This window comes from Parasteatoda tepidariorum, chromosome 2 (assembly GCF_043381705.1).
Source record: "Parasteatoda tepidariorum isolate YZ-2023 chromosome 2, CAS_Ptep_4.0, whole genome shotgun sequence".
NCBI classification, from domain to species: domain Eukaryota; kingdom Metazoa; phylum Arthropoda; class Arachnida; order Araneae; family Theridiidae; genus Parasteatoda; species Parasteatoda tepidariorum.
The window spans coordinates 12,431,319-12,503,407 of NC_092205.1; the positions used below are offsets into that span (position 1 = coordinate 12,431,319).

Below are 72,089 nucleotides of genomic sequence, written 5' to 3' on the forward strand. Positions count from 1 at the left end.
ACTAAAAGAAAATTAGTGATATAAAATTTGCTCGCAAAATATTACTTTACTTTTGTGCAGATAATATATTATTCAATCTTTTTCTCGATAAAATATTTCTTTATGTATTTGCTTACTTAAAGGATATAAAGCAATCGTTTTCTCTTTTATCTTCGCTGCGAGTCTACATCCGAATTTGCTTCAAAAGGGAGATATGCAAATTCCACTGAATACGGATGTTGCAAAGCTTTAACAAACAAGTTGATGAAAAAACTATTCAACTAGAGAATCAACCATTTTGTTTCATTATATGCACACAGGAAAAATGCTCTCATGAAAAATTCAAAACGTTTTCATCAAATCGGAAAAAAAAGAGAGATGAAAAAATTGGTTTCGAAAACAACTTACGCAAATAATCAGAAAATTTCCTATCAAAGCTTGCAAACGATAGTTAAATTGAATATATAAGCATGACATATTCCAAAGAAACAGAACATAAAATAAGATTTATAAAAGCATTTTAAAGCGATATTATTCAATTAAATGAATAAAATATTATTATAATACGGGTAGGATAATGGCGAGTAAATTATTGCTTAAAAATTTCCATTATTATTGCACACTTTCTGGTTAATTTTATTTTAACATTCTAAATTCTTTCCTTTTTTTTAAGTTTATTTTGAAGTATTTTGATTGTTTCATTATTCAGCTTATTCACAAACACGTTTCATGTTCTCCACTTCAAGGAGCAGTATTTGTGGGGGTTGTTTCAACTTCCGGAAGAAGATTCAGTTAAAAGAATTTTTGCTGGTTTAAACTAAATTTCGTAATTCCGCATCTCAACGACCAGGTAACTGCATATCAATATCGGATAATTTCCCTACGTACTTTTTTTTTCATATCTTCATCTGATATTTTAAAATGTGAAGAACACAATTTTTCGCAAAAATACGGCACAAAAATTAAATTTAGAACAACTGAGTATTCCAAGTATATACATACAAACCCGAACGTCAAAAAAAAGAAATAGTCACATAAAGGCTATGACGTCAGAAAAGGACCTCAAGACTTCCGGTAGGGGTTTTTTTTTTTAGGATAGATGATGATACTCACCATCATAACATAAAAAGGTAACGGTCTATTACCGTTTCTCATTATCTGCGGATTCTTATAAACATATGATGGGATTCTTCACTAACAAAGGAGATACGGAAATGTTTGGCTGTCATCATAAAATCAATAGAAGTCATAACGGTTGTTGAAAAATTAACAGCCTTTGCAAACATTCTATGTCTGACGTCACAAGTTATTGTATAGATTCAAAGGTTGTATTTACTTTTTTTGAAGATGGAAACGAAGGTTGAATTTTAGTTACAATTCATATAAAAAACATGAAAATGGTGTGTTGTTGTTGTTAATTTACGTCGCACTAGAGCTGCACAATGGGCTATTGGCGACGGTCTGGGAAACATCCCGGAGGATGATCCGAAGACATGCCATCACAATTTTGATCCTCTGCGGAGGGGATGGCACCCCCGCTTCGGTAGCCCGACGACCTGCGCGCGAAGTCGAGCACTTTACGGTAGCACAGTTTAACGAGGACCAATACCGCACACCCTCGGTCCCTACGCAGACTGATCCAAGTGGTCACCCACCCGCACACTGACCGCAGCCAGTGATGCTTGACTTCGGTGATCTGCTGGGAACCGTGTCTTAACGATCAGTCCACTGCGGGACTGAAAATGGTGTGAGTTAATGTATTGTGGTGAAGTTATTTTTCTTGGAAATATCGTTAAGTAAGAATAATTGATGGTGTAAGATAAATATTATGAATAAATAAAATGATTACGTCGTTGTTTTTAGCGAAATTTAACATTCCAGGTCCTTCACTGCGCCAGGAACTAGGTTCATTGGCAGAGGCTTATCTATGAACAGAAATGCCGTACTAGTGAATCTCTTACTGGTGCCGTTCCTAAAATATTTATATTCACTTTCTTTCTTCATGCAATACGAAATAAGAGCATTGTTTGAAGTCTTCAACCCTTTTGGCAAATACTGCGAAAAGATTATATTGTATTTAAATAAAGATAGATTAATAAATAAATAAAAATTAACTATAACAATAAAATTATCTCTTTTTAATTGTAATGCTTCAAGCGCATACAAAAAAATCCTCTTTGCATCACAACGGAACAAATTAGACATAAAGCAAAAAAAATGACAGATTTGAATTATAAATTTTTAAACGTTCAGTGCGCAAAAAAAAAAAATAATAAACGGACCACCCTGATAACTTTCAATCTAATGATCAGATCTTCAAGTTCTAGGATTAATTCTTAATGATTCAAGGGAATGACTTCAAATATGCTAATTAACAAGTGCACGGGCGATATTTTAAGTTTTAAAAACCAGACACTAAAACGTACTTTCTCTGAATAAACATGCCATTTTTTCGACAATTCGAATCACAAGATTTAGAGGGGAGCCGCTATCTGAGAAATAATTCGAGAGCTTTTCAAGCTATTTGAAAAAAATTTGCACACAATTATCAAGGTCGTTTATAATTGTGTAAATTGTCTAAAAATAACTTTAAGTAAATATTTATTATTTTATTTAATAATAGTCAGAAAAAATTTGAATTGTAAGGTAGGCATATTTTACACTGTTTTAAAAAACAGGTAATTTAACATGGAAAAAATAAAAATTTTAGCGAAATTGATTGAATAGTTCCTGAGAAAGCAAATTTCAAATATAAAACTTTTTTAAAATTCGATTTCTTAGGAATCCGACTCTGTATTCGAACTATATGAATTTAGACCAACCTGCATAACAAGTTTCTATAAAATAAAATAAAAACTTTTTCAATCTAGTTAGTTTTAAAAGTTGTTTGTAAGGAAAAAGAGAAACATAAATCATTGGAATATTTGGGGAAAAGAGGGCTTTTTGTATCTTTATGAAAATACATTATAAGAATGTGCATGCTTCTTAATTAAACAAGCTTTAATTTTGCTGTACATAATATTCTTATTGTTTTTTTTATATTCTTAAAATAAAGATAATTTTTCAATGAAAAAATTTTCTAATATTGTCACTTTTAATGATACTACTTTTTTTTAGAAACTAAATTATTGTAATGGTTGGTTATAGAAACCACTTATTATAGTCTTAATATTTTTTCGTTACCATTTTACTTTAATTATATGAAACAAATATAATATATAAATAAAGGATACTTCATGAAACCTTTTAAAAAACTGTCTTAACTATATTTTTATCAGACATTTCTGTCATAATTTCTAAAAAAAAGTTCAAAAAAGGTACCAACTACAAAATCACTGATTTAGAGGAAAGTGTTTTGGGCTGCAAACGCGTGCCTAGATCCGGCTTTGCAGCAAATATTTAATTTAAGAAATGCTAGAAAAATATTAAATATTTGCAATGCAAGTGTTTAATGCTTTTTTACTTCCTCAAAGAAATAAAGAATATGGAAAATTACAGATAAAATATGCACTCTTCCATTGAAATAACATCAAGGTTTCATGACTGTACAAACCTTGTTCCTTTTCTGAACTAACTTTAAAAGTAATTTTCAAAAATTGATAAAATTTTTGTTTGTATCGCACTTTTCACTACACTACTTTTTTTTAAAGAAGTAGCACACTACATTACAAAGTACGACAAAAAAGGGACAGTTCACTACTTGTAGCACGCTACTTCAAACCACTGGGCAAAATAACCTCAGTTTATAGAACTTAAACAGATAAAAACTTTTCATTGTAAAACAAAGCTTCAACAATGCTAAATTTCAAACATTTGAATAGCAAATTGAAAATTTTAATAGGCAAAAAGAGCTAGGAGCTTTGAAACTGTAATTAGCATGATAAGAGGTCTATCATAAATCCGTTACACATATGTGTAAATTATATATCCTTCTGTTAAGTTACCTGACTTAGCTATGATAAGGTAAAAATTTAATCGATTTTTACCTGTTCCAATTACTTGACTATTTCCAATTACCTGACTATAAATTACTGCTATAGTACATATGACCTTAATAAAAGAATTAATATTTTTTTTTCTCAAACAATTATTAGGTAATCTATTTTTTAATCAATTTCTTATGGTGATTCAGTATTTCGATAATTTTATCTTTGTTTTATATGATTAAAAAAAAAAAGAAATTCCTTACAAAAACTGGCGCTGGAGCGAAATTTAAAACAGTGTTCACATACCTGCATATATACAATATGCTGTCATACTGTTTAAAATTCAATGCATGTTGGATCCCATTAAAAATATTAAGTAAATGTTTAAAAAATATTTTTGGCTGAATTTATTTTTAAAAATGCAAATACATAATAAGAAATGCAAAACCAAATAAAACATACCATAAATATATAATGTAGAGTTTTTGTCATTTTTATTTTCACATAAATTATAACTATAACAAATTTAAAACAATGTGACATTTTTATAATTTATGTCTACAACATTTTCAATCTAAACACTATTATTGATTATCGATACAAATGATCAGCTTCAATATTGGCAGCTATTTCTGGTTCCCATTTATCCCCATTATTTAATAGCTTCTCTTTATTGTATAACAGCTCTTCGTGAGTCTCCGTAGAATACTCAAAATTAGGCCCCTAGAAAAAATAGTAGAGGAAAAAATTAGATTTTTTATTTTAAAATTATTCTTAGTATAGATATTCTAAATTAATATAATTTTATAGAGGAACATGCAACTAATTCTTAACAGACCAATATGGCTTAAACAGTGGTTTACTAGGTCCAATATGCCATGTATATGGCTAAAAATCATTTTATAGTTTGTATCATCTTACTGCACTATTATTACCCATATTTACTATTTACAATAATTATAACTTTATATAGATTTAACTATATGATATAATTAATTGAATTAATTATATAATACATTATATAATTAATTCAACATACATTGCATTATACAACAATATATAATTAATTATATAATTACTTCATTAATTATATAATTTTTATATCAATTAATTATAATTAGTTCAATTGATTAATAATGATATGTTCCAAAATTTTCACTAAAACAAAAATGCTGAGTCTACAGTCCCTCTTTGCATGAAAAATTACTTGGACTTACTGGGAAATGAACTTGAAATACTTTCAGACAGTAAAGGGTAAAAAATATATCATTTAAAAATGCTAAAAAAATAATCTTCATGTTAACACTTTTAATAAGTAGTATATCGAAATAAATAAATCAAAATTTTATATTGAAACATATGAGAAAAAATAAAATAAATAAATAAATAAAAGGGGCTAATCATGACTACCAATAATTAATAAAAATTTTAATAAATAAAATTAAATTTTTAATTTATTAATTATTATTTGTAAATAATAATTTTAAAAAATTAAATTTAAGAAAAGGAGACAACCATTCTATAGAATTGAATCATAATCTTTTCAGAGTGGCTACAATAAGCAATAACGTTTAGACCTGCATGTGATTGGCTATATAAACAGTATGCGAGAGATACTCAGGAACTCTATGAGAGATAAATAGTATATAAACTAAGCTTAATTTACAAAAACTTTTTTCTCTGAATTGGCTGATGCTTGCACCCTATTATTTCAATGAGTGAATTATTTTAAGGTATACTACTCTTACACCATGTTTTATCCTCTTCCTATGATTTATCCTGTGCCTCCCAAGAGCTCCGGTGGCACAGTTGTTTAAGATGTCGCTTATCTCTGATCGGAGAACTGGGGGTAGTGAGTTTGATCCTGGAGGTTGACAAAACAATTGGTGTGTATATGCAATAAAGTGCATGTTAAATCTGTTGCGACTGAAAGTCCTTTTGTTTCTTCTGATTGGAGAGAAAAGTACCAGCCAAGATTCTGTCCATATCATCTGGCCAGGGTCAAAATTACCTGGTATTCCTACCATGACCGTTAAAAGATAGAGCCTTAAAAATGGGACTAGGTGCTTGGCCATTGTTGGGTGGTGATGTGCACCTCTGTTGTTTGTCACATCAATATATATAATTAATTTTTAATAACAATCAATATAAGCTCAATTGATTAATAATTATATATTCACAAATTTTAACAACAAATCACCTGGATACCAAATCTAATGTTCAATAGTCATTAAAACAGGCTTCTTAATTAACTCCACGGTAAAGGCATGCATTACTCTTTTTAGTACACAAAATTCAGTCATTCATTTTCAGAAGTGATCTAATAACTCCTGAAAATATTATACGAATTTCACACCCATTTATTATGTTTCAAAGTAACAGCCATCTGTAGCAATGCACTTCTGTACCAGGCTGTAAATGTTGCAAAGATAAATTTAAAAGTTCTCTGTCAGAATAATCTACAGTACTGACATCATTGCTTTTTTACTGTTTGTCGCAAGATAAGATAATTCTTAACGATGACTTTAAAACTTGTTAAAAAAAGTTTTAATGTTGAGTGCAGAAATGTATTACAGCAGTTGGACGTCACTTCAAAGCATATTAAATATGTTAATAATTTAATTTTTACTATAAAATATTAATAATTAAAAAATACTAATAATTAAAATATTTATAAGTTATTAAAAAATTTTAGGAGGTTTTAGACAAGGTTCCCACTCAGTTTCATAAAATAAATTCCCAAACTTTTCCAGGTGTATCAGGTAAATTTCAATGAAAATCCATACTATATCTTACCTATACCATGCAATTTTTCATCAGAAAACTTTGATTCTTTTAAATTATAATGTCAAATATTAGATTTTGAGAGCAAAAATATATAATAGAATGAGAATGGAAACATGGAAAAGTTTCACTAAAAATTCAAGTTTTATAAAATAATTGTAGTAGATATTAGAATCATTTAAATTGAATCTCAATAACTGATAATTGTTACTGACAATTCTAAAACTGGTTATTTTCCATATAGGAATTTTTTAAGTTTTTTGAAAAAAATTACAATTTTCCCTGACTATTCCCTGCTTTTTAGAGTGAAAATAAAATTCCCTGACAATTCCAGGTTTTCCCTGTTCTCCCTGACTCAATACTTGATTACTGCTATTGACAATTCTAAAACTGGTTATTTTCCAGGTATGATATAGAAATTTATATAGTTTTTTTTCCAAAAAATTACAATTTTCCTAGACCAGTGGTTCCCAACCTTTTGTGGACCATCGCCCCTCTCTTGGGGTTGGCTGACACATATCGCCCCTTTCTCTTTTTGTTCAAAAAACCATTCAGTGTTGCTTGTGAGCAACCAAACACTGAAAATATGCAATGTTATTTGATTTTAATTTAAATTGTAATGCAAACAAGGAGGCACACTTATCCTGTCATTTTTATTAATTAAAAAAATATTGTGAATCTTTTTTTTCCAAAAAGAAATTATATTTAAAACGGAATAATCAAAACAAAAGTACATTTTTTTAAATTCATATTTTAATGTAATCAAGAAAAAGTTAAACTAAATTTTGTAATGTTCTACAAATTTTGTTTTGTAATGCAACTAAAATTTGAGAAAAAAATGAAGATTGAGAAAGTACATTTTTACCACTTCAATGACTGCCCTGTGCTTGGTGTATTTCAAGTTAAAGCTTGAATGTCAGGTTTTATGCTCCTCAGATTTAAACGCGGGTCTCCTTTGAAGTAAATGTCCAACATATCTCTTTGCTTTGTGAGCAGCTGGAAGACAGAACTAAATCCTCTCTCCACTAAATATGCTGACGGGAACGAGATGAGAAGCGGCTCAGTTTATTTCCACAATTGGGGATAAGTGTCCATAAGCTTTACCCAAGCTAACTCGTAACCATAATGTACCAAATATTTTGCACATAATTGAATTTTAGGGATTTTTATAGTCATCAAAATAAAAAATTTGCAATATTTTCCAGTTATGATAGACATTAAACAGACTTGAAATGATATGTATTATGTTTACTCATAATTTCGAATATTAATAGGCATTTATTTTATAGATAGTTAAAAGAATATTTTATTTAATTTAAAAAGAGAGTTATGAATAAAAATAAACAGAACATTTTAGAACAAAAAAAAAGTTTTGAACTGATTTCTATAAATGAGGTTTACTTCCTTATGTATTAGTATTGCTTATTTAAATATTCAAGCAAGCAAGCAATAATCTGAGCAAAATTCTATTTCAATAGGGATTTTTTTAGGAAACTTACTCAAGTTTAGGGAATTTTCTAAAATGTACAAAAACCAGAATTTTAACTAAACCAGTAGACCAGGAGAAACTGACAAAATCCAGTAGTCTACTAGAAAATCCAGTAGAGTTGGCAACTATGAATATTTCAATTAATTAATTAATATTAATCATAAATAATTTATCTGAATAACAAATCAATTTCTCACTTCAACAATAGCATCAACAGGGCAGGCTTCCTGACAAAAGCCACAGTAAATACACTTAGTCATATCTATATCATAACGAGTTGTCCTTCTGCTTCCATCCTCACGTTCCTCAGCTTCAATAGTTATAGCCTAAAACCAATATTATTATTTGTAGTTAAAAAGGGTATAAAAAGATAAAACTTCTCATAAGAGGCTGAATGGTTAATTTAATGTTAAAATAAAAATTTAAGGAACTCATTTATTTACAAATAAAGTTAATCTGATAAAATTCACAAATAATACCACAAAAAAAACATACTATAATTTCAATTCTGTAATGAAGAACCTTCATCAGTGTCTAAACATGAAATGAAAAAGGGAAATATAGAGCTGTAGAAGAAATAAGTTAGAAAAAGGCTGACCAATAAATGAGTAGGATTAAGTTTAAACTAGATGATCAAACAAGAATTAAGAAACAAATGTGGTAGAAGACATGAAAATTTAAAAAATGAGTTTTAAATGTTTTGCTCTTTTCAAAATCACTCATAAAATTTTTTATACATTGTAGCCAAATATGATTCCTAACAATAAGAGAATTAATACCTAAATTAACAAACAGTGAATAAGTTAATTTATTAATTTCAATATATTATTTATTCTCTAATTTGATTAATGAACCGCATTAAACTAGGAAAGAAACAGAAAATGAAGAAAAGTTTCCAACAGAAACTAAGAAATAAGCATATAAATGCATAGAAAATCACATAGAAAAGAATAAAAATAGTTTGCACTTAAAATTTAATTTTTAACATTTTTACATTAAATACTTTCAAAAACAAGAAAACCTTAAAATTGCCATTATACATACACAAAAACAATCCCAATCATTAGAAAATTTAAATTTCAACATGGCATATTATTATGGCAATTATTATGTTTATATTTTTGCACACGAAGCTCCAATGACTTCTTCATAAAATTGAAAAAATTCCTATGTTTCATTACCATATTAGAATTGAGATAAATATGTATAAAAAAACTTCAAAATAAAAGTGATTAGTAGCTCAAATCCATACCTTCCAAGTTATTTAAGTTATAATTAATCTGTTAACAAATAGATTAATTATAACACATAAACAGAAAACATGTAAAAGGCAAAACACATAAAAGATAAATATACCTACTTATTGTTTCACATAAAAAATGCACGATAACTCTTTAAAAATTTTATAATAATTAATACCAATTAAATTTCACAAATGAAATACTCAGAACTAAAACAAATAGATGAAATTAGCATTTATGGAAACAAAATAACAAAAACTAAACAGCATTATATTCAAAATTCTCAAAATCAATCATTCATAGCAATTCAGCTTCCAGTCTGTGGTTTTGTTTGAAGATTTCAGTTAAAAACTTTTCGAAATAAAGGAACAAAAACCAGAGAGACAGCTAGGCATTAAGAGCATAGGGTCCCAATACCTCTAACAAAAAAGCTAATATTTGCAATTGATAATAAATAAACTTCAGCAATTAAATCTGCTGCATAAACCCAATGCAAAATGAAATAAATAAATAGAATTTAGAGGAAAAAAATTAAATAAGATTTTGAGCAAGATTGCGTTTGTTCCTTTTAAGGACAAAGTCATGATAGAGTTTCTGAAACTGAAGAATTAATCTCACCAAAAACAGTGTTGAAACAGAATAAATAAAACAGAGATTGATCTCTTTTAAATAAAATTGTTAGCAGTGTATTTTACTAATTCAAAAAATGTCAATGGATCTAGTGAGATAAAAGTTTTATTTTATGATTTTAATAAATTTGCTGGAAGACAAAAAAAGTTGAGAAATATCTTAGAATACTATTTTTCCCATCCATAAATTTCATGTGCATTAAGGAATTATTATCTTTTAATCACATAGATTTAAATAATAAAATAAGTTTATTACATTTAGTACAAATGATGCTACATTTCATTTATGGACCCTAAAGTTAAAAAGCTGCCTTTAAACTGAAGCACCCTAGCTAAAAATATTTACTATCAAGAAATACCCCTAAAGGATCAATGTATATATTTATATATAAAAAAATAATAATAAAAGATTCATACTATCATTTGCATTAAGTAACCAGCCATAATGACACAGTAGTTAAAGCACTCAGTTTCATGGTGTATATGCTGAGTTCTATCTCTGGTAGCTGATTAAAGGCTACCCAGATTAAGATTGATAAGTACAGTGAAACCTCTCGGAATTTACCACTCTCTGTGCCACAGTAAAATGGTCGCTGATGGAGGTTGGTCATTCATAAAGATTACCTCCATTAAATTCGACATTTTTATCGAAGGTACGTGATTTTTCGAAAACATTTTTAATATTAGCAAGTGCCATTTTTTGTTGTTGCGGATATGCCACTTCTGAACAGATGAACAGATAGATTGAACAGATAGATTGATGAATGAAATTTAGAGTCTACAAAAATAATCCCAACTGATATAATTATGTGTAAAAACAAATCTACCAATTATGAATGATAAAGCTATTTTAAATAAATAAACAATGATGTTTTTTTTTTGTTTAAGTTTTCATTTAAATTTATACTCTAGAAACTAGTTAGTTTAGTTCAAAGAAGTTTGTCTAATTTTTTCTAAAATAACTTTTTTTTTTTCTAATTTAACTTTCAACTCTAAAAGCATCGTCTTTAGCGCACTCTGACTATAATATGAGGCTATCAATCCTTTTTAGAGATCCTCAAAAAGGGTTTCTAAATAAGAGCCCCTCACAAATATTTTCAATACATTGGAATCTATTTATTTGTTTCGTAATTATTTTTATATTTTGATATTTTTTCGTATTTCCTTATTTGACCATTTCTGTATTTGGTGCTGAGGTTTGCCCGGTCACATGTGGAGGTTTTGATGGTCTCTCCTAAAGGTTTTCTTTAATAGAAAGTCTATGGAAAAAATTCTGTACCTCCCAAAAGTGGTTGCTTCATAGAGATGGTCTCTCCTGGAGGTTACACTGTACCAGACTGGTTGCAGTACAGAATGCTGACCACACTGCTGCCATCATACCATTGGCCTCTAAATTATGAAGCATTTACTGCCATTGCAACATTGGCCAACAATTGGTTACAGAAGAAATGAATTACTTTATAAATAAGAAAATAAGAAATACTCAATAGAGTCAGCAGTAAAACTTACCTGTGCGGGACATATTGCTTCACATAATTTACAAGCAATGCATCTTTCTTCCCCAGATGGATATCTACGCAAAGCATGCTCTCCTCTGAAACGAGGACTAAGGGGACCTTTTTCAAAAGGGTAATTAATAGTAGCTGGTTCTTTGAAGATGTGAGCTGCAGTGATTCCTAACCCTAAACCAAAGCAAACAATAACTGTGTTAATAATAATCCCCTCAAATTTTACATCAACAATCAAAAAATCACAGGAGAAGGGTCAGATACTCCATAACAGCCCATGTTAAAACGCCCAATCATGGTATTCCAGATTTTCATGAGTTGATTTTTATTAATCTTCAGAGTTAATATTTTAACAAAAATTTCTTAAAATTTTAAGTAGGAAATTTTTAAATTAAAGTTAGTTATTTATAGGTTAAATGTATAACTCCAAATAAGTTTGCATAATCATTCAGACAATCTATCATTTTAAAATATTTTTTTATGAAAACCTGCTGCGTCTTGGGCTGAAAACTTGAAAATAGTATACATTGTTTATATTTACTGATTCAGTACCATAATATAATATAGATACCCAGATACATTAACACTTAGATGAATGCCTTTTCTTAAAATGCCGATTTCTATCAATACCTATAACATAAAACAAAAACTTTTTTCTTTTCATTAATAGGAATATTTTAATTATACCACCATACTTAATCATATGAAACGATGAGAATGTATACAGTTGGGAGCCCACCTCCTTCAATTGCACTTTCTTTTCGGTACTTTTAAATTTGTAATTAAAAAAATATATAATTATTATTATTTTTATAAAGCATTCTTTTATCAATATATGATGCTCATTGATATTTCAAGATCAAAAAGTTGGTTATTATTATTACTTGTCACATCTTTTTATTAGTATTTATCTTCAATTTATCACTAATCAATCAATGTCAACATCTATCTTGCATTTGAATTATAAGCATTAATTTTATTTATAAATTAAATTTACATTGCTAAGCCTGAATTTTCATCTTCTACAACAGAGGTAATTGTTTTCAATAAAAATTATCGAATTCAACAAAAATTTTAATAATTTTTATGCTTGCACTAAATCATCAAGATACATCTAACATCAAAAAACTTAGTTTTAATAGAATTTAGTTAGATCAGAAAATTAAATAAATTTCATAAATAGGAATGTTTAAAACAAATATTACGCACCTTCACAAATACACATATAAAAACATTTGAAATCTCGTGATCAAAAATGTCTTTTAATGGAACTATTTTTGATATCCAGTCAAATAATCTATGTTTTTAGGTACATATAATGAGTACAAAGATTAATGTACTACATCTGTTTGTAAAGATGAACTTTGATTTCATATCTGTTTGAAAAATAAATTTTCTTTTAATATGAACAGAAAATTTATTTTTACTTTCAAAAAAAAAAAAAAATGATTTGCAATTCCACATAGATGGTCCCAGGGTAGTAGATATTTCTAAAACAATATTCCTTAATCTTTGTTATCTATAGTGTTGATTATTTCACTATTACAGCATAAATAAAAGCAATAAATTGAATCAGTCTGAAGTTATGAGCGATCTAGCTTTCTTAAATATAAAGTAGGAAACAGCACATTTTTACTTTAATATGAATACAGTACGCTCCCGATTATCCATGAGTGGATTATCTGCTTTGTGGATCATCCATGCTTCACTTTTTTCTTTGCAATGATAAACAATATAGCATTAAGAATTGAAAATAAGTTCATAGAGATGGAACTATTTTAAGAGTTTTGAAAACAACATACTAGCAAACATTCATGTGGGTAGCCCAGGTGTATAGATAGGCTAAACTAGATCTAACAGTCATGAGTAACAGCTGTAAGCTCAAAGCATTTATAAAAATAGCATATTATTCGAAAATAAACATCATTTCATAATACAGCTGAAGCTTCGAAAAACAACTTAAGGCATTTTTTTCCTTTTTTACTTAATGAAAATACCTGGGTTAGAATTTTTTTTTCTCAGTAAACTTTTAGGATATATATTGAGAATTTTGAACTAAATAAACATTTTTGAATCATATAATATTTCATGATCCAAAGATTTATAAGTTTAGAAATCAGAACAATATTTATATTAAAATGCAGCAATAGTAGAAAATAAATTGCAAAACATGTTTTCAATAAATAAAAAGGTACCTCTGATTAATTCATTAACAAATGCCCACTGAGCAGCACGATCTGTTAAGCTTTTGAAGTCCATTGCGGGATCTTCATCACTTATTATTTCTGCAATAAAAATGAAAAATTATTTAAAAATTGTATAGGGTTGTCTTTTGGTATCAAATTTTTTAGGTTTGTATAAACTTTATTAAAAGACAGTGAATGCTTTGCATTATATATAAAATACCTATTGTGCAATAAAAAGTACTATTTCTTATATAAAGAAAGAAATAATTTGCAATCAGCAGTGATGATACAACTGACACTGATTCAACCAGATACTGGGTATCCAGTCAGAATTTATATATATATTATAATATTTATATAATATAATTTTATGTATTATATTATTAATACAAGAATTATATATATAGATTTCTTTTTTTAATTACATTCTTTTTTTAAATTTAATAATCAGCACACAATATTTTTAAATTGATAGTTAATTTCATTATTTTTCAGAACATTAATATGATTTCAATTAGTATAAGAATATAAATGTATATTTTTTTAAGAAAAATTACAGGTGAATTTTTTACTGATCCTTTTTTTTTAGATTCATACTCTTATTTTTGAACTTAATCAGAATTAATAAAAAAAATATACATTTTCATACTGGCCAATCTATTGATACTACTCTCTTTTCTACATCAATTTGGAAAGAAGGACAAATGAATTTTACGAAGGAAGGTTGAACAGTTGATGTTTTTTCTTTCATCAGAAAATTACACAAGTGTTTGATTTTTTATTCGTTTTTAATCAAGTGATATTTTTATTTTTCAAATATTAATAAAAATAAATTAAATGCTTTTAATTAATAGTTTCATGTTACAAATTTATCGGCTACATAATAATCGCTATATCTAGTTATTGGTGATAATTCGGTATATCTGCAGGATATGCTGAATGCAGTATGTTAACCAGATATCTATTATATTCCTAGTCTACAATTTCTAAATAAATGCAAGATTAAATTTTTTTTTAAAAAATAAGTAGATTTTTATTAATACTTACTGTAGTTTAAACATCTTCCAGAAGTTGAAATACCTCTTCCAAATCGAGCAAGTGACTGAACTGTACAACAACAAAAAATATTAAAATTAGAAGAAGTTATAATTAGATTTATAAAACACAACAAACCACCATTAACTTATTGTAATCATAAAACTTATTACACACAAATAAATTATGGCAGGTAAGTAAGCTAACCTAAATCCATTAGTGCCATACACATTAGCTAAAATCTTTATAAAGTAAAAATCTTTTTCCTCAACAAAATAAAACTGGTGGTAAACCAGAATTTACATAAAATTAAAACTTATTTTCACTCTTTATCTTCTTAAGATATAAAAAATCAGAATCTTATATACAATATTTGCTTTTTTAATATCAGTGATATAAAGTTATTTTCATATGCAGCTTGGATCCTTTTTTATCATTTAATGTGGCTCAAAGTTTATGTATGTTGTAGGCTTAATAGGGTTAGGTTTTTACTGGTAAAAACCATGGGAAAACCTGGTAAATACCATTAACCCATGTTTATATATTTACAAATATAGTGGTTTGTTATTTATAGCTGATAGGAATATATATTATTTCCATATTATAGTTAATATTAAGAATTATTAAATATGTATTTCTATACATGTTTATGAGCAAGTGACAAGTCATTGGGTCGTGACATGATGTAAGCAATCTCCTAAATTGTAATTATAAAACTAATTTGACATATAACCAGTTAAAGCAATTCTAACTATTAAAAACTTAGAAAACTGATAAATGTATTCGATTTTCAATATGCGCTGTTACCCAATAAGTATATATTAAAATCATAATTACTAATAACATTATTGAATTATATCATTATATATCATAACTTTATTACAGATGATTTATATACAGAAAAAAAACCGGAGAGCTCAACTGAGCAAAATTTCGGAATTTTATATTTAAAAAAAAAATTAAATTTTAATAATTTTTTTTCTTTCTTTCTTTACAAAAAAATAAAAAATTATTGGAACATTAAAAAATACACAGTAGTGATAAGAGTAAAATAAGGAATTATCTTACCAATCTTTTGTTATTTATTTTTATAAAATTAGATTAGGAAAAAAAAATTATTTTACACTTATTTCATGTGATATGTACACTTTTAAGATCAAAATTATTAACATTTTTAAAAAAATTTTAGTGAAAAAAAAATTCTTTGTTAAATATTAGAAGAATTGGATTTGCACATGGTAAAAATATAGATTCAGTTAACAAAGAAATTTTTAATAAATTCATTAATGATTATATCATATAATTGACTCAATGATTTTACATAGAATTTAATTATATTAGTTGGATGTGCAATGTTTTTTGTCAAATTTTGGAAGAGTTTATCTATTTGTTTTTTAAAGAAATAAACATTACTATAAATTCTTTCAATTCTTTTCATTTGATTAAAAATAGTATTTAAATGTTTTTAAAAACATTAGATTTCTATGTAATAAACTTTTTTACATTAAATTTAAAATTATTCCTTATATCATATAAGTCAACAATGCAACAATTTATTTTGTCTCTTTATTGTTTATGTATTCTAAATATATAAATGATAAAAAGAAGATAAAGAATAAAATTTCTGCCCTGTAAAAAGTTAGTTAAAATTTTACTGAGGTGTTTGGATGAAACGTTTTATAGGATAGGTTGTATGAATGAGATAAAAAAAATTTAATTTTGTGTCATTTAAAAAATGCCACTAAGATCAATTTCTAAACCATAAACAATTTAGAAGAAATATATAGATTATATTTTTAATATATAACAAACCAAATCTATTATGTTTGTATAATGTCACTAGTATATTAAATAATTTAAAAATGAAATATCCTTTTTAGCACTAATTAGGAATAAAAACAAATTATATGAAAGGACTGTGTTCTATAATGAAATATAATCAATTAATAGATAATTTTGCAATAAGTTTTAGTTACTCAATTTCAATGGAAAAAAATACTACTTTCATTATGCAAAAATATTTTTCAATTGATTTACAATGAAAATTACACCTCCAAAAGAATGCATTATAACTTCTTTTTTTTCGTCCTCTCTACATTTTCTGGGATATTTGACGTGTCATAATATGCATATGTGATATCATGGATGCGTTTTGTTTTTAAGGAATAATTATTACATATATATTAAAAAGATAAAACAGGTGGTTTTGCTATAAAATCAAATTATTTAATACAAAAAGTTGGGACATTTTCGTATCCTGATCTGTTGCGCCAACTATTATCGCCAAAGTGCCAAATAGGTTTTGAACTTGAAAATGTTTTTTAAGAAAAATATTTGCCTGGTGGTGTCTACGAGTTGTATCTTTTGAGTTGGAGCCCCCTTCTGTGATGCTTTTTTTTTTTTTTTTAGTTTCTGGAAGGCTGCTGACAAGATTTGGTGATTTTTCTGCCACTGCTGCTGGTGCCACGGGTATATAAAAAGTACGGGTATAAGATACTGGTGCCACGGGTAAATAGAAATTTCCCCCAAAAAGTTATAGCATTTACCCAGTATTTTCAACATCGTTACTGAGGCTTTAGAAATAAATCTAAATTTAGTGTTTAACAACCACAATATTGAACAGTTTCACTAACAATGGCTTTTTATATTATACAAAAAAAAAGCTTTAAAAATGCAGATAAATAATACAAGAAGAAACAATTTCTTTTGAGCATTATAAATCCCTAATACTAATGACACTCATAAGAATAGTTATTTTAATTCCATAATATTATCATTTAAAACAGAAATGTAAAGTTAAATCACGCAGTTGAAATAATCAATAAATAAAATGTTATTTAACCTTAGAATAATCATCAATTAAAACACTTTTTTAAAAAAAAATAATATAAACTTATTTTATAAAAATAATTCTTATCATTGAACGATTTATTAAGTAATCTATTATAGAATAAGAGGTTAAAAAAACTAAGAATAAAGGTCATTAAGCTGAAACATAGTATAATGATAGTGAGAGCTTTAGAAAGACAAATTTCGGATTTAAACATAATATTATCAATTAGCTAAACAAATCATTGAAAATTATTTGAAATTGTGCAAATAAAATAACCTGAGAATAAAGTTTTTTGAGAGGAAATCCTTAGAGCCATAGTTTGTTTATGATATTAAAATGGGTGACGATAACTACTTCTGAAGCTCTTTGAAATAATATTACCATGCTTCTAGCTTTTATGGGAAAAATTCTCAGTTAAAAGTGAGGCCGTTTTGAAATTGGCTGTTGCTTGGCTGACCGCCTTTTTAATAAATAGAGGCATTTGATTGGTCGATTACATCATCGTTTTCATCGTTATCGCTTAATCGTTTTGTCAGGTTTACTAGAATGGCGCTTTTAGCATTTTTGCTTGGCAGAATTTTAATAACGCGCATGCTCAGTTTGATAATTTATTTAAACCAATCGAAGTACTTCGTAGACAATGAATATAGATGCTTGTATCCTCTCCTTTGCTTGCGTATACTCAAACAAAGACATAAAGATGGAAAGATCAATCACTGTACCAAACAGATGTCAGGGTGAACGAAACATTGGACANAAGATATTAAAGTGTTTTTAATAAAGGATAAAAGTAAACACAAATGTGAAAGATACAAGACGGTTATAGAATAATAAGAAATAAAAGCTTAGTTATTACGAAATAGGAAAAAAAATTTCTTTGCAAATATCTATTTACAAAATAAAGTGAAAAGTTTATGCAAAAAGAAATTTTTTTTAAAGGAACAACAAAGTAAAATTCAGTTTAAATTATGCGTCTGCATTGTAAGCAATGGACGTAGTCGGTCGGGCATTACAACACCACGTGACCAAACAGACGAAGTTGGGAAGAACCCATTAAATATGGATGAGCAGAAAACAAGAGGAAATTTCTGATTGGTTAAGCGTTAATCATTGTTTTAAATTTTGCTATAAGCGATTCAGTTATTCCCATATTTTAAAAATAACATGAATAATAATTTCAAAATTATAGCTCTATTTGAACAAATAAATAGTTTATTGAGCACATTTAAATATTTATTTTATAATCACTATGTCAGATAACGTTACGTGGTAGCACGTGTGGGCCACGTCACCAAATTTATACTTTTATAGTTGTCTGATACCAGGCGTCTTTTTTTTTCAATTCCTACTTAATAGTCGTTAATAAAATATTTTTTATTCATCCATTCAAGTTCAAATTCATTTTTTTTTTAAACTTATAATGGATGACATTTGATGTTATCAAAGATTTATTCATTAAAAAATTTAATTAATTAATTTTATTTTTATTAGGGAAAATTTTTTTTAATTATTTAATAAAAACTAAAATGAAATTTCTCTTTGTTGACCTAAGTAGGAATTGACTTTTAAAAAAAATTTATTTTATTACTTTTTTTTTATTGTTAATTATTAAACATCAAATAATTGGATTATTTAACAAAGCATTTGTAAATATGAATTGGTTCCAAAAATATTATCTATGTCTCCATATTGAAAAATCGAAAAGGACCGCTACCGTTTCGATTGTTTAACTTAGTATATAATTTTGTTTTACTACTCAGAAACTATAAAACTTAGAAATTTAAAACTATGGTAGGTACGTAGAAAAATGTACAGAGAGTACGAAGGAATTAAAAAAAAAGTAAGATTTTTATTATTAGTTGGAGAATTATTAACTGTTGAATTTGTAGCAAAAAGTACCATACTTGCCTCACTGCAGGTGGCAAGAAGGCAATTACACACTTGAAATTTGACGTTTTTGTTAATTTACTTAGCACTAACTTTTTCTAAAATTTTAATTTGTAAGAAAATATTGATTGAGACTTAAGAACTTGTAACTACGAAAGTGTTTATAAAAGTGTCAAGAAGTACGACATGAGAAAAAAAATGAATATTAGATTGTTAGTTCAAGAATTATTTACTGTTGTAGAAAATACCATGTGTGTCGATCTACAGATCTATTGTCCACTGAAATTCAACTACAGAGTTCAAATTTGACATGCTGAGAGGGCCATTTTCGATAAGAACTTAATGAAAGTTTTATTTTTAAATTTCAATTTTTTTCGAAAATTATTGTAAATTTAAATGGCTTTTTACGGAAGTATTTTTTTAATTTTTTTTTTTTTAGACTGCAAATAATAATTATTTATCCATTCTCGTTGAAAAATATAATTTCTCCTTCTTAAGATTTATATTTTTAAGGCTCGAGTTTGACTTGATTGAATAAAATAAAAAAGGGGGGGAAATTAGATACCACATATAATTGTAAAGTGTAAACATTTGAAGAGCTCAGTTGACAAACCAGGTTAGTAACATATTCAGAGTTTCTATAATCCAGATAAGATGAAAAATATAGCTAAAATACTTGATTATAGATAACTTGGAAGACGAGGCTCTAGTAATCATTTGCCTCATTTTATTTACCTCCACCTAATTTGTAATAAAAATCATGTCAGAATACTCGAAACCAATATGGAGTATTTATATTAAAACTAAAGCGAAAACAAAAACAATTCTATTGCATTAAGCATGCCTGCATTGATGCAACCATTTTATATTATTTACCTTGTAAACTTCTGCAAATGTGCTTTCTGCTTCTTTCACTTTATTTATTTCCTAATTTTTAAAAATATAAAAGACTCAACAAAAAATCTTTTCTAAATTAATGCATGATTATCATTATATTATGAAGTTACTCTTATCACATTTCCATTTTTTATAATATATAAGGTTATCGTTACATATTGTTAACCAGTAAAATTACCTCGAATTTATAACTTCTTATTGTGTGACACTATTCTGTGTTCCTAAGTTTAATTTAATTCTTCAAATCCAAATTATCGCGTTCATTTTTTACGATTAATTATATCAACAACATATTCCTACATACAATTATAATAAGTATGCATTTTATAAGCAAAGCTTTTCTTTTTTTGAAAAATATAAACTTTACAGAAAAAACAAAGATAATGCGAGGCAAGAGAAACATAAAAAAATTAAGATGCTTTCTGATAATGATGAGGCTATAATGTAGAATTTTTCATTTAACGCTCAACACATTATATTTTATTATTTAATTACCAGCGTTAAACAACAGACCCAATTCTGAGTTTACGACTATCAATGTTCAACTCCGTAGTCTTGTAATTTTGAGCAAACTATAATTCGTGGAGAACTTTTTGATGGAACTAACCCACATTTGCTTTACATGGAGAGGAAAATAAAGAAAACCTCCCAAGGTTAGTTCGACAGTAAGAGGAATCCAACCTATCATTATTATTTCCAACCTTTCATCTACAGCTGAGAATATTTTGCGTCAGTACTGTGATCGGCACGAAATGGGAGCAGAATTCGCATCAACCAGGCATAGCTGAGATTCGAACCTGATTCACCTTATTGGGAGGCAAGTGCTCAATCCCTTGAGATACCACAGCCCTGCTCAACACACTAAATACTTTGAAATTTATGTTTTAACAGAAACATATTTTAAACTCATTCATTTCACTTGTGAAAACACTAAAAATTAGCATAAAAATTTAAAAATGTATAAAAGAATAAAAATGCCTGTTCTCTGACATTATTAATAAATGTAAAACATTTAAAATCTTTCACGTGTATATTCATTTTTAAGAAATTCTAATTTTTTTAATTGAAAAATTATATCAGCATAATAAGGATCATAATAAATAACTAAATGAAATTTTGTTATTATATTTTTTTAAATTGAAACTATATGTCTGTAATTATGTTAAAAAATCGTAAAGGCCAACACTGCTCCAAAAATAAAAAACTTAAGACTTTCGTAAAAATGTTGGAACTTATAATATAGAATACTTTTAAGGTTTGTTCCTTGAATAATTAAGATTGCATCTAAGTACGCGAAAAATACAGTCATTCGACTAAAAGTTATTAATACATTCGCTTTTTAATTTCGAGTAATATGCACTTAGCAGAAGAGATAGAGTCTTAAATGATTTGGTAACAAAAAAAAAATCCTTCTCAAATCTTCAAATATAGTACGATTTAATTTAAGAAAAGATCGATTTAAGTAAATTAATGAACATTTTACCTTTAAAAATCAATGCATATAGTGACTAAAAAAATATCTGCTTTTTTCTATTTATTTATTTATCTTTAAACGGAAAATTTATTTTTGAAATTTTTTAATTTTTGTTCATTTTTAAAAAAAAAAAAATTTTTTTTTTTTTTTTTTTTTTTTTTTTTACAAAATATTTATGAATAAAATATTTTTATTCATAAAATATGAATAAATTTATGAATAAAAATATTTTTGCACGCGCTTCCTTATTTGTGAAATAAACTAAAATAAAATTTTAAAAAAATGGGGAAAAAAAGCTATTTTAAATCATTTACAGTGGATTAAAGTCATTTTCCTAGGAGAAGATAACGATCAAAAGAAAACAAATTCTTTATTAATGGCACAATTAGACGAGAATGCTGCGTATTTTCTGGAGTGCTAAATCCAAATCTTCTTGAGTTAAATCTGAATGTAGAACCCATCGAACTCTATTTCTGAACCACGTACCACATCTTACAATAACTTTCTCTTTGTCTCCTGGGTTAATCTATAAAGATTAAGAAAATTAGCAAATATCAATTACTGAATTCAAGCGTTCACTAAATTTTTATGTTCCCTTTATTCATAGTGTAACTACATAAACTAACCAACACCTCCTAGAAGTAGGAAGGCCTCAGCACAGATCAATTTAGTAGTCCGATGTGACGAAGTTAACTGCGCAGTAGATGAAAAATAAGAAAGATGTCATTACGTTCGGGGTACTAAGCTGCGCAGTGGTTGAAAATACGAAATATGTCATTACGTTTGGACTACTAAAGGATATTTATGGTAACCCGTGCTGAGGCCTGCTCTTTTCTAGGAGGTTTTCTAACCCTTTTATTTATAGTGTTAATTAAATTAATTAGCTATTTTATAGCTTGAATTCATTAGATTAAGTAACTCTTTTATACCTTTAAATTACTAGAATAATTAATAATTTACATCTAGTATTTTCTAGATTAATTTACTTTATTACAGATTTAATTAATCCTTTTTGCCTCGAATCAACTATTACTAGATCAACTTAACCTTCAATCGATAATATTATTCAATATATTGTTCACTAAAATATATATTGTTCATAACATATATTGTGAGTGGGAAATGTACATATACTTTCAATAATACATATTGTTCACTCGCCCTTCAATTACTAATATTATTCAATAATATATATTTATTAATTAATGTATAAATTGTTCACTAGATTATTTAATTTTTCTATATCTTGAGTCCACTAGATCAACTAACCATTTTAAACCTAGTGGGTAATTGCCATAGGCCATTAAGTCAAAGAATATATAATGTGAGTATATATATTCTACATATATATATTCTTACACTTATATATTCTTTGATTAAGGTAAAGGGTAGGGTAATAATTGTTCTTGTTTTCCTGTGGCTCCATCTATGGCCAAGAATTCCCGGTTGGCAGGACCAGCGCCATGCCTACAAGCTATCCCGGCCACACCTAGTGTGTTACTTTGATGGACTCTTTTAAAACTTCGCTTTAATTTAAAGAAGAAACATTTTTTTTAAAATGAATAAATACTGTCAGTGCTGATTTTCTGTTAATTACTTTTTTCTTTGAAGATTTCTCCCTCACTCACAAAGATTTATTGATGAATATTCGCTTCGAGGTATTATGACATAAGCTGAAGGTTAAAAGTCTCATTTTTTTGTAAAAAAAATTTTGTGGCTTTATATATATATATATATTTTACTTCTGGAAAAAAAAATCAGGAAGAACTCTTCTAATAAAAACATAATAAAGAAACGATTATTAAAGAAAAACAACTTCGAAATAACGTTATCAGATTGAAATAATTTCATCTATTTCGACTAATTAAAATAAAATTCTTCATTAAATTTATCACTTTTTGGGATGATTCAAAATGTGTTCGTAAAAATTAAGGTCTTAAAATAAAGCAAAAAGAAAGAACTGTTTTTATTTGTTTTTATTATTCAGTGAATTTTATAGAGCTAATTCGTAAAGTTGCCTGACCATTTCTGTAAATATTAAAGTAGTTCTACGAAAGTTTGCTCGGCATAAGGGAACTCCACGGTACTTAAAGATTTTCCGCTGTGTTAAATGGAGATAACCGTAGAGCCTTCCCATGCCAATATAGTTGAATTGAATGGAGAGTTTAATAATGAAGAGTTTAATAATGAAGAGTTTAATAACAAAGAGCAAGTGATGTGTCAAACACAGACAACATCACATAATCAAATTAAAAATTTAATAAATGAATTAATCAAACGGTATTGTAACCTAACTTTGATATATATATATATATATTACCTGCGCCATTTTTTCTACAAATTGTGCTGATGTCAGACGAGGAGAAGGGAAATTCAATAACAGCATATTTGATTCCACAACTTCAGGGTCCACTGTTAAAAGATCACTTTTCAAGTTGTGTATTTCTGTAATAAATAAACATTACAATTACATTATAACTACATATTACACAAAGTGTCTAAAATAATCACGAGTTATGCACAACAGATCAAAGGTTTGAATATTTTCAAAAGCTGCATTCAATGATACCAAATTGAATCCCTTGACATCAGAATCTGCTGGTGTACTTCAAAATCTTAAATAGAAATATTTATTTTTTTATTGTAGATCAACCCTAGAAATTTACCTCGGCAGCACGGAGTTATGAAGTTTGGGGGTCGTTAGATAGGGTGTTATTACACAAGGAAATGTCGAATATCGGGTGCAATTTACTCTATGCGGCAATCATTTTTTTTTTCATTAGTGTCTCTTAACCATCGCTCAAAAATTTGAAGGAAAAAAATGAATACTACCTGCGAAGATAAATACAGCTTGTAGTTATAAAAATTAAGAGGTAACTGTCACTCAGTTTGATATACTAACGTTTAAGGATTTAAGCTGAGATCTTGTCTTGAGTCAACACTCATCGTTATTCTGGGAGAGAGTGGTGGAGCACCATATAGAATCTCACAATGAGTCATGATTAATCGCGGGACAGACATCGTCAGTCCAAGAAGATAAGTGGCAAACTTCAACGAGTGAAAAAGCGTTGTTTTTCACGGAACTCATGGGCTCTGATATGCAAGAAAAAAACATGATACAATTCCAGGGGAATCCAAAGCAATGCTTGGCGTCTTTTCATTTTGAAGGCATGATATGTCACATTGGAACGTCTTGCCTTAAGAGCCAAAAAAGAAAAAAGTAAAATTTTAACTGTTGCTTACAGCATCTTGGTTCAGAGGAAATGCGTAGGTGTAGATGCTGATCACGTCGAAAGTCTTGATATACTATATACATAATACATAAGCCTATATTTCTGTGCCTGCAAACTCACTTAACAAGCAGCCTTACTTTTGCCAGAACGTGATTTGTAGCCAGCCTTTTTAATTTAATAGCGCTATACGCGAAGCGTGCAATGACTAAAACCTAAATCTATCGATTTCGCTCAAAGGTGCTGATCAAAGGGGCCGACGAACTGGTGATGATGAATTCCACATATTCAAAGAGTGTGTGAATGCGAATGAACGAGGAACGAGTACAATTCAAACTTTTTAAAATATATTGGTAACACAACAGATATCACAGCTTCTTTTTGTGATCTGACATGCATTTTTCGATATACAGTCAATTCGCTATAACTCGAAGTACGATAACTCGAATATTACTATAACTCGATTTTTTTATGAGGTCCCGACCCTTTTATCTTCAATTTCATGTTAATTATTCTCGATTACTCGCATTTTACTCCCTTTAACTCGATTTTTTTGGGATCTTTTAAAGCAAGAAAAAAAAAACTAAGAGCCCCTTCCCCTTGCCCCTTCCTTTGCAACACACACACAATGTCTTTCGCAATCTTCATGGAGGAGCTAAAGCTGTCCCTCTTGAAGTATGTGAACAGTGGTTAAATGAAACGTTACCAAATTTACTTCAAGGATACAGATAAAATGATGTTTTCAATATTGATGAAATGGGCTTATTTTTTACATGTCTTCCAAATAAGACTATGTTAAGGATGAAAACTGCTCAGGGGGTGAAATGAGCAAGGACCGTTTGACTGTCCTAGTTGGAGGAAATGCCCTTACTTGTTATCGGAAAATACCGAAATCCCCGATGTTTCAAGTAAAAACGTATCCTTTGGATTACAAGTCTAACAAAAAGTTTTAGATGACGTCAGTTTTATTTGAAGACTATGTAAGAAAATTGGATCGGAAATTCTTCGCTAAAAAAAGAGATACTCTTTATGGATAAATGCACAGCGCATAGTGATCTACCTAATTTGAAAGCAGTAAACTTGCAGTTTCTCCCGCCAAACACAACAGCAAAGTTGCAGCCGATGGACCAGGGTATCATAACGTGCTTCAAACAGTCTTATCGTAAATGGCTTGTCAGAAAAATGATCTTAAATATTGTAAGCATTTACAAGTATGTTAGAAGCTATTACAAATATAATTTCAAATTTAAAAAATTTAACGACATTTTCATTCTGCAGCAAAAAATAAAGATTAATTTTAAAGTTGCCTCTTGTTCAACCTCTGGCGGGGAAAATAGAGAGCAGTCAAGTTTTTTATCATTGAATGGGTCTTTTGTACAACCATCAACATTTCTAAGGCCACGTTATCACCGCAGAGTTGATTTCATATGCTTGATATATCTTGGCATCTGCAGCTTGAAACTGTTGAGATGGCCAGAAAATTTGATACAAAAACTAAATGTAAAAATTAATGTATTTTGATAGTTTTGATATTAGATTTTCAAAAAAAGATATTTTTGTTGAAAAACAGAATAATAAATTTTTCTTACCATGTGCTAGTTTTTTCGCTCTCTTGTGGTCAACGCTTAATCTTTCCATAGCGGAATCTAACCCAACTAGAGCTGCCGCAGCTAGAATACCAGCTTGTCTCATGGCTCCGCCCAAAACCTTACGACATCTGCGCACCCTAAGGGGTAAAAAATAGTGCTTGACATTACAGTGACATAATTAACTATACAGTCTGAATAACAAACAAGAACTGCTTTTATTGTGTATATAGCCGTATCATAATACGTACCTAACGATGAATTCCTTAGAACCAACAACAACAGATCCAACTGGGGCTCCAATACCCTGTATCAAAAACAAACACCGTAACTAAACACTGAATAATAAATAAATCAGGTGTATAGGTTTGATATAATTAAAATTATGCTGTTAAGACCATAAAGTTCCCAACGTGGGCATACACCCTCTCCCTAGTGGGTGATGGAAAGTTTTAGGAGAGCTCTAGAAAGATTTGTCCAATTTCAACAGTAAAGTGATAAATTTAATTTACTTATTTGCAGACACTTAATTTTACGTACAAGTTTTTTCAAAATTGGTACAAAAAACGTTTGTAATGTAAATACATTTGTCTTTAGATATATTTTCAATAACTTAAAGGTAGAGTCATAACTGTAGAGGTGTATGTTAAAATATTTTTAAAAAAATCAAAAGATTTAAAATTAAGCAAGAAATGTTCTATTTATTATTCATTTATTTTTATTGGGTTTTTTTCCGTAAGGGGGCGTAAAAAATGTTTTGACTTGCTAAGTGGGCGATGATCTATGTGTCCAAAATGTGTTATAAGAAAATTCATCCTTAACGTGAAGGATTTCTTGATATAGAGCAGCAATGTGACCAGTTATATTCTTGCTTTCAGTTCATGTCCAATTATAATACATTCTAATTTGCGATCTCATCTTCAATCAGCTCTTTCGTTTGTAATTATCATGTTTCAGAACAATTTTGGTACAGAGAGTCCGAATAATAAAGTCTTTTTCCATCCATGCAATGCCACCCTTTGGTCGAAATGTGAACTTTGTAATTGTAGATTTCATTTCTTGGTGGTTCATTTAGCACATGAATCAAGTCTTATCGTCATCCTCATACCAGAACGGACACTATATGGGCATATTTGCAGGGTGTTCTAATTAAAGTTACCAGGTAGAGAGTAACTTTAATTACAACAATCCAGCATATATATACAATGGGCAAATGAAAAAAAGGACCTCCCTGAATAACTTTTGATCTAACTATCGGATCTTCACATTCTAGGACTCAATCTTAATAGTTCGAGGAGGTGACCTCAAATATGCTAATTAACAAATGCAGACGATATTTTAAGTTACTAAATCATTCACAAAACGTACTTTCTTCGAATATACCTTTTGTTCAACAAATTCGGATATCTAAATCCCAAAATAAAAGGGGTTAGCCGCAATCTGGAAAATATGATCCCGACAAATAGTCAAGAGTGTGGTCCAAAGTTCGAACCCCTTAATGTTAAGTTTACTTTTTGCGTATTTCGCTATATCTCTAAAATTTTCTAAGCAAATTAAAAAAAATTTATCCGCAATAATAAAATTCATTTTTCAAAGATAATTCCACGCAAAAAATTACTTTTAGTAAATATTGATTATTTTTTATTTTATTTACTTACGAATGGTGGAAAAAATTTTGAATCGCAAGGTATACAATTTTTTGCATCATTTTAAAGAATACAAGGCACAATACGAAAATTTGAGCAAAACCAGGGAAATAGTTCTTGAGAATATGAATTTCAAAAAATTCTGATTTTCAAAATTCGATTTCTCAAGAACTATTTCCCTGATTTTGCTCAAATTTTTGTATTGTGCCTTGTAAAGTTATATTCTTTAAAATGATGCAAAAAATTTTATACCTTTCAATTCAACATTTTTTTGACCATAAAATAATAAATATTTATTGAAAAATATTTTTTGCGTGGAATTATCTTCGGATAAATGATAATTATGGATAATTATGTGCGCATTTTTTTGTAAAATTCGCCTAGAAAGTTCTGGAGATATAGCAAAATACGCAAAAAGTAAAATTAACGTTAAAGGATCCAAACTTACAGCTCTTTCCAGACCAAACTATTGGGACCATATTTCTCAGATTGCGGCTACTTCTCTATATTTTGAGGGTCAGAAATTCGAATCCGTCAAAAAAAAGGTATGTTTATTCAGAGAAAGTACGTTTGTGTATCTGATTTCATGACTTTAAATATCGTCTGCGTTTATTTATTAGCATATTTGAAGTCTTCCCTTCGAACCATTAAGATTGAATTCTAGAACGCGAAGATCCGATCATTAGATCAAAAGTTATTCAGGGTGGTCCGGTTTTCTTTTTTCTTTTTTTTTTCGGCACATTGCACATAATGTAAAGGATTCAAACTGCATAAATATTATTTAACAAAATTGTTTTGATATTCGCCATGAGGTTTCTGTAAAATAAGCACATTGCTCTATATCTATACAAAATCGAAATATTATTGGGAGAGAAAGAAGTAGAATACTATCTAAAGATGCACTTACCGATAACAGTATTATACTTATAGAAATGAATAATAAATGCAGAAAAACAAAACGTACTTTTTTGATATTTTTTTTTTATAAATTCAGATAATGTAATCGGGCGTAACTATAATCTGTAAAACATTATCGCATTAGTTTCACCAGGGGCGCTGTTAAAAAATTGACACATAAGCGATTAAGATTACATAGTAGTAATTGAAAATTCGATCACCAGATCGAAACTTATTCGGTAGTTTTGTTTCTCCTTTTGTACACTGTACAATTAATTATTTACCTTAGAAAGACACATAGATACAGATGCGCAATCTTTAACTATTTCATGCGGGGGTATCCCAGAGTGGACAGCAGCATTTAATAAACGAGCGCCATCCATATGAACAGGCACACCACGATCACGGGATATGTCACAGACCTGGATGGAAATGAAATATTTCGTGAATGAAAACAAATCATTGTGCGTACATTGGCCATGAAATTCTAAATAAAACATATTCTATAAGACAGAATTTAAAAATTTTCAACAAAAAAAAAAAATTTTTTAGCATGAAAATGGTCAAAACAATTTCTAGTGGCAACTTCAAGTGAAAGGCAATAATTTTTTTCCCTGCAAAACTCCTATTTTTATTTCAAAATTTTTCATCAGATGGCACAGCAAAAATTAAACCTGGAATGGATGGTTGACTGAATGTAAACAATAACAAGCTTCTTAAAACCAGAAGAAATTTAGAAAACTTGCGATTTATTCCTCCGCTTATGTTATGCTTAGAGGCGATGTGTATTATGTTGGCTTAATATGTAGTGTATTATGTAGGCGTAGGCTTAATATTCCAGGAAGTTTTATTATTGTGGTTTACATTTACTCGTAATTTTACCATTCATAAGAGTTTTCTGTAATTTATAAATTCTAACGGGTCGTGAAACTAAAACAAAGTTAAGAAAATTAATATCATGACACAAATAAAGTGTAAGGTTTGCCATGTTTTGAATGTTATCCCTTATTTGGCTATATTAGTGCACTGATTGTTATTTTTTGAGTAGAATCATAGCATGCTTGTGGAATATTCCAAATTCATTTGTTGTTTGTCTCGTTGAAATTTAAATAGAAAGAATGCAGAAGTATAATAATATTGGATGGCGTGCATTTTCAAACTCAGGCGTAAAAATCAATTGAAAGTAGTAACCCGGAAGTCTTAGAACGAATTTTAACCACTAGCGTCCTCTGTGCTTAACTTTACACGGTCAACCATCCAAAGATAAGCAGCCTGAAAATTAAAAATGCCTTCACGAATTTTCAAAATCTTTCAATGAATAAAAATCACATTTGGCGATCGAAATGGGCAACAGGTGGCGTAGAGCAGAACTCTCTACCTATGGCAACACTTCGCATGCTTTCAACATTAGCAGGTGGAGTGTCATAGCAGAAGGAAGTACGTTAGTTTCTTTCTTCACTTTTAAATAGATTAAAACTACATTAAACATAGTTCTAAAATTAAACGACCTGGAAATTTAAAAACTGTATATTTTTGACAAGGAAATACGAAAAATATTAAGAAAGGGGAAAATATCGTAATATATTCCTATACAACTGAGAAGAGGGATGGGAGAGGGTCACGACATGAAACCGATTTTCTCCCCAGAGGGAGTATTAGAGTGTTGCGATCGCGATTACTTTATTTTCGGAATTTCCATCAACAGCCAAGATGGCACATTGTAATTGGAAGAGGATTTTTACATGCATCTAAATGCAGCGGGGAAAACGGTCTCCAACTGTCGCACATTTTTTGAATTAAAACTAGAAATTTTGGGGGATGGGAATTATCCTCTGTAAGAATAACTTGTTGCAATAATTTTTATTTTTAACTTTAACTATTTTCCTTTTACAAACTTTTGAAAATCTCGTATCTAGGAAATCTGTAATTTATACCTGTTGAATGAATGACTGTGGTAAGACTCTTCCACCGCATCGATTATTTGTATTCTCAAGGCAAACCACTCCTGTGGATGGCTCATGGATATCTGGGTTTGCTGGTCTGAACTTTTCTTTCAATTCCTCCAATGAAAACGTTCCATCATCTAGATTTTTCAGGGTGCTGACATTGACACCGCCAAGCTGAAAAGGTAAAAAATGATACATGGTTGTGAAAGATAATAAAAAGAAATAACAACAATTTGTGAATCCAGGTTGTGAAAAAGAAATGCATAAAAAACGATTTTGATTTTCGAATTAAAATTATGAGAAGAAAATCAGTTTTGTTAGGATTTACTTGTATTCATACGGAAAAAGCACTAACTCGTTCTCGTAAGATTTGGTGCAACACTACCTGATGCCTTAATATTCATAAAACAATAGAGACTCAAATGTGCTGGCCACCTTGTCACAAAGCAATAAGATATTGATGTAAGAAAATATTTCTGGCAAAGCCTGCGGGTTCCAAACCTCGGGACAGACCCCTTTCTGAGATGGATTGATTGCGTTGAAAAAGACCCTAACTCTGTCAATGTTATAAATTGGAATACTTTTGCCAAAAACAGAGGTGTCTGGTTCAAGCCAGGACCCATCCAGGACAATTGAGCCAATAAAGATGGAAACTTATTAAATAAAAAACGTTTCTCATCACTTTTGTATTTATTTTTAGTAATTTTTTGAATTTCATAGCGTTTTTTTTTTACACTCTTGGATATTAATGTGCGACACACAATGCATTCATTTTTTTTACACATCACTTTTGATAAAAGTTCTAAAAACATGCATTGCAAAAGGTAATTACGTCACATTCTGCAAGTAAAATTTAGTTCTATTTGTTTTTTCTGTTAAATACTAATTATTATTTGGACATCAGATATCGGACCAATCATGGCTAATATGCATGGTATAAAAAATAATGTAAAGTCGAAAACTGCAACTTTTTCGGAAAGATAATTTTTGCTTCTATTCATTATTCATTAGTTTGGTGCAATGATAGAAATTACGTATATCCTTGCTTTTAAAGTTTCTTAAATTATTTTTTTTCAATCATTCTTAATAGAATTTTAATTTTTATTACATATCATAAAAAAGCTAATTTAAATATTTATTCCAGGGATGAGAGTAGTCAGAAAGTAAAAAAGAGGAAATCCAAGAATATATATATATATATNAAATATTAATCACATGCCTTATTTTTAAATTGAGACAATATGAATCCCGATATGAGGCTTTTAAATCACGTGAATATGAAACTCTATATAGAATTTTAAAGTATGCAGAAATACAAATCATGATGCGTAATTTTTAGAGCACGTAAATACGAATCACGATGCATAATTTTCAAACCGCGCAAATACAAATCACAATGTCTAATTTTTAAATCACGTTTAAGTACGAAAATCGATGTTTGATTTTACAACCGCAAAAACGTATCACGACATAGAATCCTAAGCTCACATGAATACCAATCGCTACATAGGGTTTTAAAAAGCGTAAATACAAATTACTTTATTGGATTGGATTTCGTATAAATACGAAAATCGATGTTTGATATTACAACCGCAAAAACGAGTCACGACATAGGATTTTAAGCTCACGTGAATACGAATCACTACATAGGGTTTTAAAAGAGCGTAAATACAAATCGCTATATTGGATTTTTAAATCTCGTAAATAAGAATCGCAATGTCCGATATTTAAATCGTTTGAATAAGACTCGCAACGTTCAACTTTTAAATCAAGCAAATACGAAAATCGTGAATACGAATCGCTACATAGGGTTTTAAAAGGGCGTAAATACAAATCGCTATATTGGATTTTTAAATCTCGTAAATAAGAATCGCAATGTACGATATTTAAATCGCCTGAATAAGACTCGCAACGTTCAACTTTTAAATCAGGCAAATACGAAAATCGATGTTTGATAATAAAATAGCGATTTTAAAAATGCATAAATGCAAAATGCGATATTGGATTTTTAAATCTCGTAACTAAGAATCATAATGTGCGATGTTTGAATAGCATAAATAAGAATCGCATAGCGCAACTTTTAAATCAGGTAAATACGAAATCGATGATTGATATTAAAATCGCGAGAGACTGGAATTGGGATTTCTAAAAGGCTTGTTTGTATTGTTTTTGTTTAGACATAATAAATAAAAATTTACAAGATTAAGTGAATGAGCAAATAAATATTTTCACCCCAAATCCACCTCTATTATTTTATTTATTTATTATTATTTTTTTTTTTTGTTTGCTTTCACGCCAGACAACAGGGTCATGACGTCTGAATTGCAAAAATACGAGCTATCCGGCGGACGAATAAAAATACCGAAAATCTTATTTTCTGTGAAGAGAAAATAGCTAGAATAAGTAAAAATACGGAAGGGTGGGTTAGCAGCTAGGATGTAGTTTGAATTTTTTCTTTATCTTTGAAAATCGTAAATAAATATGATTATTTTATTTTAACGATTGAATTTTCAAAAAAAAAAGCAGGATATTTATTTTTTTTTTTTAAAAACGAAACTTTTAGAGAATTCGAGTTTTTGATAAAAAGGCTGAAATTCGAAAGGCAAAAGCGAAAAATTCTCATCTCTGTATAAAGGTCAACCAGTTTTATCCCAAGGAAATGATTTTTTGAGAAACTTCAGAGGGAGGAATGAGGACTTCAATGCTTTCGCTCCGAGGAAAATTAAATTTCTCATAAAATATTTTAACTTGTTCAAAAAAATTTCCGCAGAAATTAGCGGGAAAAATGGAAAAATCTAAAAAGAAGCGGAAATCCGCGAATCCGCGGAAGAATCTCATCCCTGTTATTCTTTTCTTAACAGTTAATGTAACTGCTAACTGTTTATTTTAATACATATGTAAAACTCATTAATTCCCTGCCACAACTAAATCGAAAACAAAATCTATTTTTAATTCTCATTTCTTACCACAAAAATGTTTCAGTCACGTAGTTAATTCTCTCACGCTTTTTAGCGATTAGTTTTCGTCAAATTATTTTCAAATTTAATATTGATTGCTTTGTTTTGGGCTATTTTATCTTTCGATAAATTGCCAACCATGGATCTCTTCCCATTCTCCTAATTGTCCGTTGAGAATAATTCACTTACTTTTAATTTCGAATTATTGGCCCGTCCCAACTGTTGAATATTTATCTTCACAGAAAGTCTTGATGAGAGAACAAGAATGATTCTCTTGATCCCTTTAACTTCATTTCTGTATTTTATAAATTTGGAATAAGGTCACGCTCATTATATTAAGAATTACATAATCAATCTATTTTTCCTAAACAATTTTATTTATTTTTCTGGGATAAATATCCCTCCTTCATAACAAAAATCAGATGACTTTCATTGCGCCAAAAAATTATACTTAAATTCAATAAAGAAAATGCATCCACTATACAGAAAAGAATTTGGACTTAACTGCTATGAAAATTACGAACATGTTTAAAGTTGAGGAAGGAAAAAATCTAAAATAGGTTCTTTCAAAAGTCTAACTTTTTTTTCATCAAGAAAATACTTTTAATTATTTTTTGTTGAAACACACTTAAATAACAATTGAAAAAAAGATATGTTTAAGCATTTTTTTTTTTTTTTTTTTTTTTTTTTTTTTTTTTTTTTTTTTTTTTNTTTTTTTTTTTTTTTTTTAGATGGATGAGTATTACGAGCCCTACAAAGCACGTTTAACGTCACTTGAATTACAGACCATCAAAATCAGGTAGATAGTATTTTATATTTTATAACCGTCTTTGACCAACCGACCCAATTCCGGATTTACGACTACTGATGTTCAACTCCGTATCCTTGTAATTTTGAACCCAATCCAGAGGACAAGGAAACTCATTCCTAGGTCAAGGAGAAATGGGAGAAATTTACCTTCGTGGTGGACTTTTTGATAGAACTAACCAGTATTTGCGTTACACGGCGAGGAAAACCTCCCACGGTTAGCCTAACGCCAAGGGGACTCTCACCTATGATCCGTTTACCACTGAGGGTATTTCACGTCAGCATTGTGGTCGGTGCAGGCCGGATGCGGAATTCGTATCGATCAGCCATCGTTGGGATTCGAACCCGGTTCACCTCATTAGAAGGGGAACGCTCTATCCCCTTAGCCATCACGGCTCAGGTAGCTAATATGAGACAGTATGAGAGGTGATAATTAAATAAGATTCTTAGTTTTTTTAGGAGACTTCTTTTTTTATAAGTGCACCAGGAGGTAAATAAGCCGCCTTTTCGCTGCCGCTTACCAACCCCGATGCTTGCTTCGCAATAACTATTGCTTTTTGGCAGAAAGCAGTTTTTTCACAAAAGTTAATATTTTCATTTAAAGTTAATATTTTCAAGCTTGTGTCACCAATTCCCACTTTCAAATATTATTATCTATAAATATTTAGATCTATTGGTGAACAGAAGTCATTTTTCTAAGCAATCATTTTTTAAAATAACATTTATATTGTTGTAACATTATATTGTTCAAACAAATTTGATAAGTTCACAACCGTCATTTAATATTTTCGCTTACCAAACGGGCTGATATATTAAATACCATTATTGCTTGCATCTCAGTGCGCATGAAGCTGATCGTCAAGTTCTAAATCATTTAACAGATATCTTTAACTGTAATTTATAACAGTATATTAATGTTATTTGCACAAAAATAACAATTGTAAAACGGTTAATAAAATTAGATCACTTTTCTAAATTTCTAAAAAAACTCTTAAAATGTAGCGCAGAATTAATAATAATAATAATGAAAAAAAAAAGCATCAGATCTCTTAGTTTTAAACTCTTGAATAAAAAGCGTAATAATATCATTACAGGAAGAAAAAAAAACTTTAAATTGGGTATAATATGAAAAAAACACAACTACTTCGATTTAGTAGGAACAACATATGACGCAATGCTAAACGAATGGAATTTAGTTGTTGTTTATTTAGTTATTGTTATTAGTAGTTGTTGTTATTTGTTTTAGTTGTTGTTGTTTATTTAGTTGTACTTAGTTTCAATAACTTTTCTTTATAATGCAATAAAATCTGGCGAGCAGCTATTTAAACGATCGAACACTTCGTTTGTTTATTTGTGGCTTGAAGTTAGGCTCGCAGAAAATGCCGTTCATGGGTTAAATTTAGTAGGAACAACACAACCTGTGACGTAGGCTATATTATACCCAATTAGGGATACAAAAATATTTATCGAAAAACAACAACTGCATAACTTTTATTAATTTTATGCTTATGATAACCGAAACAATATGGAAATGAATGAGGAAAAACTGCAGGAACAACAATGGAAAACTGCGACGCCATCATTTGGTTTTTATGTACAGTAGGATTTACAAAACAATAGTAAAGAGCAATTATTTTTGAGCAAATTAAACAAATGTGAATAACAAGGACTCTTTAAATTTTACTCTCACATTAGTTCTAATTGGCCCTGTAGTACGCAACTATTAGATGCAATCACAACATGCCTACCTGAGCCACCCCGCCTTGTTCTGACTTCAATATGTGAGATAATTCACCCACTACCACTTCTTGACCCCTTGTCCAACAATGAGCCATGACTGAAATGAACAGTTCATTAAGCTAATAAACCAATATTTCTAAAAAAAAAATGGTTAACAACTACAAACAACTAAAATTAAGAAAAAAAATAGAGAAAATTCTGTTTACCTTATTTTTGCTTATTAATTTTTTGAATCTGAATTTTTTTTAAGTTTTTTTTTTTATTCAGTGTAGTTCTTTTTTCATTTACAAATTAGTCATGCGAGGAAACGAGGTTAAAAATAGGTTTGTAATTGTTTTCAATTTTTTTTTTCATTTTTAAATGTTTTTAAAATTGGTGTAAAAAGAAATAGTAAAAATAATTTTAAGTCTCATTATTAGAACATTCCAGGAAAAGACAAACGATTTAAGTTGATAAACAAAAGTGCGTGTTTTTGAAAAATCCCAGTGTAATATTCCCTATACATACCTGGGCTACACCACCTTGTTCGTACAGGAAAATATGAGTTTGATCGCCAACTAACATTTCTAGTCCTCTTGTCCAACAGTGCGCCATGACTGGAAATAAAAAACATTGCCAAAAAAGAACAAATCAAGATAACTTTTTCTCTCGTAATACTGGATATAACCAAACGCAAAATGATAGAAAACAAATGTTATTATTTAAAGTTACAATAAAAAGCAAGTTTAGTGCTACGAAATTTCAAAAAGTTATTTCGTTAAAACCGTTGATTAAATGGTAATTTCTTAATTATTATTAAACGAACAATTTTACCCATGTAAGATATCTCAATTATTGCGAGAATCGTGTGTGTCCACTTAATGAATTAGTATTAGGGAGATTTCGCAAATTTACATTAGCTTCCATACGCTCTCGTAAGTAAGTAATTGCGCATGCGCTCTTCTAGTACGCATGTGTCAGTTGCGGGGAAATACGCATGCCCCCGCGAAAAAATATGAAACTTCCGTTAGTGAAAATAAGAGATTTTGCAAAAATTCATAAGTTAAAAACGCTAACTTAGTGGAATATCATTTTAACTTTGACCACAAAATCAAAACAAACATTTACAATGGATGTAGACTATTTCGTTAGAGTTTTGGCATACAATTGGGTATAATATAGCCTACGTCACAGGTTGTGTTGTTCCTACTAAATTTAATCCATGAACGGCATTTTCTGCGAGCCTAACTTCAACCCACAAGTAAACAAACGAAATGCTCGATCGTTTAAATAGCTGCTCGCCAGATTTTATTGCATTATAAGGAAAAGTTATTGAAACTAAATACAACTAAATAAACAACTAAAACAAATAACAACAACTACTAATAACAATAACTAAATAAACAACAACTAAATTCCATTCGTTTAGCATTGCGTCAGATGTTGTTCCTACTAAATCGAAGTAGTTGTGTTTTTTTCATATTATACCCAATTCAAGTCAAGATGCTTTGCTCGAAGTAAAACTGCGGATCTGTTAGCAGAAAAATTTGGTAGATTACAGATTTTGATGAATTCAGTGATAAAGAATGCAAATTATTATTAATAATAATAAGTATAATTAAAAAAAATATTATTAAATTTCCATTGATTATTTAACTTCTTTTAACTAAATTGTATAGTTGAAATAAATATAATTTACAATTTCAAAATAGCGAAAATATATCTAGTTTCTTATGTGGCTAGTGCAATCAGACAACCATAATGTATAACAAAAACCAATAAAATTAATTTTTATAGAATGAGCCAATTGTTGTAAGATCACATGATTCATTTTCAAATTTCATCAATACATTTCTCTGAGTTCGCATTCCATGTCCATGTTTTTAATTCGAAGGTATGCTTAAACAAGAAACAATATTTAACAGCTATAAGCAAACGTGCTTGTAGCTTTGTCTTTGTAGCGTAGATCGCGCCAACATTACGTAACGATACGTAGCATCTGAAATAAACGCGAGCATGCGCAGTTACTTCAATCTTACGCACGGGAGCGTACGGAAAACTAACGTAAAAGTGCGAAATCTCTATAATATTAAATAAAAAGATAATCTTCAATTTCGACCACATTTTTATTTCTTTTCTTTTCCCACCATCAAATAGAAAAATCATTCTTTAATTTTATACTTTTTTTTAAAAAATTACTAAGGAGAATAGTATTTGCCTGAAAATTGACAAAAAATTAGAAAAATTTTGTTTTTGTTTTTTTAACATTTAATCAATACATATCATGTTTTTTTTTATATATAAATCTTATTTATCATATCTCCATTATAGTAGAATGTTTATATTAGACTGCAAAAAATAAATAATTAGAAATATTTAATACTTGTTTAAAAAATTTTTTTGGGTCAAAGGGCACAGTAGTATCCACGCTAAATATAAATTTATCAATGAAAATATTTGGGAAATTAAAATATTTAATTGTTTCTCTACTCCTAACACTAGGTTTACGTGACGCGTCATTTTGACGCATTTCGAGTTTTGTAAAGAAAATTACAAGACCCGTTAGAATTTTTATTTTATCTCTTGTAATGACTTTTATCCATTGATCGAGGTAAGCATATATTGAAGTCTATTTTCTTCAAAAGCGTTGAAATATTGAAATTCTCTTTGTGGTATACCTGTCTCTATGGATATGCGTCAATTTGACGCGATCGTAATTCAGACAAAAGTTTGAGTAAACATGCAAGCATCACATCAATAATAAATAGGAATGTACCGACAATACTTCGATCCGTTATCCGATATCGTTATCTCAAATGAAACAAGCGATAAACAACTGTTGCCGATAAGCAAATAATAGAAAGAACAAACGCAGAATGTTAGTAAATAACCACTAAGTAAATTTAGCGAATATAAAGTGCCGAAGTATATAACCCTACAAATTATTTAGAAATAGTGGTATATAAAAATCAACTAATCTGAATTTATTAAATATGTATTCTTATGTATATGTATTCGTTCATGCGTCAAATAATATCGTGTTCGTAGAGATTGAGATAGGTATATAAGAAACGTCCGTAAACCTAATGTTAAGGAAAGGAAAGTACGTGAAAGAGCGTGACTATAGACATGTGGGAATGTAGAAATTTTGACAAGTAAGTCTTTACACAAAACACACGTTGCTAAAATTTAAATATTAAAAACGTAGAAAATGGGTGACCCGTAACGTGTCTTTTTTTCGCAAAAATAAAAAAAAATAAAAAAAGTGAAGCGAGGGAACTTGATTTCACCATCCTAAACGGGCTATGGAGCTAGAATGAATTTCTAGAACACTTATTCTGTGCATTCAGTAGAATATCTGGATATCGGTGTCTAGCTACATCTGGGAAATACTTTCCAAGACTAAAGAGGAAAACGTTAAAAATTTGAAGGGATTTTTACATATTTATTTTTCCTACTTACTTGCAGCGAGATTGCCCATGGTACCAGATGCAACGTAGATTCCTGCTTCTTTACCCAGTAACTTAGCCACTCTTTCTTCCAGAGCTGAAAAATTTATTTGAAAAATTTTCAATTTTATTCAAAGTATACGAGGTGTTCTGTAAAGACCACCTTTATACTTTTATATATCCACTATTAGAATCCTTATCAAAAATGAAAACAAAAAAGGATGCACTTAAACGAAAATTCAATCCGGAAAAAAACAAAAACACATTAGAAATCTGACGAATCGCAGTTCAGAAAACCAATGTAATAAACAACATAACAGGTTTGTTGCGGGATGAAACAGAGAGTATTTGAAAGACAAGTATACGAAACACTTTCAAGTTTCAACTTCTAATTATGCCTTTTGTTTATATTTATTACATCTGCCTTCCTCTACAGTAATTTGTCAGATTTCGATAGCGTTTTTGTCTGTTTGTTTTTCCGTTATACCTTCATTTAATACCTCCCCCCATAAGTATATTTTTCTGCTTTAATTTTATGTAAGGATTCCAAAAATACATATGAAAGGCAGCCTTTATAGTACACCCTGTATGTTAACAAGGAAGGTACTTCCACCTGGGGATACATTGCCCATTTCTGAGGAAAAAAACTTTTTGTTGGCTATTCAAACAGTGATTGAGTAGCCAACCACTGTTTGATTTGGTTGGCAAACAGTAGCTACTCAATGGCCTAGATTATTGTTGCAGAGCACTGTACTCCCGTTCTGCAACTGTAATCAAGGCTGTTAGTTGTACTGTTGACAAGAGCTGAGACAAAAAAAAGAAATAATTTTTTTTTATCTGTTTTAGTATTAGTTTCTTAGTATGAGCTAATCAATTTGTAAAGTGGTTTAAGTATTTGTCGAAATTAAAATCCAATAGGTTCGCATGGATAGGTGGAAAGTTTTTCTCATTATTTCTACCTGAGCTGTATATAATCATTGGTGGGAAATGATTGTGGACTTCTTTGCAACTAAATTTTCATGTCCTCAATACGTTTGACAATCTAACATCACGATCCAATGGAAATTTGAAAATTTTTTTTCCACCTCTCATTAACTGACCCTAAAAGTCAAAACGACCAACTAGTATGGATAGCCTGGCTAGCAGGGCGCTGGACTCCCGTTCGTGAGAACAGGAGTTCTAATTCAGCTGGCCGAAGATTCTCCGAGTAGTAAATGGTAACTGATGCACGTTAAATCTGTCCGGTCACAAAGTCCTCCCTGTTCCCATAACAAATTACACCTCTGGAGGTGATCATTCTCTAGTTCAGGTCAAAATTACGATCTGTGGTTGGGTGTATGAATGGGTCCGCCCTATAAACGGGTGTGACGTATGGGTATTACAGAAGTCGAATTCTTATCGATAGATGGCGCCACTGATAAACAAGAAAAGCACTCTCTGCCTTAATGGTCAACGACAACAACAACCAACTAGTATGTGATACTCATCTTAACTGTTAATTAGTAAGACCTAAGATTTTTACTCATGTCTCAATCAGTCAGTTTTAATGAAGAAAAGAAAACACGATAAAATAGAACAGAACGTTCAAACTGCTGAAACGACATCTTGAATTTTCAAGCACGAAATTTAGTAGTTACTAAATTCACGGGGGGGGGGGGATTTACAGATTGTAATTCATTCCGGAAATCTAAACATTATTTCACTCTCTCCAATTGACGGAGAAGCCCACGCAATTTTTACTGCTTAAAGTTTAAAATTAGGCAAAGTAACTCCAGTTGACTGTGCCTAAAGTGTATATTCAAAATTTCAGTTTTCTTTCTTTAAAAAAAAAATTTAAAAAAAAAAAAAAAAAATTTTTTTTTTTACATATTATTTTGTTTTTCATTGACATTAGTTTCAAACTGCACTTCAAATAGTAAAATAGTAGAATTAAATTAACATTATTATTTATTTAAAATTAATTAATCTCTAAAAATTAAACAGTTTAGGAATTTTTCGATATTTGAAAGTAAGTTAGATTTATCATGTCTTATGGGAAAGAAACAGATGTTCTGAAGGGAGGATGTAAAATAGAAATTGTTTGGTGTAGATTTACTTTTTAATTACATTTTATTTTGGTATGGTTAAATTCTCTCTCTCTCTCTCTTTTTTTTTTACATCTGTTTAAAATTAGTAAGTGCAGCTCAATTTAAGAAATCTGTCATAACTTAGAGACTGCTGAAACAACTTCGAGTTACGGAAGGGCAGACCCCACTTAGCAGAGTCATTACTCCATTTTCGGGAAGAAGATTATATTTTATCATACAAAGTTTATAATGTTAGAATAATAATGATTTTCCCTTTAATTTTTGTAATGTCAATTTTTTAATTAAGAAAATGATTGAAGATTTCTAGGTTTTTATATATTTTTTTCTTTTAACAGGGCGCAATTCAAGTCTTAACTGAGCAGCCCCAGTTAAACATTCTATTTATTTGTTACGTATCTTTTTCTTGACTTTTTTTATTTTCTATCTGCGTATTGTAACAGAGGGCGCTGTTTTCTTTAGTTTTTAGTGTTTCCTTTTCATTCGGCTTGCTTGTGAAATCGATGTTTGACCTGGTTAGATGAGTTTTTATTTTCTGATGATTTTGTTTGAGTTTCGTTTCTAAATTGGTTATTTGTATTTCATGTTTTTTCCTGGACTTCTATAGAAAACCATCAGAGTACTGAGGGAGTTAATTTAGGCATATGCTTCTCCCTCAATAGAAATGGTTTTGTTTTATAGCTACCGGGGCCGGTACCCCCTGAAGACGTCGGCTTCGGTGGTCATATTTTTATTTCCTTCGTTTCCTTTATTGCTACTTTTTTTGAAATTTCTGCTGCTTTTCAGCGCGTTTTTTTCAAAGAAGTTTTATCTATTTAGAATTAAAATGTTTTTTTTTTCAGTATTTATAATGCTAGTTAATTTATTATAATAGCACTGCAGCAAGCATTGCCCCCGCTAGCTTCGCACAAATTCTACAATCATTTCCTGTTTTTTACGATAAACAAACTGTTGCATTTTAATTAAAAACTATTTAATTGAAAGATCTCTAAATATTTTACTGTATTGACACAGATTTGGTTTCACAGATGTAGTTCCCGATTCAATTGGGCTGAATTTAATTATTTGGTTTGGTACCATTGTAACTTCATATACAATTTTATTTTTTAAATTCCTGTTTAATATTTGATTGGTATAAAAATTAATGTTTTTCCCAAAAAAGGATAATTTAGTAACTTTGCGAAAAGTTGATTCCTAATAATGTTGTACGATTTTGTATTCATTATTTTAATTGAATGTGTTGATTGAACACAGCAGTTTATAATAATCTGTAACTGATTTACTCATTAATAATTGCAAATCGAACTTTAAACTAAGAGTTATATCGAATTTAAGTCTTGTTACGACCCCGCATCTGAACGACCCCTGACCTGACGGTCAGTGGGTGAAGGACAAGGGAAGTGTCGCTCCCCTATCGTGGGTTAAAAGAGATCTGGGAACAAAAACATACTTTTTCTGAATGTAGCCGCAATCTGGGAAATATAATATGGTTTGGGAAGGAGAACGGTCCTAAATTTGGACCCCTTAATGTTAATTTTACTTTTTCGTATTTCGCAAGAACTATTTAAGCAAATTGAAACATTTTTACACACAATTATAAAACTCAAGTTTTCACAGGTCAATGCAAAAAATATTTATTATTATTTGTTGTTTTATTTAATAATAATCGAAAAAATTTTGAATTGTAAGGTAGACATTTTTTTACATCATTGTAAAGAAGGTAATTTTACATGACAAAATACAAAATTTCTGCGAAATCTGTCAAATAGTTTCTAAGAAAGCAAACTTCAGAAAAGTCGTATTTTTAAAATTTGATCTGATCATTAGATCAAAAGTTATGCAGGGTGGTCCGTTTATTTTTTTGCCCACAGTATATAACTTGGCAAGTATATCATCAAATATTGGTATTTTTTAAAATATTTTGATAACAATATTCAAAAAGTATTCTCCCGTTATATATCCTGAATACTATCTTTTACAATAAAGATCGAATTAACAATAATTATCTAATTTGATTATATCGAAACTAATGTCAGCAACAATAAATATCGTAGGCCATAATATCGAAACCATTTTCAACACTGACAATTGTATAATACATTATCATAGTTGTAAATAAATTTCATTTAAGTAGAAATATTAATAAATAATAATATTAATAAAAAAGTTAAATTTTAAAATTATCATTATTTAATCATGAAAAAGTAAAATTTTTATGATATATCGCTATAATTAAAATAAGATATCGCCTCGCAATTACGATGTTATCATTACAATTAAGACATTTCAATAGATTAACGGAAATATTGTCTAATATAACTGTAAATTAATTGTAACGATATATCGTGAAATATCGATATTTCTTTACTATATATCATATTAAAACTTCGTAATTCCTAGCACTACTTATGACCCTATTTCAAGACGATTTAGTCTTAATAATAATAAAAGAAAAAAACGTACCATTAATTGTGGGGTCTTCCTGGTAAACATCATCCCCCACTACAGCTTCAGCCATAACGCGGCGCATCTCGGCCGTAGGCTTGGTGACGGTGTCACTTCGCAAATCTACTTCTCGCACCATTTTGCTCGACATCAATCAGAAAAGTGAGTTCGAAAAATATTTGCTGGATGCTGGGCGAAACTTGATATCGTCAATCACTTATCAAAATTTTTTTTATTAGTTATTTTGGATGTTATATAATCATTTAGATCTACAAAACACACTAATGAATTGAAGTGATAAGATAAAAAAGAAACCGACGTGACCGATTATTTCCTGCTGTTAACTAGAGATTTCTTTCCTCATATGTTCAAGACGTTGCTAAGCAACCGGATGACAGAAATGGAAAGAACTAACTTCGATGTTCAAGGCCACTAAAAAGAGATAAATTGAGATGTGTCAAAAATGCATTTAAGTTTTTACTGATATATCGTACAACCGTTTATGAAAGTCTACTTAAACGTGGTATGAATAATAAAACGTTTTTTTTAGTCAAGAATTCCGAATGATTACTATAAAACTGACTTGGATTTTGAGTATTTTTGAGTAAGCTCTTTTAAAGATGTAACATTTGTTAATTTTAATTAACTCGTTAACGAGCAACGTCATCATTTAAAAACACGTTGCTTTTTTTCCATAAATAAAATAGTAATAAAGACAAATTTTCATTTTTTGCATTTACCTCGTTCAGGCAAAGCATTTGTTTACGCTATAATACATTTAAAATGAAAAATATCTGCTGCATGCTTGGTGAAACTTAATATCGTCAATCAGCAAAATTTCTTTTCATTTTTTATAATTAGTTATTTTAGATGGTATATAATCATTCATTCAGATCAACAAAACACACTTGTTGGAGTGATAGAATAAAAATAATAAAAATGACCGGTTACTTCCAGGTAACTAGACTGCTGGTAACTAGAGATTTCTGTCCTCATATGTTCAAGATGCTGCTAAGCAGCCGGATGACAGAAATAGAAAGAACTAACGTCGGCTTACAATATTTAAAGTCGCAAAAGGAGATAAATTGTAAGGTGTCAAAAATGTATTAAGGTTTCGCTCATATATTGCACAACTGCTTACGAAGCTCTGCATTAACGTGATGTTTATAATAAAACAATATTTGAAGCCAAAGTTTCAAATTAATTGAGAAGGGTAAAAATGGGTTTTCGATCTTTTCAGCTCTAACAAACATGCAACCAATGTCGTAAATAACACCCCTGCAATCCCCGAAGTGCGGGTAGGGTGCAAAATCTGCATTTGATATGCTGCCCACGGCCGCACCTGAACACACACACACACAAAAAAAAAAAAAAAAAAAAAAAAAAAAAAAAAANAAAAAAAAACTATAATAATTTTTTTTTTGGAATATAAAAAATATCAGAAATTTTGAACTCTTAACTTTTTAACGCGTCAAATCTAAATTAATGTAGTTTTTCTATCGGTTTTTTCGGTGGTTATCGCTAAGAAGTTTTAAGTTCCAACATCTTTAATTCGACAAAATAAAAGTTCAGTAAATTAGTTTTAATTTATTTTAAATTTTAGTTAAGTAAACGTAATTATTTTTTTCAAAAATCACTTTTAGTTTTAAAAAAAAATACTCATATATAATTATTTCGAAAGCTCATTTTTGATTAGAATACATTTCAAATTAAGTCTTTCTTTCTCTTTTTTATTACAGATTTATACTTTGCAAACTCATTGTTTTCGATGTGCAGTCTTTTTATTGGAAAGTTTTCGTACTTTTTTCGTACTCCTTGTTGAATAAAATGGCTATTGACCATTTTATCAATGCATTGCTGTAATTTAAATGCTTACCAAAAAATTAGTTATTTTTTTCTCAGGTAAGGAAAGTTTATCAACAAACTTGAGTAACAATTTTCAAAAATCCTGCTTCTAAAAAAATCCCTAATTTTTTTTTCATCTTTAAAATATAATAAAAACAAAATGCAGACAAATGAATCTTGTGGTTTTGATGATAAATGAAGCAAATCATTGTCTAAAAACTAGTCAACATATTTTATTCCTTAAAAAAATTACATATGCATAGTCTATACACAACCATACTTTAGTGCAGTGTTTCTCCTTATACACATCTTTATTACATTTCACTAACCAGTTCTTTGAAAAAGAAACTCTGATTCAAAAGTAATGAATAGAACGGACTCATCACTCATTTATGTCGGATGTTTTGCAATCATTTTTAATATACATTATTTGAATCCTGTTCAAAAAAGTTTGCGTTTTAGGGGTTTCAAATAAGTATTGCGGCAATGAACAAGCAAAAAAGAAAATAGATAAAAATAGAAATAGATTTGAGAGCGGGCAACAGGGAGATTTCCTCCCCCCCCCCCAATTTTCAGCATAGAGGGAAGCACTACATTGTGTTTTGAACAGTCGATAGTTTTTAGAAAGTAATAATGCAACAAAAGCTACTTAGTTTTTTAATTTTTTTCTCCCAAAATTTGCTTTAAAAATATAAAAAATATTTTTAATGATTTCTAAAAAATATTTTTAAACATTTAAAATCAAAAATTTTTAATTACTTTAAAAAAAAAAATTACAAAAATAAGTTTTACTTCCATTATTTAGATGCTCACAAGGGCCCTAAGAAATTGGAGACTGGATTCCTAGCTCCAGGTTTTAGTAATTAGACTCAGGTTTAGTAAAGACTAAACACACAGAGTTCCACATTAGGCTAATCATTCAGCCGGAACATCTGCACCCGAGATCCAAAGGTCGAGAGAACTGAGATGTTACGCCTCGGCCCTCCTCGGACTGCAGCGCCACTGAGTTTGAGATAAGCTGAAAATCCTAATATTCATGTAAGTTGTTAAAAAAAAATTGTTAATGAAATGAGACAAAAACTATCTTGAAATAAATCTTCAAAAAATATTTCTCTGGTGGCAATATAATTTCATAATTTTTTTAAAATAATATATTTAGACAAAATTTTAATAATCTAGTGTAATTGTCTAAATATAAACAAAACAACAAGATGTTTATAAAATCTTAAATTGATGTCAAAACAAAAATCAAATAAATACAAATATATTAGACTTAAAAATTTATCTGCAAGAAATACTTTAAAGGTTTATAAACAGTTTACAAAGTCAAGGAAACAAAACATTCATTGTAAATTAAAGTCATTGATTTAATTTCCAAAAAAAAAAATAATAAATAAATAGGTGTTTATTACATTTATAATGGTAAAAAAGAAAGATACAATTCCTAAAAAATATTGTATAAACAACTTAAAATAGTGTAATATGAAACAGTTGAAGATGTAAATCAAAAAATAAAACACATGCAAATTATAAAGTTGAGTAATGACTTATGTAACTTTAAATACATAAGTCATTGTTTGCTCTATAAAGGTGTTGATTAATATATTAATTTAAAAAATATTAATTTTCAATAAAAGTGGTCACAGACTGACAAATTTAAAACGTTTGATGCTAAAATTGAAATATATAAAATTAAACATTTTAAAATTAAATAAACTAAACATACTGGTGTCGAAATTTTTTTAAAAAAGAAAATACTAATAAGATAAGAGTAATAGAAATCTCAAAATATTAAAAAAAATTTCAATTAATTTAATAAATAAAATTCTTATGAACATCAAAATGTTTCAATTTAAAAAAAAGAAAAAACTTTTAAATTAAATAAGGAGTTTTTATAACATAGCAACCACATGTTGTCTTTTTAACAATATCTCTATAAATGCCTAAAACAAATTTTCACTTTAAATTCATTAGAATTACTTTACAACATTAATATTTAGTAAAATGCTGCAGATTTATGCTCAGAAATTATATTATTCATTTCTTTCATTGAAAAAAAAATTATCTGTTTGAAAATATCGCCTTGCACAATAAGCTGCAGTAGGCAACTACAAAGAGATATGTTTCTGTTTACATTTATATTGAAAACACCATTCATATAGTTTGGAACAGCAAACAACAGAATGAAAAATATTAGTAAAATATTTTTTTTCATAATGTAATGATTTGAGACACATCATAGATTTAATTATACAAAAAAATTCTGTTGATTGGATTATAAAATAACATTGCATTATCATACAAAAAGTACAGATTTATAAGACCTCAGATCAAAAGTCATTTGAAAAAGAAGACTGCTGATTATAAATGTGATATTCATCATTAAAATTTTGAGAAATATTCTTTACACTTTTATATGCAGTTGTGCATCAACATACTTGATTGTTAACTAACAAATTATAAAATAAGGTTTTTATGGCTTTTCAGCTGCTACTTCAGACTATTTAATACTCATTCTTTTAAATTATAGAAGATATACTAATACGCTTGTTACAGTTTTAAATACTATTTACTTTTCATAACTAATCATAGACCTAAATGAACGAATGACTTCACAAAGTTGTGAGCGATAGTGAAATAGTTATGTTAAGCTTTTTAAGGTGATTTAGCTTACGGAATCTCATAACTTATTAGGGTTATTTTTTACTAAAGTAGATAGATTTTGTAAAGAAAATAATTTGTTTATAATTAAGGCATTTTAATTTAATATAGTTTAATACATGAAAAAATATTGAAAACACTAATAGTTTAATTCATTTAAAATTTTTATTCACTCAAAATGCTTATGATTTACGAAATTCAGTTACTTTTATTACAATTTTAAAAATGGCACTTTTGATATTCTTTTAATGATTTGTTTCAACAAGTAATAAGATTTGTCTCTCAGTTAAAAGTTAAGTATTAATTTGTCCCACTATTGTATATAATAGATGTCAAATTCCATTTAATTAATAAGATAGTTTTTTTTCTTATAAATAAGGACAAAAATAATTTCCAGCTACTTTTTTTTAATAGAATTATTTTATACTGTTGAAATAAAGTAGAGCTCTTAATTATAAACTAATGAAGCCTAATGTTGAAAAAGATAAACATTGCTCAGAGCAATAATTCATGAACGTACTTTTTTAAGTCAAATTAATTATTTGCTTTTCTATAATTGATAAACCCCATATCACAAGATTAATGTGCACAAAAATAATTATTAAAAGAGAATAAGATCAAATTAATTTATGATTAATTCAAAATAACGATAAAAGCTTAAACTTTAACTTAAAAAAGTGTCCAAACTAGCTCCCTAGCCCTACAAACGTACAATACAGAGTGATGATTAACAATTTGATAACATGGCAATAGCTCAATTTTTCTCACAATAACAACCTTTTTTTTTAAAAAAAATAAAACATTAAACAGTTTAACATCTAAACTATACTCAAGAATTTAATAATTTTGATCAAATTATTTTATGATTAACTCAAAATAAATTAAAAGCTTAAACTTTAACTTAAAGTGTCCAAACTAGTTCCATGTCCAAACTCCATATACAAACTCAAAATATAGAGTTTGTTCCAAAAGATTTTAAATGATGATTAACAATTTAATAACATGGCAATAGCTCAATTTGTCTCACAATATCATCTTTTCTTTTTTTAAAAAGGAAAAAAACATGAAACAGTTTAACATCTAAAATATTCTCAAGAATTTAATAATTTTGATCAACTTATATTATGATTAATTCAAAATAAATATAAAAGCTTGCACCTTAACATAAAAAGTGTCTCCCTGTATCCTACAAACTTACAATATAGAATTTGCTTCAAAAGATTTTAAGTAATGAGTAACAATTTGATAACATGGCAATAGCTCAATTTTTCTCACAATAACAACCTTTTTTAAAAAAAACATTAAACAGTTTAACATCTAAAATATACTCAAGAATTTAATAATTTCGTATTAGCACAAAACAGTTTAGAATACTGTTAAATGGCACTCCAGGAGAGAAACACTGTTCTAAAGATACAATCAACAATAAATTTCTTTCTAAGAAGTCACTTTCTAGCAGAGAAAAAGACATTACATGTATTTTCATACAGTGTATCAGATAATTCATTTATATCTTCTCCTCTAATAGCTGCCATTACTTCTAAAACTTGACTGAAAAAAGAGCACAATTATTAAAGTCAGTTGATCTTTAATACACAAATATATTCTGAAGACAGATATCAACAATTTCTAATAAATAGTACATTCTGTGCAACAGTTCATGCTAATTTATCAATGTACTACTTTAATGAAACTTCTACAAAATCTAATTTTGTATTGTCAACACAAAGGTTTAAGACAAAAGGAATTTTTTAAGAGATCAAACATTATAGCAAATTACATTCTTCACTTTTTATAATCTACAAATTATTTTTATAAAAAAAATTAATCTAAAATGTTTTATAAAAGCTTTTTAAGAGATTCTAAAAACTTATTATTTAAATATAGTTGCAAATCCTTTCAAATTTATCTTAATGATAGTACAAAAAAAGTTATGACAATTTGAGATTAAAATTAAAGAATTTTATTTAATACTTGTCCTATATGATAAAAAAGCTTATTTAATTCAATGTCTTTTAAAGAAATCATCAAGAAATATTGCAATTTTAGTTTTTGTTTGGAAAAACCAGGCGGTTAAAAAATTCCAAAGAAATAAAAAAGAGTTTTAAAGATTTAGGATCACACTAATACACATTAATTATTTTGCTTTTATTAAATTTTAAAATATCAAAATTTAAAAAATAAATTTTTTATTAAACTTACACAATGTTGGCAGGTTCATTTCGACTTTTAACTTGAAAACCAAATTCAAATCTTTCTTTTTTCTTGCATGGAAATGTAGTCTTTACTAATTTGGCACCAGCATGTGTTGTGCGAATTTCACACCAAGGGGAATCTAATGCAGAGAACAAACAAAATAATTTCAATCTGAATGTATAAAAAAATATAAATGTATACAAGGTGTTTAATAATAAATGCAATTAATACGAATTAGTAAAATCGTTGTCGAAATCTTAAAAACTAAGCATTAGGGATTGGAAATATATGTTTAAGAGTAAAATTTTCAACTATGGAAAGTACAATTGAAAATAATAAAACTCAGTGAATTACAAACCAAGAAAAACCAAGTTTTATCAGACAATCAAATTGGTTTTGAAGTTTTCCATTCTACCTTCTTTAACGATTTGACAAATTTTGATAATGCTTATTGTTTCTCTTTTGCTCAAATGCTAATTTTTGACAAGAATTTTAAAAATATATATATTAAGGGCAGTTACTACAGACCATTCTGAAAATTTCAAACGGAATTATTATTTAAATGCAAATTTAGTCAGTGATTAAATTTTTTTAGTTATTTACATTTATGTCTCTCTAGTTTAGCTAAATCTAATATGAAACACAATAAATCACATAGATATTAAAAATGCATTTTTTTAAAAAGAATATTTAAAATTATATTTATATAATTATTACGGTGGAAAGAAGGTAACACATTTAGAGTATATAGAATTTAAGCTATTGAAAAAAAGTTTCTGAAATAAAAGATAAGTCTTGATAAAAGTTAAAATAAACTGTAATAGTTTATTAAGGAGTCACCACAGTTAAAACAGTAAAAAGGAAAATAATTTAATTTTCAATTAATTTTAAAATTAAAACAGAAATGTAGTATTTTGGAAGAATAAAAAAAAGCTTAAAACTTGCAATTGCAATTTTTTAAACTAAACAAACAGAACTTTAAAAAATGCTTCTAGGGTCCTAACTTTTATCACTTTTAAATCATATTTTACTTAAGTCCAAAAGATCAATTTTGGAGTCATTGCAAAAATTAATGTGTTTATTTTATTATTAAAAATTACAATAAAAAAATTAAGAATACTGATTCTATTTTGCAATCTTTTGCTTATAAAGGAATTTAGAAAAAAATGCATCCGAAAAAATATAAAACAAAATTGGTGCTTGCAACTTTCTGAGATTTGTTTTTAAAATAATATTTACATGCCTAACATCAGGGTACTATTAAACAAAAACATATATAATAATTTAATTTCTGCATTAGATTGGTTTTCTAAAAAATTAAAGTGAAGAAGAATTTGAAAACAAATTAAACTACTAGCCTGTTTCAATCATAAGCCTGTCAATTGGAAGACTAGCAACGACATCTAAATTCTCTCTTGTCTTGAGGGAACTAAATATAGAGTGGAAGAATAAATTATTATTTAAATACAAATCAAAACACACACACACACACACACATATTGTCTAGTCTGATAAATGGTCATGTGACATAGCTCATAGTGAATATAAACTATATTGTAAATAAAATATTGATTGCATTTTGAAAAAAGTTGTAGAATACCAATAAAACATTAAACATTATTTATTTAATTGAACGAGTTTATGAAGATTGAGCATGGGTAATTTGATAAATCTGTTTAATAGATAAAAATAATTGCAATTTTTTACCTTCCCCCCCTGTATGTTTCATCTTGTAGCTATAGACTTTCTCTGAATCATGGCTAACATATATAAATTTATTGTGTTTAGAATAAAGAGATAAAAATGAAAAAATTGCATAAAAAAGTTTAATTGTAAATAAATTTATGAAACATAAAATAAAATGATAGCCATACATAAGAAAGCATATATAAGAAACATGTACTCTAAGTATAATTAAATTTATTTTTAAGAAATCATATTAAATGTATTGCTATTGTTTCGTGTTTATTTTATTCAGTACTCAGATAATTTTTCTTTAGTACCTAAAGTAAATGAAAATTTGATTTAAATATCTTAAACCTTAACTGTTTTTCTTGTTCCTAATTTATTTATATGTTGAATGTAATGCATATTTATCTGCTTGACAAACACTATTAATTTATTTAAACTTTTAGAATAAATAAATATCGATTTCGTTTTACTGTTACCACATATATTTTCTCTATTCTGCTTGTAGAACAGTACATAGCAGAATTAAATTAAACAGACTTTAAAACAAAAAAGAAAACAAGTTAAAAATAGAGTTTTTTCATCAAAGTAACAGTGTGAACATAATGTTTCTTTTCCAATAATGGTTCTACATAAATCAGGGTAAAAAGAAACTAAAGAACATAAGCTGTTGTAACATATGTTTTTAATGCTAATTCATGCTTAAAATTAGGATAAATTTAGATAATTAAACTAATATTTAAATAAAATGCAAAGTAATAATAAATCATACCATCCATTAATACCTATGTACAATCCCAAATCAAGAATAGACTTAGCATCTTCTTTTGTTCCATCAAAAGAATGAACCTATAAAAAAAAGTTGCAAATATATTAGGTTAAAACTTTCCAACACAATTCTGAAACCAAAACAAATCTGATGACTAATTGGCAATGCTCTTATTTGTTATCAAAGAAAATTCCTTAATTTTACAGCCAGTGAATAGAGTCCAAATCATTCAGACTTTGGAAAGTAGAAATTTGGTGGGATTTTTGAAGGGAAAACATATTAATTAACATAATAAAATATAATCATCTGTTTTATAAAATATTTTCTTTAATTCTTTTAAAAGCCATTTCGGTTTTGATTTTTGATGAATTATTTTATTTATTTGTTCATTTATTTATGTATTTTTTAACTATCTTTCAATGACTTTAATTGAATCCCACAATTTTAGATTTGGTTATTTAAAATCAATAATAATTATGTTTGAAATGCTCTTGACAAAAAAAAAAAACATTTAATTTATATTGTTAAAACTTTAGCAGAACTCACAGCAATGCTTTCCAAAATTTTTAAACAATAATAAACAGAACTTACTAAAGTTTAATGTCAAAAAGTAAGCCTAATATATTTCCAACCAATTAATAATTAAATTTATATTTTATATAACCCTTTCATCAATGAATATATTTATTAAATCCATTCACATTTCAGTGGCAATCATCAGCTCTATTTACAAACAATCCTACCTTGACTGCTAATCCATTTACACAAATATTGAGAATATTGTAAAAATTTACTGTAATGTTTTGGCTTTAAAAGATATCTTTAATGAATTTCTCAACTCCAATATTTTTTTTAATTTCTAAAGATTATATTAAATGAGTTGAGAAATCATAATGACTGACAATAATTTGCTACCTCGCCAAATTTCCTGCTCATTCTGGACAAAGTGTTTTACAACTCTTTACACATTTTAATTTCATACAGGAAGGATGTTCACTCTTAGGGTTTTTTTCAGTTGCACATTCTCTGTTAACTAAATCCATATTTTACTAAAATTAGTTTTATGTAAAATCATTTAACAGTTCTTTGGAAAAAAATAAAAAATTCCAATATTTAAAGCTCTTACCCTTACAAAAATGTAAGTTTTTTTCCGAGATGTCAAGGTTGACTTAATGTTTATTTGAAGTTGACTTCAAAAACAACCGTAAAAGATCAGCATCTCAAGGCGTATAATCAAGGTGTATAAAGTTGTTTTACACACTTGAGGTTGTTAGAAATCTACTCTTGAGCAACCAGCTTAGAGAGGTTATTGTTGAGGTATACATGCTATTTTTTCTACACTTCAAGCGAAGAAGTATATTTGAGATGTGAATAATTCCCCCCAATCTCAACTACAAGTATTTGTGAATTATATATGAGGAGGATTTTATGTGGTGTAAATGAGCTTGAAATTGAGGTTTATAAATGAGGTTATTTTGGGTGCAAAACATAACCTCATATTTTACCTCAGGTATATTTTTTTTACATCTGTGAACCTCAAAAACACCTTACTTTTTTTTTCTTCTAAGAGTGGAAATTTTTTTTTTGTCTAAGAATAAAAGTTTATATTACTATATCGTTATATATTTTAACTACAACTTCATATTTTTAACAATTGCCAAATTTGAATTTTATAGGTATGTTTTCTCATTGCACTATTTAATTCAACAGATACTTTGCCTTTAGATACGCGAGGTGGATATACATCTTCATAAATTGATTTTCTAATTCATATCAATTCTATTGTATCTTTATTTTCAACAAAAGTTTATTTGATGCTGAACCTGTACCACTTTTTAAAAATTTATACAATAAAGCTAAATCAATATTCTTCAACTGAAAATTTAAGATTTTACTCACCACACCTGTAGTAAAACGGTCACGATTTCGCCGAACTATAGTAAGCAAATCACTGCAAGCATTCCGACAATGAAGAAACATTGGCAGTCTTGTAGCTTCTGCAATGTCAAATTGACATTCAAAGTACCTGAAGAAAAATATTCCAATTTAATTATTTCTTATCAATGAAAAGGCACATAGGAAAATATTAACTAGAAGACTGACCTCAGTTGTGTTTCTTTTGGACAAAATTCTAACCGATCATAGTCTGAAATAGTTGGAGATAAAAGCAAAATTATTACAGCCATGATAGCTGTGGTCAATATATTAAACATAAAAGAATATCATAACATTATTAAATATTTTAAAAAGTGCAAAAATCAACTAAATATCAAATAAAACATAAAATTATTAACACAAATATTTCCCTAAGTAAAATTCAAAAGCAAATTTTAAGATTATAATAACAAATTATAGAGATGTTAAACAAAGTAAACTATTCGATATAATTATAATTGCCTAGCTTAAGCGGTCATTAAAAGCCTTAAACTCGACTTGGTTATGAATTTTCGAAGCAAATTATAACATAAAACACCCAAAATAAATTTAGAACTAGTTTTATTTGCAATTAAATGCATCTTTAAAGGTGATTAAGAAAGTTGCGGTACAAAATGCTAGTGTTCTACTTCTAAATAAGTGTTAAAAAAAAGCATAATCTTTATAACCTAAATAAAATATAGTATAAAAATATGAGTACCAAGGCCACATTCACCAACAGCAACAACTTTTATTCGATTTTCAAGTGCAAGGAGTTTTAACTGTTGCAAATATCCACCTGGATCGCCACAAGCTTCAAATTCTAAACAACGAGTAGGGTGACAGCCTACAGTACTGTACAACATATCTGGAACAACACACAAAATATAGTTTATTTTACTTTATATGAAATAAAACATCATCCATGACATATCAAAATAGATATGACACAGGTATAAGTAGAAAAAAAGTAATCATTTAATAATTAAATTTATAGCTCGTTATCAATAAAGTAACCCCTTTCTCATTAATCATATTTTAGAAGAGATTAGTTATTCTATAAATAGACAGACTTTTTTATAACTGCTAATGTATTTGTGCAAACATTTGGGACCATTAAGAAATGTAATTTTAAATGGTATAACTTATATGTAGATCTTAGAAATCAAACTTTTTTGCCTATTAATTAAAAAATTATTAAAAATAAAAAATAATTATTGAAAATTATTTTTTGCTCAGAAATTTTTGAATAAACGAATTTCATAATTGAAGGCAACAATTTGTTTCAATTAAATATTTCTCAAAGTGACATTAACATTAAGGGGTCCGAAATTTTTGATCACCTTCTTGACCAAACTATTGAGATCAGTTTACAAAATAGGTATCTTTATTTGGGGAAAGTACATTTTTGTATTTGATTTTGAAATTTAAAATATCTGCACTAATTAATTTGCATATTTTATTAACTCTTAAAATACTGTGTACTCAAAGCCTTAAATTCAGGATGTTTATTTTTTCATTTTGCTCACTGCTCATCAAAATAGACTTCATGCTGAATTTTCTTTTGGATGCAGATCAATGATCAATAAAAATATTTCATTAGTCATGTTTTGAAATTTTTTGACAAAATTTTCAGCAATCAATTTAGATAAGGAAAATGCATTTATGGAATGCTGATAAACCTTTATTTTCAATCAGTCTAATGCATTTTATTAAAGTTTATGATACATAAAAAAGATAGAGAAAGCATATACCACATGATTTTGAGATTTCCAGTGCTGCTCTGCAGTCATCTAAACTTCCACCAGTAATAAATATCTAAGGATAAGAAATATGTGCGTGTAAATAAATTTTAAAAAAATTGCAAGAGACAGAGTAAAATAGTGTAAACAATCAGCATTAACAGTATAACAGGATTTACGATGATTCAAATCCTAAAAAAATTGCACACGTGAAATATTGACATTCAACAATAAATAAAACTTAATAGTGGCTCAATTCTTTTATCACTCATTCTATAATCAAACTATAACACTTTTTAATACAGGTAGGAAAGGGAAGAGTTTTAGCTACCACATTAACATCTATTTTAAATAAAAAAGAACAGAATTACAAAGAAAAAAAATTTGCTCAAACCAATAGGCTCATTTATTTCTAGAGGATGCTTAATACTCTTATCCTACTTTGGAGTTAAGTTTTCTTTCGGTGCTGGTCAGTAAAATAAACTTCAGTTTTAAATAACATTATAGTAACCATCGTAATTGGTATGACAGTCCGGGGTGGGCACTTGCCTTCTCTAAAGCATATCTCCTTGAAATTTTCTTCATTCCCAGATCTTGCTAGTTCAATACCCTTATTATTTTGAAGTCTGTTTTAATATCAAAGTTTTGAACATCCTTTAGCACTACTACTACTTCCATGTACCAAAGTTCAAATCCTTAATTCGTCTGATTGGTATTATCCACTGAGTCCACATGATAATTTTTGAGTTTTTGAAACAGACTTTTATGAGTTAGGGTTGTTAGCTCCCTACGTTCAACCCTTAACCTGGCACGCCAGGTTGCTTCTGTTTGTCTGGTGTTTCCTCTAGAGCTGTTCGGCTTAGGTGACCTAGTCAGTTACTAAGCTACTGTCTGCATAGCTCTCAGGATTGGCAACACACTAAATCCACTGCACCATGCTAAGGTGGTATCATCATTGTTGAGGCAAAAGGAAACAATAATGTGATATTAGATGTGACTAATTAAGTTTTTAGATCATTAAATGTCATTAAAAAAGTCTTATAAGCATCATTTTGCTATTAACTAAAAAAAAGTGTCTTAAATTTTACTTTCTGAAACTGAATGCAAACCTTTTCAACTCCATTAGCAACGGCCCTCCTCAAAACTTCATGTAAATCGTCAACATGTTTTCTAGTGCCATTGTATACTCCTCTGAACATGGGATCTGAAATAAATACTTAATATTAATTTTAAATAAATACTCTCCTCACACTTTATAAACTACAAAGTTTAATTTGGTTTTCTCTATCATAATCAACTTTTTTTAAATTCCAAAGATAAGATAATAAATTTCTTCTACTACTGGCAAGTATTAAAATATAAGACGTAATAATATAATTATGATATGTATCAACATAATTGACATAATATATATGTAACATATAAAATACTAGCTTTATAAAATTAAAAGGATCTTTTGAGACTAAACTTAAAAAGAATTATAACTAATCTGCAGATAAGCTTATCTGGTTTCTGAGAACATTAAATTTCTCTTTCACCTACTTAACTTAACTCTTCGCGTATATCTGAAGTTTCATCTTACAAAACTTACTTAAGTTGATCTTTCATCGCCGATTCTAACAAAGAGGGTCTGGATTTTATAGATCACATGACATGAACATATGTTACCCTTTAAAAAGTACACTTATATTTTGGAAATGGAAGGATAAAGATGTTTTTCGGAGCTTTGCTCCAATTGTATATAAATTGTAAATAGATTTCTTTATTCTTTTCTCAATAAAAGCATAGAAAATTCATTATGTTGTCATCCTTATAGAAAAGGATATTAAAAATATTAAAATATGACTGAAAATTCTACCAAATGCAATATAAAGATAAATTAACCGCAACGGCTCAAGAGTTTACGAGAAAACACGAGAAGGAGCACTACTATAAAAAATTTATTCGACAGCTAAAGTAAAAAAAAAAACGTTAAGAAGTTTGCATATAATTTCATATAATTGCATATAATTTCATATAATTCACTTGCATATAATTTCAAAAAACAAAAATTCTACATAGAACCTAATAATTGATCATATATATAGTATAAACTTACAAATCCAAACTAATTCAGGCTATTGCTTGGCCCGATTTCTGTTTGTTTTAAATTTCATTAAATTTTTGTTGCTATAATGAAAAGTTAGGGTGCATTTTATAATTGGCATACCAGGTTTCCAGCAATAACTCTTTAAAGTAGAAAAAAAGATGCATATGAAGTTTTTTTTTTCTAAAGCTATATATAGCTTTAGAAAAAAAAACCTATTATTAAAACAAATTACATTATTAGCTGATCAGTTTCTAATGCTGTATCGCCAGTGTTATTCACATAATAAATGAATTACTAACACATATGAGAGTCATATAATGCTTTAGGCCAAAACACATTCACACAAACTGTAAATTTCATAATTGAATAATATCCTCTTTAACATTACATTGCAAAGATAGTTTGTGTTATTTTTCCCAAACTATATCATGCAACATGAGAACTCTGAATCACAGAAACCATTGGACAACTTTAGTAGTCAAGAAATTTATTTTATTTTATTTTTTTGCATTGTCCTCACCTGAATTAAAATCCAGAATTTGTTTAGTTTTTATGAATAGTTTTTTTTCCCTATTTATAATTGTTGCAAAATAATAATATATATAGATATACATACACACACATATATATTATAAAGGATATTTGATATTTGCCACTTTAGTTTATAATTTTAAAAACTTTAATTTATAACTTTAGGATTAAGATTTGTGCTTTTTTATTCATTTTTTTGGTGGTCGACTTATACACCTAACCTACCAGAAATTTGCTAACTTTTAATCAAAACTAGGAGGCTGACTTATACACTGAGAAAAACGGTGAATAAAAATTTGATCACTTTATATAATTACAAAAAAAATCAAAAATTAAACTTGTTAAAAAAAACGTAAAAAAAGGTGTTAAAAAAACGTAACTAACAGCCAAGTACAAATGATAAATGAAACTTGTTGTTTATGTTTGGTGCAAGAAAAACAAAATGGTTAACTTGACATACTTACAATGAAAAAATGTAGACAATAGAGAAAATTCTGTACAGATAATTATTAGATTAATGTTTTAAGCATTTGGCATTAGGCATGAGGCATTTTTTTAAAAATTTTTTAAGGGTTTTATAAAATAGTAAATACTAAACTGAATTTTAAAAATTTAAGAGAAAAAATTTTGTTTTATAATTTTAAAAGAGTGATAGGGACAAAAAACAGCTATCTGCAAATGATAAATGCACATTTTTAACTCACATTTATTAGTTAGCACAAGTGTATCAGAATAAAGAAGCAGAATATTTTAGATCCAATCATGGTACACCATTATATAGAATTAATCTTTAAAAAACAACAACACTAAAACAGAGAAGTTTTCATATAAACAATAAAATTACCTGTCAGATTTGCACCAATATCAATAATTTTACGCCTAATAACTGGAACGGCCATTTCATTACCATCTACAAAATTTGAAAACAAATAAAAATTAGAATTTAAGCATTTCTTAGTTCCTAAAAAAATCAAAGTTTTAGTCAAATAAGTAATTTAGTTAGATATAAGGATTGCCCAAATGAAAATTGGACATGTGAAGTAGCATTGGTAGTGATAACAGTACCATTCAGAACCAGTGATGCCTCTTATATCCTACTATAACATGTTGAAAATCTTAAGGAAGGGGCTGTGAAAATTAAGCTATAATGCTAAGCTATAATCAGAAAAAAATAGCTAGACAGCAGATTTATGTAGGAAAAATTATAGCTGAACTATGCTCTTGTTACTTATTCCCCTGGTGTAGGAAAGCCAACTCTAGGTCTAAAAGACCCTGTCGCATAAGAACATCAAAAATCTTCACCTGCTCAGCCAACAGCTGCCTCCAGGAGGAGCTTAAATAATTAAGAAGGTGAGTAGGACTAGTGGGAAGAGAGCAGGAGCAAGGAGAAAAAATATTTTCCCCATTCTGAAATTTCAAGTGAATCTTGCCAAGACAGATTGCAGAATCCTTGGGCCGTTGCATAACAGAGAGAGGCCCTTTGCAGCGTAACAGATATGAACTGGTGGGAGGGGTCAAGTTGAAAGTAAATTACTTTCGTGGAGCAAGTGGATTTCTAAAGGAGTTATCTCAACAGAGTTGGCGATCAAAAGATCACAAAAATTTCTAGCAAGAGTATCTGCAATCTTATTACTGTACACTCCAACATGCGAAGGAATCCACTGCAGATATACTGATTTCCTCGAACCCAGCTCGGATAGAAGTCCTAGAAAATCCTGGTCAGGTTTATCATAACAATTTTTAAGTTAATGGGTGATATTTTTACTGTCAGTCAAAATCCAAATGCTACTATAATGAGTAGTAAAGGCAAACTCAAGAGCCCTCCCAATAGCAATAATTTCTGACCTAAAAACTGAGCAAAAGTCAGGGTTACGGATGCTAAATTTAATTTCCTCCTCGGAGTTGCTGAATAACTGATCAGGATGATCAGTTATTCAGCTTAGGAGAAAATTAGGATAATTCTTAGTATCAGATTTTATTATTTGATACTAAGAGTTATTCTAATTTTGTTATTCTTACTTTTACTTGATCAGGGGTTCGGTGAACCTTAATTGTTCAAATGTCTTCTTATTTTATAATTCTTTGTTTAGTCTATCAATAAAGAGAAACATTATGAATGTCAATATTAATAGACGGATAAGGAGGTAAAGAATTGCTTTTATTAAAATGAGACCCAGAAATATAGAAGTCCTTGATCCTAAGGACCCACAGTTACCATAGTCACTAGCTATAGGAAAGTAGGATCAGTGCACAACAATTTGCCTATAACTAATTAACAAGTTATGAGAATATTTAATATGAATGTTAAATCCTACTAAAGATAGATGCGTCCAAAACAGAACAATAATTAGTAGAACAATTTTTAGAGCCAGAAAAAGAACGTAATGTATACCAAATACATACCAAAATGGTAACTGCTTTTAAAACAAATAATGTCTAGGATAACCAAATGAGTAAAGAAACACTTAAAATACAACAAAAATATAAAACTAACTACTTAAATTTATAATCAAATGGTGATGCTACTATATATATATTGCTAAAGATATCACGAATGCTCAAGTTTTATTTGAACAACCCTTACATCAAGTCTATAATTTTATTCAAAAACACCAAGTTACTTTAGATGAATTTCATAAAAATAGGTTTTCACTATTAGATTATAGCAGTATAATAGCGTAAACATGAGTATTTCTGCTTGGTAACATCAGAATAGAATAGTATTGCTATCATATCAATAAAATATCATTTTCTAATACAATTTTACTGTAATTTAATTGATTATAATATATTTTGATAAAAAAACACAATTCTATTATCTTACTGTTAACATTTAATTTATTATATTTTACTAATTAAACATAACTTATGAAGTACAATAACATATTATAATTAGCAATTTTAAATTTAATTAAACATTAACTTATTTCTGCTCTATCATATCAATAAAGTTTTTTATTTTATAATACAACTATACTGTAATTTACTTGGTTATAATATATTTTTTATAAATAACTATCATATTATTGTTAAGATTTAATTTATAATATATTTTACCAATTAAACATATTATAATTGTAATAACTAACATTTTTACATTTAATTAAAAATTAATTTATTGATTAAAAAATAATTCAGATGCAGATGTTTGTTTCATAAATTCAGTTAAAAAATTCAATTGAGTTATATTTTATATCCATAGGGATATTAGGCAAAATTTTTGAGGCCTTTATAATATAGAAATGCCAAAATATGAACAGAAAATTTTTCACTTGAAAAATTAACAACAAATTAGAAAGAAAACACTAAAAATTTGTTAACTACTTTCCATAAGTTCTCCAGTGAATGAATTGAATAATTTAAAAAAGAACATTTTACAATGTATTTTATAATTTTTTCTCAGATAAATTTAAATATCAATCAATACAAAAAACTATAAATTGTAAAATTTTTATGCTTATTTTTTAACAATTCATGTTTTTAAATAGTAAATAGAAATCTTAGTGGTTCAAAGGTTTGAACCCGAGCACTTTAATTTATTAGGGATAACTATTTATTAACCAGACAAAAAAGTGGACTTTCTCTGAATAAACACACCTTTTTCTCGACAAACTCTCGATTATCAAAATTTGGGTGGTTAGCGAACATTTTAGAAAATATAGCCCTAATAATTTAGTCAGGAGAATGGTAAAACATTCGACCTTGAACTTTTCTCACATCTTACTGTATCTCATATTACTAACACTTTTGAAAGTGGTAATTGAAAAATTTTTGCACATAATTATAAAACTTGCTTATATAAGAATAACCAATAGATTTTTAATAACCTACAGATAATATTTTAAAAATATAAAATTTGATGAAAATCAGTTGAATAGTTTTAAGGAAATGAAAATTTAAAAATAAGACTAGTTTGAAATTTCATAACTCAGACACTTTCAATCAATTTCACTCAAATTTTGTGTTTTACAATTTAAAATTACATAGTATAAAATTATATAAAAATGTGTATACCTTACAATTCAATTTGTTTTGACTAATCAAATCAAATATTAAATCTAGTCAAATATTAAATTTAAAAAAATATTTGATTTTTACATGAAAATAACTTTAGCTAAACAAATTTTATAATTGCTGTAAAAGGATTCTTTAAAAAAATTAACAAGAAGGCAAAACACACAAAAAGTGATATTATTAATAAGAGGAACAAACTTTTAACCTGTCTTCTGACAAAAAAGTTTTCATTATATTTTATGCATTATTCCTATTATCTTGATGAGCAAAATTCCAGAATATAAAAAAAAGGTATATTTATTTTAAGAAAGTACACTTTCAAGTCTAATAACATACTTAATTCATGGTTTGCACAAATTATATAGAATACTTGAACTATTACAATTGACACTTAAGATCTTAAAAATCTGTTGATTAGAACTAAAGTATTTCAAAGTGAGATCATTTTTTTTAAAATTCTCTATACCTAAATAAATTTATCTGATAATAACGATTAAATTTCTTGTACCATGTTTACCACACCATGTTTCTTTTGAAATTTCATCACAGAATTAAAAATAATTAACTACACAATGTTGGTATTATTAGTTTTGTGAATATCACAAGATTTTTAGCTTGGCAAAGTTTTTGTATTTACAAAAACTTTGCTTATTTCGTCTTATATCCACTGCACTTTTACCTTAGCACAAAAACGTTTTTGAGAACAGTTAAATTAGACTTTGAAATACTTCCCTTTGAATTCAGCAATGATGTTTAAAATAATTTAACATAATAAAATAATAATTTAAAATAATGTAACATAATTTTCAAAACAGATATTTATGACAATTCTATTAAATCAATTTTTAATGTTGACAATTCTATTCAAAATTTTAGAAGAAAAACATAGATTCGAAAAACTAGCAACGATTATTCTTTGATCCATAATTAATTAAAATTTGCTGTGGATCTACCAGAATACATTAAAAATAATCAAAGATTTAAATCATTTAATACACAATTTAAATTAACATTAAACAATCTTTTTGTTTAAACACATATAAGTAATATACTATATTTTGTTAATATTTAAAATAAATGAGATAATAAAGAAATACAGGAGAGCCAAACACAGTAGTTGCTCATCATTTTAAGAAAGTGTAAGAAAAAGATAATTCTTGGCATTTACATCAACTAGTACAAGGATGCTAAAAAAAATACACAAGTTATAATGATTGGTATCTTGCATGATTAAAACAATTTAATGTGATAGATTTTATAGAAAAGCAATTTTACATGACAAATAAGTTAGTAACAAAAAAAGTGCAAATACAAGTAAAAGTGAATTACAAGAATGTACAGGTGAATTTCATTTAAAATTCCCAGATTCAGGAATTTCAAGAAAAAGAAATAACAGAAAGCGGTAGGAGTACTTTTCTTCAAAAGGTTTTAAATTATTGATGGAAAAAAAATAAATAACTGGAACTTCAAAATTTGGAAAACGAGCAGACGATGAAAAAACAAAAAGTTACGGTCGGAACAAAAAACTGTTGCTATGCAAAAATAAATCTATTTTGTTTTTGTTTCTCAAAAAAAATATTGGAAACAGATGATAAAATGAAAATTTTTATAATAAATGTATTAATTTATTAGTTTTAACTTTTTATTTTAGTGTTGTAATTAAATTTTACATCATTTGAGACAGAAGCTGATATGCAGCAGATTTCTTCTAATAGAAATTATTGTTTGTTCGAAAATTTAAACTTTTAATACTGTTTGAACGCGTTTTATCAATTGTTAATTCTAACTGTGGTTTCTGTAGCTTTTTAGCAGACGATAAAATATTTCGCAACTTTTCCTTGATCAACGGATGTGGGAACTAGGTTCGATTGTACTTGGATAGAAAATAAACAACTGCTGATGTTTATTAAAATTCTGTGTATCTGTCTCCAAAGCATCTACCATTGGATAGATATATTGATTATTATCTCATTATAAAGATTTATTGATTATGATCTAAAGAAAGAAAAAAAAAATACTTTTTCTTCTTTCCTGCTCGTTTGTGAGTGACTGGTACTTTTTGAATGATTATTTCGAGTAATTCTTTCTATTTCATTCGTTATTCTTCTCATTTTTTATGCATAATTTTGCTTTTTCGTGTTTTTTAAAAATATTTTAATTATATTGATTAATTTGTTTAAATTCAATTTCTTCCATGGGATTTTTATCATTATTCAACTTACATAATTTTAATCTTCTTATTTATATAACTGTTACGTTTAGTCATTACATTTGAAGTTAAAATAAATCTTTTTCTTTGTTTACAGAAAAATGGATGTCGAGTATCTTCAATTAATTTTGGAGAAAGTGTTTACAGTTGTTGTTCAGAAATTAACTTGTTTTAAAAACCACATAAATGATGCTTGTGTTGATATGGAACCATGGCTTCTGATCTTCAGTACTGCAGTAGCTACATTTTTGTTTGTCTACTTCAGAAATGTGTGTAGACGTTTATACGGTATGCTATATTTTTATATATGTATATAGTTACATAGATTATTTACAACTTTTCATAATTTCTCTGCTTGATGACTTGTTATGTTGTATCAAACTAAATTTTAATTATTTAGCTATTCTGAATATGGGATATTTAAATACTTTTACTTAAGTGTACCAACTGAAATCACAAGGCACTTAAATTTACCATACTTGTTTAATTTCTTGCCGCTGACTTATTTTGGTGGTAATATTGGTGCAAATATGAATGTGGAGAAATCTTCCCTTTGTTATGATCTAACTCAGATATTTATTCAAAAGCAGGATTAATAAAATTCCAAATTTGAAATATCTTAATAATAATTTGCATAATATCATTATTATTGAATGAGTAACATATTTTAACTAGTACTTATATTGTTGAAAAATTCATCAAAAATTAATTTAAATTTGTACTAAATTCTTGATTAATTTGTTGCATAACAAGATGTTGTTTAAACTAATGATATTAGTATTAATAATTAATTATTGTAGGTAGTTGTTAACATTTAACTTATAAAATAGTATAATTTGACCAATTTTCATCTGATAATAATATTATATAATGTAAGTTCCTAGGATAAAGTTTAAAAAACTAACTTACTTTAAATAAAATTCATCAACAAATAAAAATCTTTTTATTTTGTTTGCTTGAATTTTTCTTACAAAAAGTGATTTTAATTAAAATTATTTTTGTTTCATATTTTTCATTTATTAATTAATTTTTATTTATTTGATATGATAAGACAAATTTATTATTATTATGTTTTTTTTTTTTTTTATTTATTTTTTTTTTATAATTGAATCTTTTATGCAGAAAGTATTTTAATGGAGTTAAATGTTTTTTTTACCAATTCTGCATAGAATAATTTATTTTTTCTCCTGTTATTATAATTTTTTCTCTCTGTCTGTCATTCCTTTTTCTTACTATTAATTTTTTAAACTTCTTCTGTATATTTTTAGAGGAGGGGCTGAAACAACAAGTTTTATATTTTTTAAGACATCTGCCAATCATCAAGCAAGGTGTTGCAAAAAAATTGAAAGAAACGACAGATGAAATTGAAAAACAGGTGCAAGCTGGCATAGATGTTGTTTATCACCAAAAGTTGCCTAAACAATCCTATAAACCAGTAAGTATTTGAAAAATTTCCGCGAAATTAATCATTCATATTGATTTCTAATGTTGTTTGTATCACAAGAAACAGTAATTTTTACAAGTTCACGTATATAGATCTGTGCATTATTACAATTTAAGCTACATAGCAATATTGCAGTTGAAATATTTCAGTTTAAGTAAAATTTATGCAATTTTGTGAGCAAAACTATGCCTAGTTTTTACTTTTTTAATATTTTCATTTTGTTTTTAAAAATAATTAAAAATTAAATGTACTTTAACATGTTTTCTTTAGATTTGATTACTAAATTATTTAATGAAAGTTCATTCTGTCTATAAATATTTTTTTTTAGAAAATGTTAAAAATAAAGGAAACAGCTTGACAAATAATAAAATACATTTAACCAATATTTTGAGTTTAATGGAAGGAATCAAACCAAAATAGAAGGAATAACTTTTTAAATAAAATCAAATAGGTATCATGCTTTAAATCACACGATTAATTGCCATCATGATTTAAATCACTTGAGTCAAATTATAATGCCTATTTGATATAGTTTGACCTATTAAAATTGTTACTTAAATCACATTATTTTTTTAAAAAAAGAATCATCAATATTCAAAGCAACTGATTTAAAAAAGAAAATTGAGTCTAAAATATTTTTTACATAATATAGTTAAAATTAATTTTCTTTAAGATGTGATTTTTTTTCAGTGTTTAATTTAAACAGTAAGAAAGGGTAATGTAAATTTTTACGAATCAAAATAGATTAAAAATTTTAAAAAATAAGACTAAAAATGGATGAGAGTGGCTTAAACTTTTAAATTATAATCTTTCATTAGGTGTGTATAAAATAATTTGTAGATAATGAACATATTACAAACATAGTCATTTATTTATATTTATTGAAAAAAAAACAATGTTTTTAACACTTTATGTGTGGTTAGTTTACATAAATAATGAAAAAAAATTTGTTCAATTTAGAGTAGCTTGAAATATTTTTTTAAATAATGTTTTACAATCCAAATTAATTTACTCTTCATTGGATATCTAATTCACAAATTGATTCTTCTGTCTGTAAAATTCATTAGAGTAATGAATTTGAATAAAGTTAATTATAACTTTATTTATTTAGTTAATTTTTAATACTTTAATGTGAATTTCAACATTTTACCAACCTATTTCAGCTATAATATTATTTTTAAATAATATTAAGTATTTTTAGTATATTTTATGAAGCAATTTGGTTAATAATTGTAAAAAAAAAAAAAAAAATAACTGAGGTTTAAATTTTAAAAAAATCAGATTTAAATTAAAAGTCTTTTTTTTCTTCTTTTTTCTTTTCTTTAAGAAATCATGATTTTTACCAACTTTTTAAATCAGTTTTGTTATTTAATGTAAGGTGGATGAGCCAGGAGCTAGAGCAGTTGCAATTGTAGTTGTCATGTAAATGTAGAGAAAGATTAAATAACTATTAAAGAGATCAGGCATGTAATGAATCGCTCAAGGTATAACAAATGATTCTATTATATTTGTTTTGTGTTAAGAAAAAAACTTATCCTAACATTATGTTACTGAGAAACTATGTACATGTAAAAATAAAATTTTTGCTATTTGAAATGTAATTTATTACCTTATTGTGTTAATATATTTTTCAATTTATTACCGTATTGTGTTAATATATTTTTCTTCTTGCATTATAGGAAGCTATTATTGATACAATTAAGAAATATTCATCGTATGGACATTATTCATTTAAAGATGGCTATGTATCAGGGACAGTTTACTTGGGAAATGATGCTAAACTAGGAACTCTGATGAAAGATGTTTATGGTTTAACTGCATATACTAACCCTCTACACCCCGATGTATTCCCTGGTTCTCGAATCATGGAAGCTGAAGTTGTTCAGATGGTATCATCTCTTTTCAAAGCTACTGAATCTGTTGGAACAGTGAGTAAATTAAAAACATTTAGTTTTTATTTATTTAACTTTTTTATTATTATTATAATTTTTTTCTATTAAATGATTTTTTCAAAATGATGTACTGTAATTTGAACTGTTTTATAACTATGCATCTATATTTTATTTCCTTAGGTTACAAGTGGAGGAACAGAAAGTATTTTTCTAGTTTGCAAAGCTTACAGAGATTATGCTAAATTTGAAAAAGGGATACGAGATCCAAATATGTAAGTTATTTTAATCTTAATCTGAGCATTTTGTTTTAATATTGACTGTCATAAAATGTTTGCTTAATTTGTGTGTTATTACTTGTGCATGATTGAAAGAGTAAAACACTGTATTTTATAAAAGAAAATTTCTTTACAAGCTTTTATAAAGGGCTTGGGGCAATATGATAATAAGCCACATTTTCAAATCCACAAACATTTTCAAATCCACATTTCAAAACTAACAAAACTCAATGATTTTCATGTAAGTAATAAGTTGTTGCAGAATATTTTGCCATTATGTCATAAAAATTCCAAAAACTTGTAAAGTACTTATCTGAAAACAATACTAAAATGTAAAAAATTCCTTCTTTGAAAAAGAGTAGCTTATCATTATATTGCCCCAGGCTCTTCATATCTAAATAATATTATTAAAGATTAGTGGGAAGTGTTAGAAGCCTTGAGAAATTAAGAATGTTATTTTTATGTAATTAATCCTTATACAATTTTGGGTATTAGTCATATGAAACTAAATTGTCTTATTTTTAAAAAAGTTTATACATTAAAAGTTTTCATTGCATGTGTATTTTTACTCCTTTTTTTTTAACTTTCTTAGTGGTCTATCTATGTTCTTGCTTACATTTTAGCTATATAATTGATCCACAAATGATATCTTAATTTATGATAAATTGTAATTACTTAGAATAATTGAACTTGGAATTAAATAATTTCCATTTTTTCCTTCATTTCTTAATTTTTTAAGGAGAAATTAGATATATTTTGATCATTTTCTGTAATTTTTCTCAAAGTTTATTTGTGATTTTTTTGATGGATTAAATGATTCTTTTCATTATTGTCTAAAGTATCCTTAGTATTATTTAAGCAACTCCTCTATCTTCTTTTTATAACATTTTCTTTCATTATGTTTATTAAGTTTAAGAATAAATTTATCTGTTTTTTTTTGTTTTGTTTTTTAATTTTAAATCTCATGTCTATATCTTTATAGGGTTATTCCCATCACAGCTCATGCAGGCTTTGATAAGGTACAGTTACATTTTTGAAAATTAATATTTTTTTTTTCATTCAATTTTCATTTATTCAGTGGTATAATATATTATTTGCATTTATCCCATGTCTATTAATACCATGTGACTATATTATTCAGCTTGTAGTATTATTTTTTTAGTGTTCAGTTTATAATAGGTGTTATTGTTTGCTCTGAATTTACAGCTATTTCCCCAGTATAAATTATGCTCTGTTTAAACTAATTTTTGTTATAGTTATGCTGTGAAAGGTTTAAAACTTACAAAAATTTATTGAACTAAATTTCACCTTTTAATCCAGACTCTCTGCTTTATTTTGCTTAAAATGATTTCTATTAGCATTATTTTTCAGTGGTGATATAAAATAATTAAGATCAGTTGCACTGAATCTCATATTTCATATCTAAATTAACTTTACAGTTTTTTCCATTTAATTATTATTATTATTTTTGATTCAGCTATATTAAGTTTTTTTTTATTTTCATTTAACTGATATAATATTGAAATTGTAGGGTTTAGGACCAATATTAAATTAGTAAAGACGTTTTTCTAAAATTATACCTTTTTTTACCAAGCTATATATCATTACTAACTTTCAATTAAGCTATATAATGTTATTGCCACATTGTGTATAAATAGTTTTTCTTTTTTAAGGATGGTTTTTATTTATTTATTTTTTTGGAAGATTCGTGAAACATATTTCAAAATATATTGCAAAAGTTCAAATACATAATTAAGATGCATTGTTGAGTTTTTTTCCTGTACACATTTTATACATATTATGCATATAACAAAAAATATCTTGATATTGTTCTTCTTGAAGTTAACTTTATATAATTTTTCTTTATTTTTAGTGAGTAATTTTATAATTTTTGCCCTTTGAAATTAAATGTAGAATATAGATAAAAAGAAAATCCTAATAACATTTATTTAAAAGGGATATAACAACAAATATCAAATATTTTTTAAGGTATAAGCAAAACATTTCCCTTTTTCTGTTTAATAAGTATGTTTGAAATATTAAATATTTTATTTTTAAATATTGAAAATTAAAATTATTTTTTTTAATGTAACTCTATTGTCTATTCAAGTGAATGGAACAAACAAGACTAATTTATTGCCTAAAGCCTTTTTTTTTTTCACTATAGCTTATTGATATATCTACA

The 72,089-nt window shown here is 27.8% G+C and overlaps 4 protein-coding genes across 8 annotated transcripts in view; 1 reads left to right on the forward strand and 3 right to left on the reverse strand.

The window, feature by feature from the left end:
• Positions 1 to 4,375: 4,375 nt before the first annotated feature.
• Positions 4,376 to 18,023, reverse strand: LOC107455929 (NADH dehydrogenase (ubiquinone) 23 kDa subunit). Its single transcript, XM_016073659.3, has 6 exons — positions 17,887 to 18,023; positions 14,790 to 14,849; positions 13,752 to 13,841; positions 11,558 to 11,730; positions 8,376 to 8,504; positions 4,376 to 4,628 (listed from the first exon to the last, which is right to left on the reverse strand). The coding sequence occupies exons 1-6, from the start codon at positions 17,924 to 17,926 to the stop codon at positions 4,497 to 4,499; spliced, it is 624 nt and encodes a 207-aa protein (XP_015929145.1). The 5' UTR covers positions 17,927 to 18,023; the 3' UTR covers positions 4,376 to 4,496.
• A 4,196-nt stretch (positions 18,024 to 22,219) lies between these two features.
• Positions 22,220 to 45,074, reverse strand: LOC107455923 (uncharacterized). Of its 2 annotated transcripts, none has more exons than XM_016073651.2 (9): positions 44,653 to 45,074; positions 40,119 to 40,202; positions 37,185 to 37,273; positions 31,162 to 31,347; positions 29,512 to 29,649; positions 26,936 to 26,991; positions 26,688 to 26,824; positions 24,189 to 24,313; positions 22,220 to 22,394 (listed from the first exon to the last, which is right to left on the reverse strand). In XM_016073651.2, exons 1-9 carry the CDS (start codon positions 44,783 to 44,785, stop codon positions 22,254 to 22,256), a joined length of 1,089 nt encoding a protein of 362 aa, XP_015929137.1. In that variant the 5' UTR covers positions 44,786 to 45,074; the 3' UTR covers positions 22,220 to 22,253. The 2 variants fall into 2 exon arrangements, with proteins under 2 accessions (XP_015929137.1, XP_015929138.1); XM_016073652.2 differs by lacking the exon at positions 37,185 to 37,273 and adding an exon at positions 36,686 to 36,774 and having other exon boundaries at positions 44,653 to 45,028.
• A 4,467-nt stretch (positions 45,075 to 49,541) lies between these two features.
• Positions 49,542 to 65,607, reverse strand: LOC107455925 (deoxyribonuclease TATDN1). Of its 3 annotated transcripts, none has more exons than XM_016073654.3 (11): positions 65,497 to 65,607; positions 60,915 to 60,980; positions 58,560 to 58,654; positions 57,463 to 57,526; positions 56,430 to 56,576; positions 55,898 to 55,940; positions 55,694 to 55,820; positions 53,798 to 53,874; positions 52,695 to 52,765; positions 51,343 to 51,475; positions 49,542 to 50,691 (listed from the first exon to the last, which is right to left on the reverse strand). In XM_016073654.3, the coding sequence occupies exons 2-11, from the start codon at positions 60,967 to 60,969 to the stop codon at positions 50,586 to 50,588; spliced, it is 918 nt and encodes a 305-aa protein (XP_015929140.1). In that variant the 5' UTR covers positions 60,970 to 60,980; positions 65,497 to 65,607; the 3' UTR covers positions 49,542 to 50,585. The 3 variants fall into 3 exon arrangements, with proteins under 3 accessions (XP_015929140.1, XP_015929139.1, XP_042902050.1); XM_016073653.3 differs by having other exon boundaries at positions 65,414 to 65,593; XM_043046116.2 differs by lacking the exon at positions 65,497 to 65,607 and adding an exon at positions 65,253 to 65,316.
• Positions 65,608 to 65,811: 204 nt separating this feature from the next.
• LOC107455919 (Sphingosine-1-phosphate lyase) overlaps positions 65,812 to 72,089 on the forward strand; it is a 22,477-nt gene continuing 16,199 nt past the window's right edge. Inside the window, exons 1-6 of one of the 2 annotated variants that reach the window (XM_016073646.3) lie at positions 65,812 to 66,160; positions 66,391 to 66,581; positions 67,562 to 67,728; positions 69,417 to 69,665; positions 69,810 to 69,901; positions 70,887 to 70,923. In XM_016073646.3, the coding sequence (XP_015929132.1) occupies positions 66,395 to 66,581; positions 67,562 to 67,728; positions 69,417 to 69,665; positions 69,810 to 69,901; positions 70,887 to 70,923 (732 nt within the window). In that variant the 5' untranslated portion in view covers positions 65,812 to 66,160; positions 66,391 to 66,394. The remainder of the gene's footprint in view (positions 66,161 to 66,390; positions 66,582 to 67,561; positions 67,729 to 69,416; positions 69,666 to 69,809; positions 69,902 to 70,886; positions 70,924 to 72,089) is intronic. The other variant, XM_016073647.3, reaches the window with a different exon arrangement.

Coding starts and splice junctions, on each gene's coding strand:
- LOC107455929 (XM_016073659.3), bottom strand. CDS start 17,926: ATGGCTCTAAGGATTTCCTCTCAAAAAACTTTATTCTCAG. Junction 14,850..17,886: donor TCAAAAAACTTTATTCTCAG/GTTATTTTATTT, acceptor GTTGTTGTACAG/TTCAGTCACTTGCTCGATTT. Junction 8,505..11,557: donor AAGCAATATGTCCCGCACAG/GTAAGTTTTACT, acceptor TATTGGTTTTAG/GCTATAACTATTGAAGCTGA.
- LOC107455923 (XM_016073651.2), bottom strand. CDS start 44,785: ATGTCGAGCAAAATGGTGCGAGAAGTAGATTTGCGAAGTGACACCGTC. Junction 37,274..40,118: donor CATGGGCAATCTCGCTGCAA/GTAAGTAGGAAA, acceptor TTTTATTTCCAG/TCATGGCGCACTGTTGGACA. Junction 31,348..37,184: donor AACAAGGTGGTGTAGCCCAG/GTATGTATAGGG, acceptor TTACCTTTTCAG/CTTGGCGGTGTCAATGTCAG.
- LOC107455925 (XM_016073654.3), bottom strand. CDS start 60,969: ATGGCCGTTCCAGTTATTAGGCGTAAAATTATTGATATTGGTGCAAAT. Junction 55,821..55,897: donor CCAAAAGAAACACAACTGAG/GTCAGTCTTCTA, acceptor ATTTTTCTTCAG/GTACTTTGAATGTCAATTTG. Junction 51,476..52,694: donor CAGGCTTATGATTGAAACAG/GCTAGTAGTTTA, acceptor TCTCTGCATTAG/ATTCCCCTTGGTGTGAAATT.